Source organism: Nelumbo nucifera, chromosome 1, assembly GCF_055504915.1.
Source record: "Nelumbo nucifera cultivar China Antique chromosome 1, China Antique-T2T, whole genome shotgun sequence".
NCBI lineage: Eukaryota > Viridiplantae > Streptophyta > Magnoliopsida > Proteales > Nelumbonaceae > Nelumbo > Nelumbo nucifera.
The window spans coordinates 70669382-70741470 of NC_142649.1; the positions used below are offsets into that span (position 1 = coordinate 70669382).

General features: G+C 40.2%; 3 protein-coding genes across 4 annotated transcripts in view; all 3 read left to right on the forward strand.

The window, feature by feature from the left end:
- Positions 1–1922: 1922 nt before the first annotated feature.
- LOC104612776 (putative phosphoinositide phosphatase SAC9) lies at positions 1923–31610 on the forward strand. Its single transcript, XM_010280352.3, has 15 exons — positions 1923–2070; positions 3280–3362; positions 3474–3544; positions 12057–12652; positions 13332–13464; positions 14743–15956; positions 17255–17362; positions 17489–17659; positions 20298–20540; positions 26466–26921; positions 27096–27935; positions 28326–28523; positions 29684–30139; positions 30257–30487; positions 31168–31610. Exons 3-15 carry the CDS (start codon positions 3532–3534, stop codon positions 31435–31437), a joined length of 4929 nt encoding a protein of 1642 aa, XP_010278654.1. The 5' UTR covers positions 1923–2070; positions 3280–3362; positions 3474–3531; the 3' UTR covers positions 31438–31610.
- Positions 31611–34892: 3282 nt separating this feature from the next.
- LOC148803406 (uncharacterized) lies at positions 34893–40043 on the forward strand. Of its 2 annotated transcripts, XM_088889146.1 has the most exons (4): positions 34893–35769; positions 38489–38726; positions 38843–39218; positions 39299–40043. In XM_088889146.1, the coding sequence occupies exons 3-4, from the start codon at positions 39213–39215 to the stop codon at positions 39911–39913; spliced, it is 621 nt and encodes a 206-aa protein (XP_088745272.1). In that variant the 5' UTR covers positions 34893–35769; positions 38489–38726; positions 38843–39212; the 3' UTR covers positions 39914–40043. The 2 variants fall into 2 exon arrangements, with proteins under 2 accessions (XP_088745272.1, XP_088745270.1); XM_088889144.1 differs by having other exon boundaries at positions 38489–39218.
- A 30622-nt stretch (positions 40044–70665) lies between these two features.
- LOC104612779 (uncharacterized) overlaps positions 70666–72089 on the forward strand; it is a 9435-nt gene continuing 8011 nt past the window's right edge. The window contains exons 1-4 of the mRNA XM_010280354.2: positions 70666–71337; positions 71738–71783; positions 71871–71949; positions 72068–72089. The exon at positions 72068–72089 is cut by the window's right edge and continues 24 nt beyond it. Of these exons, the coding sequence (XP_010278656.1) occupies positions 70840–71337; positions 71738–71783; positions 71871–71949; positions 72068–72089 (645 nt within the window). The 5' untranslated portion in view covers positions 70666–70839. The remainder of the gene's footprint in view (positions 71338–71737; positions 71784–71870; positions 71950–72067) is intronic.

Consider the following 72089-nt stretch of genomic DNA (forward strand, 5'->3'; position numbering starts at 1 on the left):
CTATAAGGGCATATTGATCTTTGTACTCTTTATTATTTTAGACTGTAAATAATAGTAAAGATGGTGGCCAACATTATTGCTTTTTCTTCTCTTTCAAATCTATTATCTTCCTTTTCTCATTTTCTTCTCTTCTTCTTCTTCTTCAAGAAATATTATTTTCTCTTACATATTTTTTTATTGAAGTACTTTTCTATGGATAGTTTTCGAAACTATAGGTTATAAGTAATTTCATTGAACCACAAGATATACATATAAATATGTAATTAACCCATGTATTTAAGCCCAAAATAAGGGAAGGAAATTTTCAGGAATTCACTAAACAAGAGTTGGATAAATTATAGTCTTACAGACAAGCACCTGCACTTAGGGGTGATGATACATCCCTTTGAATTAGCAAAAACCTTCTTAAATTTTTAGATTTCAGCACTTTGCTACCTACTTTGTTAATGAAATTGATGAAGGTAAAATTTAAATTGTTCTTTCATCATTTGATGAACTAAGAGAAAAAATTATCCAAATAACAAAAAATGGGCATGCTAAAGTACAATATTTCTTTTTGACTTAATTAACATACTTCAAAACCTCAACAAGTTGGACAATTGACTACAATCTGTGTTTATATGTTGCTATATTGTGTTCCATTGTAAGATAGGATATCACAAAGTATAAATTACCCAAGTACCTAATACCCTTTTGTAAGGTGAGTAAGTTACTTGCCTACATGCCAATAACACACTCTCCCTCTTATCTATCTCTTTACTTGGGTAATGTGTATTGCACAAGGGCATTGGAATCTTACTTACCTAGGCAAGTGAAGCATAGGTAAACGTATTTACCTAGGCAAGTGAAAGCGAATGGATAGAGATGGCAACGAGGCAGGTTCAAGGAGGGCTTTATAAATTCTAGACCTTACCTACCTCCTAATCTGTACCTTCCCCTAAACATGTAATAGGTTGGATTTTGAGAACCCAAACTCTCTTCGAATATGAGAACACAAAACCCTCATTCACACTACCCTCCTTTCATTCAAGGGTAGGGTTGGGTTTTGAACCCGCATCTAATTTTCTATGATTTATTGTTATATATAAGTAATAAATAAGTAAAATAACACGAATAAACAACAAAATTTTCAATTATTTGATTAAGACATGTGAAAAAACACATAAATTATCAATTATCATTCACATAAAATTCAAATACTATAAACTTCAACACTTGATACATAAATTCATATGATTTTCTATAATATACGGGTCGGGAAGGATTGGGCTTAACCTAATACTACTGGTACATGTTGTAGAATCTCAAAACCCATCCCACCCCAAAGGTCCCTTTCTTCAATAAAAAAGCCCCATCCAAATGAGTGCCCACCGAATAGGATAGAAATTGCCATTCCTACCAACGGGGCTTTAGAGAAATACCATGTTTTAGCACATCCAATTTCCTCATTTTTTTGATAGCACTTCTTTCGGTTCATCTAGGTTAATGGAAATCTGAAAGTCTGTTACATGATGGCAGTCTTAATATTACTTTAGCAGTGTAGCAGGCTGTGGGATCAGTACTAACGTGCCACAGTGATAAAATACATGGAGCCACACTGAGTTGAATGATTGTAGGCCCTATATATTTTATGATCGATGTGGAGTCTTATAATTGATTCCACAGCCTGCTGAACAGCTATTGAGTTCAGCTAATTCAATCTCTTAATTTACTTTGAATTGTTGCTTTTATCTTTTCTATTCTATTACTTCTTTCTTCCTTCCTTAGACAGCGAACTTGATGCCAATCAGCCAATCACGCTGTTTGTATTGTTCTTGTCTTCTCTTTAATGATACTATTTTAAAAAAGGGGAAAGAAAATAAATAAATACAATACAAAATAAAAAAAACCCATAAATACAGCCCAAAGTTCATCTTTACCGCCACGGCAAAGATCCGAGGAGCTGAGAGCTCCAATCGTCCAGAAACTACTACCGAACAATCATCTATCGGCTTCTTCGTTTTCTCTCCTTTCTGATTACATGATATAATCGTCAGTTAGAATATCCAAAATTTCCATATCGCCAGCCAGGTATGACCTTTGTCAATTTCCATACAATCAGTTCCTTTTTGGTTTGTTCCACACTCGATTTTGATCCTGATTCTGATTGCCGTCGAACAATTAAATCACGCCAGTTCACTGCGTTTTTGTGAAATTAAGTTTTGCACACTTTATTCCGTTCTCTTTCGAACGACAAGTTGTTCAATGGTCATGTCGTCCAGTTTGGTTAACTGGAGTAACTAAACATCCGAAACACCGTATCTGTCCAATAATTCGACAGTTGCTTTGTGAAATTAGAGGCCTTCAGAGATATGTTGTCTTTACTCTTTACAAACTTTGCCGGTGTCCGGTGAGACTTTATGCTCCTATTGTTTGGTGGTTCACCCCCGTAGAATGGAATGGTGAAATACGATTGGTTCAGCTTGCCTCTATATAGTTGATTCGCCTAGGCATTCTTTTTCTCTTATCAGAATTGAGTAATTTTCCTTCTTTCTTTCTTTCCTTTTTTTAACTGAACAAGCCGAGTTTCTCTAGTTTTTTAAGTGGGTGTTGGAGACTTTGTTAGAGCAGTCACTTCTCCAAGGGATCGGACTTCTGCCTACCATTTGGTTTTGAGCCGTTGAGGTGTAGGAAGACAGCGATGTTTTAAGGTTGGATGTGAAGTCCTTTGTTTGGTCCTAGAGATTGAGTCACCTTTCCAGATAGGCTGGATTCTTGACCTTTGAAATTGGATGTCTTCTTAAACTAAATTCTAGATCTGCTATCTTTAGTTGCCAAGGCTTGCTAGAAATGGTATCTTGAGGGGCAGGTTCTTTTCAGGTTCATTATTATGACAGATATATTTTTTTTTGGTATTTTGCACCCACATTTTTCTTCGAGGGTCAAAAGTCTTTGTATCTTCCTTTTGCTCTTTTATTAACATATTTTATTTTCTCTTTGTTACTAATGTCTAATGAAGCATTGGTGATAGATTGAATGGTTTTTAATATTTATTTTTCAATGTTCTGCATACGTCAAAGTTATATTGTTCTTTTTTTCTCCATGATTTTGTGCATCAAATAAAATTTCAACCATTATTTTTGCTTGTCAGCCTTCCTGTTATATCTTGTTGTTTCTCAGACAATGGAAGAATTTTGAAAATGAAAAAAAGAAAAAAGATATGCAACTTGAGGAATCTTCTGAAAGGATTAATGATGATGGTATATATGAGTATGAAGTGAGATTTGATTTGCCTTTCAGGTAGAGAGCTTTGAGGCGTGCATGGTCGCTGCTTCTTGAATCATCTCTTCCAACCCAAGAGAAATTTTGGGTGAACTAGTCAAGTGAGCCTCACTTACACCTTTTATTTGTTTAACCATTTTATATTCTTGAAATTTCCATTATTTATTTAATTTATTTCATCAAATTTTTGGTATTTCTCTGTTCCTTTCTAGTTCGGAATTGCCAACATAAGCCTCCACAAAATTGTAGGAGTGATTGGCTGTGACACATATGGAAGCACAAGGTAATCCTTTCTAATTGCTTTTCATTGTGGAATTAGACTTGATTTTTAAGTGGTATAAAAAACTTGGTTTAGTTTTGACGAGTGGGTGAGTTTCTAAGGTGTGTGAAGAAAACATCCCCCTTCTCTCTCTCACAGATACACACACACAGACAAAACCCAATAACCCTAATGACTCCTTTTTATATGTGTGTTATATAAATTATAGATTATTGTAGGTTTTCAAGACTGCTATTCAGTCTTGACCACTAAGAGATTTCAGGTTCGATGAGAAGAGAAAGTGAAGAAGAAGTAGAAGAAAGAGTGGTGAAAGAGCAATAGAACACAGTTTTTGAGGAGAAGAACAGAATGCCAATATTCTGCCGCCACCACTTTAAGTTAATATATATAGGTTATGCTAGTTACATGAAAGGTATATCTGCCCTTGGTGTTTACATCATAACTGCTAACAAATAACAAACAATATAGAATTGAAACTAGAAATAACAGAATAGCAAAATAACCACAGCTGTGACTAGATACATTCTACCCTACGGACAGAGTGGGATCACAGCTGTGGGGCCCACATCAATGTTCTCTACACTCCCCCTCAAGTTGGGAGTATATGTTCATCATTCCCAACTTGGATAGATCCGCCTCTAGCTTCTTTCTTGATACGTTTTTAGTGAGGATGTTTGTTAGTTGCATACTGGATGTGATGTAAGGGAGGCATAATTCTTGAGATGAGACCCTCTCTCGTACAAAATGGCGGTCAACTTCAATGTGTTTGGTTCTGTCATGCTGTACTGGATTATGTGCTATATTAATGGCGGCTTGATTATCACAATACAGTATCAGGGGCTTCTCATACTCAATACCCAACTCCTCAAGTAGAGATCTTAGCCATAGTATTTCAGCCACTCCATTGGCCATGGACCTGTATTCTGCTTCAGCACTTGACCGGGAGACAACACTTTGTTTCTTACTTCTCCAGGAGACAAGGTTTCCTCCCACAAGGGCACAATATCCTGAGGTAGACCTTCTGTCATCAACACTCCCAGCCCAATCTGCATCAGTATAGACCTCCACCTTCATGTGATTGTTGTTCTTGAAAAGTATACCCCTACCTGGGCATCTCTTCAAGTAGGCTAAGATTCTTTCTGCCGCAAGAAGATGTGTGGTTCTAAGAGAATGCATGTACTAGCTGACAACACTAACATCATAAGTAATATCTGGCCGAGTGAGGCAGAGATATAGGAGCTTTCCTACCAGTTGCTGGAACATAACTTTGTCTTCAAGAAGCTCCCCACTCTCGGCACTAATCCTGTGATTCTGTTCAATTGGTGTTGCAGGCTTGACACCTAACTTTCTAGTTTCTGCCAACAGGTCTAGGACATATTTCCTCTGAGATATAAAGATCCCCTTATTGGATCTAGCAACCTCAATACCCAAAAAATACCGGAGTACACCAAGGTCCTTCACCTCAAATTCTTGGTGAAGAAGCTGTTTAAGAGACTCAATCTCATGGCTATCATTCCCTGTGACCACAATATCATCAACATATACTGCCAATAGTGTCAAAGAGGACTCCACCCTCTTGATGAATAGGGTATGATCTGACTGGGCCTGTACATATCCAAACTTCACAAGTGCTAGTCTGAATTTATCGAACCAAGCCCTAGGTGACTGTTTCAAACCATACAAAACCTTGTTGAGCCGGCCGACCTTCTTACCTATTTCTGCATCATTGAATTCAGGAGGCAAACACATGTAAACTTCTTCCTGTAGATCTCCATTCAGAAAGGCATTTTTCACGTCCATTTGGTATAAAGGCCAAGTGTGACTTGCTGCAAGGGGCAATAGAACTCGAATAGTAGTCATCTTGGCTATCGGTGCAAATGTCTCCAAGTAATCTATGCCATAAGTCTGTGTAAACCCTCTTGCAACTAATTGAGCTTTATACCTCTCAATAGATCCATCTGCATTATGCTTCACCGTAAATACCCATCTGCATCCAACTGGCTTCTTTCCTTTTGGCAAATCAACTACCTCCCAGGTGTTGTTTTTCAATAGGGCATCCATCTCAACTTGCATTGCATTTTTCCATTCAGGGACGGATAGGGCTTCTTGCACTGTTCTTGGAATAGGGACATTGGAAATGGAGTTAAGGTAGGACCTGTAGGTAGGAGATAGGCGATCATAGGATAAAAAATGGGAAATACAGTGGGCTGTGGATGTGGTACAATGTCGTTTCCCTTTACGGACTGCAATTGAAAGGTCAAGATCATCTGTAGGGGAAGTCTTTGTGGGCTCTGGGACTGAAGTATCTGGACCTGGAGCTGCAGATGAGATTGGAGCTGGTCTGGACTGCTGATGATCAAGATCAACCTGCTTGCACCGCCTGTGATAAACCCTCAACTCCTGATCCCTCTGACCACCCTCACCATTGCAGCTCTCATCACCCAATGGAATAGGTAAAGGAACTGCCCCACTCTCACTGCTCTCCCCCTGAAGACAAGAACTCAAACCCCCACTCTCACTACTCTCCCCCTGAGGGGCAACCCGAGGATAATAGGGTGTCCCCTCAAAGAAAGTGACATCCATGGAGACAAACTTCCTCCCGGAGACAGGATCATAACAGCAATAACCCTTTTGAGTTTGTGCATAACCAAGGAAGATGCATTTGGAGGCTTTGGGTTCGAACTTGGAGGGATGGGGTCCGAGAAGCTGAACAAAGCAAGTGCAACCGAATGTCTTAAGGGGAATAGAAAACAAGTCCTCACGTGGGTGTAGAAGCGAAAAAGGAGATCGCATATCAAGGACCCTGGAAGGAACCCGATTAATAAGGTATACCGCCGTGAGGATAGCATCCCCCTAGAAGCGAATAGGGACATTGGAAGTAAACATGAGGCTTCTAGCCACTTCCAAAATGTGCCTATTCTTCCTCTCGGCAACTCCATTCTGCTGAGGTGTATGAGGGCAAGAGCTCTGGTGGATAACCCCATGATGAAGAAGATAAGATGTCAATGATTTAGCAAAGTATTCCTTTGCGTTATCAGATTGGAGAACTTTGATCTCGGCATCAAACTGGGTTAGGACCATTTGGTGAAAATTTTGGGTCAGGGAAGGTACCTCATCTCGTGAACGCATGAGATAAACCCAAGAAAAACGGGTTTGGTCATCAACAAATAACAAAAAGTATCTGTACCCACCCATGGAAGGGATATGATAAGGCCCCCAAACGTTAGTATGCACAATATCAAAAGAATTATCACTCCTTTTATTACTCAATAAATAAGGCTTTCTACAATGCTTAGCAAACTCACAACTTTCATACTGTAGCTGAGACAACTCGATAGACTCAAATAAAGTAGGAAACAGACTCTGTAAAGATCGAAAAGACAAATGACCTAATCGGTTATGCCAAAGCATAACCGGACTCACACACTGAGAAACAAAAGACAACTTCTCTACTGACTCTCCCTGACGGAACCGCTCCCCGAGCAGATAGATCCCATTCGTCTCACAGCCAATCCCAATCATCTTCTGCGTCTCCAAGTCCTGAAAAATACATCGGTCAGGGAAGAAGGTTACTGAGCAGTTCATATGCTTGGTAATACTACTGACTGAAAGAAGGTTAGTATCAAGCTTAGGAACATGCAAAACAGATGATAGGGAGATAGTATCTGAAAGTTTGATGTCACCCTTCCCAGAAATAGGAACCAGGGAGCCATCAACAATAAATACCTTATCCCTACCAGAAGACAAATGGTAAGTAGTAAACAATGAAGGCAAGCTAGTCATGTGATCAGATGCACCTGAGTTTATTACCCAACAAGGTTCAGTAGTACCTGGAGCTGATGCATGATAGGCTGAAGCTCGAGTACCTGAATGGGCGAAGACAGATGTGATAGGGGCTGATGGAGGCTGCGGTGGCTGAGCTGAATTTCCAGCCTCCTTTTCTAGCTGTATTAGGGCAGCCCAAACTGCAGCTAAGGTCTCCAAAGATGTTCCTTTTGTGCCAGATGAGGATGCTGAATCAGTGTTCATGGCTACATGAGCAGTGCCCTTCTTGTTTCTTAACTTCGCAGGAACCAAGTGGGGTGCAGTTTACAACATGTCTCTTTTGTATGTTTGGGTTTCTTACAATGTTCACATACTACTTCCTTCTTGTCTTCCTTCCTCCTGTCCTTCTCTGAATCACCCCCTGATTTGGGTGTAGCCACTACAAAGGCTGATGTGGGTTGCATCATAACCTTCCTTCTGGTCTCTTCACTGTGTACAAATGAGTAAGCCTGAGAGAGAGTCACACTGTCTCTAGTCAAAATCTGCTGCCTCACAATATCATATTTTGAGTTCAGTGCCGCCAGAAACTCAAACACTCTATTTGTCTCGATGTGCTTTCTATGGGTCTGAGCATCTTTGGGACTCTCCCACTCAAGAGTCTCTAAGTGATCAATCTCATGCCACAGGGACTTCAAGGTAGAGAAGTAGACCGACACCGGTTTCTCTCCTTGTTTAAGGGTGTTCACTTCACATTTCAATTCATAAGCTCTGGCAACATTAAGGGGTTGGGAGTATGTTTCTTTCATAACATCCCATATCTCCTTAGCTGTCTTTGCCCACAAATAATTCCGGCTAATATGAGGCTGCATAGAATTACACAGTCATGTCATAACCAAGTAGTTTTCTTGCATTCACTTGGTATATGTCGGGTCTCCTTTGGAAGGTTCTTTCATATCTCCCAGGAGGTACCCTAATTTACCTCTTCCACCAATAGCCATCATGGCTGATTGGGCCCATTCCAAATAGTTTGATCCATCAAACTTTACGATCGTAATCTGACCACCCATCTCAGAAATACCACCATAACTGATGTTCCCAAGACTACCTTCTGCCTGAATTTTAGACTCCATTTCTGTCAAGTCTCAAAACAGCACTTGAATCACCAATCACAATCAAAACAGTATAGGCCTGATCTGTATTCTTAGTGTATGTTCACAAAACCGAAATAATTCTGATCTGAAACCAACTAGCCAACACAGCAGTAGCTGTCCGTAGATCTCTAACCCCCTTAGAACTCTGAGAACAGCTTTTAAAAAAAAACTGATATGCTAGGGAAAGTTAGGGTTTTAATCAGTCCTGAAAGGAAGCAATTCAGTCGCACAGTCCAAACTGTATAGATGAGCTTGCAATAGGGTTAATAAGAAACCCTAGAATCTGATCAGACCTACCAATCAACTTAAGAGTAGCTCTAGGTAGATCATAGGGTTCAGTCAAACACTAGGGCTTGCCGCAGATCACTTTCAAACCCTAGAGTAGAGAGAAACATAGTTCGGTCCAGGGTTTGCTGTAAAACCCTAGTGAATCGAAGAGAGAAAGAGCTAGAATGGTTCGGCCTTCCCCTCCAGATAGGTCCAACCTATCTTCTCTGAAAGAACTTCTCTTAAAAGTAAACAACTTACAAGGAAAAATAGTTCGCTGCCTTCTAGGGTTACCTGAACCCTAATCTTCTCTGATCCTTCCTGACCACCAACACTCTGCAACCCTAGCAAGTTTCCAACAGCTGCTAGCACCTCTGGCGATCTCCAAGAATCAGTCTGCGAACTCCTCCTTTTCAGTTTTCAGTCCTAGGAGATTCTCATGTGGTCGGCTGGTATTAGACTCACATGAAAAACCCTAACTTGGCTCTGATACCATGTAGGTTTTCAAGACTGCTATTCAGTCTTGACCACTAAGAGATTTCAGGTTCGATGAGAAGAGAAAGTGAAGAAGAAGTAGAAGAAAGAGTGGTGAAAGAGCAATAGAACACAGTTTTTGAGGAGAAGAAAAGAATGTCAATATTCTGCCGCCGCCACTTTAAGTTAATATATATAGGTTATGCTGGTTACATGAAAGGACATATCTGCCCTTGGTGTTTACATCATAACTGCTAACAAATAACAAACAATATAGAACTGAAACTAGAAATAACAGAATAGCAAAATAACCACAGCTGTGACTAGATACATTCTACCCTACGGACAGAGTGGGACCACAGCTGTGGTGCCCACATCAATGTTCTCTACAATTATAAATATTAATAGGGGGAATTTGAAAAGGTTGTTCATACAATAAATGCAGCACACATGCTCATTATTTCAGACGGTCCCTAAAGGGACCACCCTCTGCATGGGCCATAGCTCCAAATGTCACTAATTTAGCAACCCAAACTCTTATGGACATATGCCAAGTAAAAAATGGTCTGAAATGTGGCCAATTTTTGGATAGTACCACATCCTATAATCCAGATTACATCATTTGGGGGCCTTTTTTTGACCAAAGAGCTGTCATTATTGATAGTAAGTGCTTTGCACAGATGTTTCAGTTTATAATCAAATTCAAATGAAGGCTTATTATGTGATTAATTGGGAATTAGGACCTTAGTGCACTTGATACCTGTTGGGGGTGGAGTGAATCTCTTGATACCAGTCCATGAATCCACATTTTGGAGGGATAAAATACGAAAGATCTGTAAGTTCATATCATAAGGAGTGAGAACTGTGAAAAGCAAATGTGAACTTTGGGGTTGGAAAAAACAAAGATGTTGCACTAACCTTGCAAATTTATGTTTCCAAAGTTTCAACTATGGTTTCCAAGCCGTGAACCTAATTAGTTTTGGAGCTTACATGGAAAATAATGTAAAATAGGGTAAAAGAAAATAGAATTTAAGGCTCTTCAGTCCCTTGAGGAACAAAGTTTAAGATGACCAAAAATGGGGTCCCACCTTCTCCATTCCTCTCACTCCCATGCATGAAGCAATCTCATAAGTAATGAGTTTAGAGTATTGATAAGTATTGGCTGACACAAATCTCATACAAGGATTAGAGTATCGATATGTATCAGCCGATATGTATCTCATACAAGGTTTAGAGTATCAATACATATTAGACAATAAGATATCTTAACCTATCTTATTATCTCATACAAGGTTATTGATACATATAGGCCGATATGGTCCTATACATAGTGTTTTTTGGGGTTATCTGCACATTGCACTGGTGGAATGGCCCAGTTTTGGTGCCATATCACCCATATCCACAGGTATGACATAGTTTCAGTTTGGTATTGGTCTGTATTGGCCAATACAGATTGAGTATTGGTCTGTACGAATGAAAACCAATACATATTGCCCATTAATGCTCCCTTGAATCCTGCATTAATACTGCTATTAACATTAATGCTCTTAGTTCTTGATTTATAATACCTTAAATCCTTGATCCTATATTAAGTCATTAACTCCTCAAATCCTTCAACTACTTATTTAAATTTTAAATTCAAATTAACTCCCTTCTATTATTAAATTTAAACCAGCATTAAAAATTAAATGTTATAATATTGCCAAGATTTTAACCCAACTTTGCATTGTGCAAAAGGCAAGTATCTTACAATTGTGCACCACATCATCACAACTTGCTAAAACTCAAAGTTACATGGGTTTTAAATTTTATAACATTTAATCAACCTTTATTGATCTTTAAAATTAGTATTTTTTAAATACTAGTTATTATTGATATTAGCATGCATACATGATACACACATACAATGGATATGGCACTGAACAGAACAGAATGGCAAAGGATTCATGTAACTGATCCCATTTAGTTGGAGCAAGTCTTAGATGATATGTATCTTTTAATTCTACCACCATTTTACATCATTTCCGAAGTGCACTTCACACAAACTATTAAAATACGTGTTTCTTATGTCTTCATACCTTATTTGCAGTCATTTGAGCCTTAGGTTTAGTATAATCAATGTATTTTTGGGATTTATGCAAGTTTCCCTAGTGTATCCATGAGTATCTTAATTTTTCCACTATTCATGCATTTACAATGCACACCCTGATATGTTTCTTTACATTACCTGATACTCTTTATGATATCAATTCTTTGAATCTTGATCTCATAGATATTTTAGATATGGTAGTACCTTTGCTTCATTTTTTATTTTTTATTTTCAGTTACTTACATGTGACACAATGTGAAGTTTAAATATAACCATCTAGGTTTAAGGGGACTCCCTTTTGGTGATTGTTGAGATTGAAAAAGACTTGTTGTTTCAGAGATAAATATGTTGGTGCACTGAAATAGTATATTGTGAGATTCTATAGTAGACAAATTATGTACTGATAAAAAAATATAGTAGACAACTTGTGATGTATCAAGTTATGAAATTCCATGACAGATAATCACCTTCTCCTGGGGGGGGTGTCTTTAAAATACACCCTGGTGGCATGGGATAATCTCCTTTTATATTTAAACTACAAGGGGGTGTATCTGTTTTAGTAATTGTTTGCTTTAATAAAATTCTCCATTTTGTTAGGTAAAAAATCCAACTTGAAGTGTATGCTCCATGGTTTGCATATATATGCAAGTGATACTTGACCTTTATTGTTCTGTTATTGTTCTTTCTTCTTTGTTGCATTAATATGGCTGGTTCTTTTACAATATTAAATGCTTGTCCAGTTCATGCATGTTTTTGGTGTTTATTGCAGTTAGTTTGAGGGATACCTCTGTTGTTGTTGCTATACTTGATACTGGTGAAGTATATATAGTTGTCAGCTTGTCCACAAGGAGTGACACCCAGGTGATTTATATTGATCCCACAACTGGATTACTTTGTTACAATGGGAAGATAGGAGTTGATATTTTCAGTTCTGAAGATGAAGCTTTGAACTGCATTACAAATGGATCAAAGTGGCTTTGTAAGAGTAAAATTTATGCTAGAGCAATACTGGGTTATTCGTCCCTAGGGAGCTTTGGGTTACTTTTAGTTGCAACAAAATTGACTGCCAGCATACCAAATTTTCCTGGTGGAGGATGTGTATATACTGTGACTGAGAGCCAATGGATCAAGATTCCACTTCAAAATCCTCAACCCCAGGGTAAAGGGGAACTAAAGAACATCCAAGAATTGGCTGAGCTTGAGATTGATGGGAAGCACTATTTCTGTGAAACAAGGGATATAACTCGACCTTTTCCAAGCCGCATGCCATTGCAGAAGCCAGATGATGAATTTGTTTGGAACGGATGGTTTTCAATGCCTTTCAAAGAAATTGGGCTGGCACAACACTGTGTAGTTCTTTTGCAGGTTCTTCTTCATACTTGGTGCACTGATTTGATGATTAATTTTAAATGTTAAATCCACTTCTTTCTGAATTTATTAAGGCTTCTAACATTAGAAGCCTATTTAGAACATACTTTCGCTCTCACTCTCTAAAGACGCACACAAAAACATACTCTCACCGTCTCATCCTATTTTTAATTCCTTCTTAAGATTTTCCTGTCAATCTCTCCACTGTTATTTTAAAAGTCTATACGGATTTAGTGGGCTGCATGTTCTTTTGTTTTGCAACCTACCCTGGATGCTTTAAGATACTCTTACATTACTAGTAAGGGAGTTGATAGCACTTCTCTTGATTCTTATTAAGACTTAACTGTGTAGGTACTTGTTTTAGTCTCCTTGTTTTTATCCATTGCATTTTGTTTCAGTTTTCTGTGAACCTTTGCAACCAATATTGACATTGATCTAACTGCTGTAATTGATGCATATATCTGGATTGCTCTAAAATACCACCTCTGATTATGTTCAAACCTATGTTACCTGTATATGCCTCGCCATGGCAGGACATGGTATTAGATATAGAGTTCAAATAAAAAATTGAAGTATCCAACATGGTAAGGTGCCCTTGTACAGGTATCCAAGTATCATATCACAGGTTCAATCTAGTTTGCTCACAATGTTAACTTCTATTGACATCTATTTCTAGGGGTTCGCAGAATGTCGAGTATTTGGAAGCTCAGGTCAGCAAGAAGGAATGGTTGCTCTCATAGCTCGCCGCAGCAGACTGCATCCTGGTACTCGATACTTGGCTAGAGGGTTGAATTCATGTTTTGGCACAGGTGAAATTTCATCTTCACCATAAAAAAATCATTTTATCCTTCCAACACAATTAGAGGCTTTCATTTGGTTTTGCTACAGAGGAAGAAGATATAAAACATCATGGAAAGAGGCATCCTGTAACAAATAAGAGAAAAAAATCAAAGCATGTACAGTATAATTGCAAAACACTGAACATAATCCTTTTTTTAATGCCTTATAGCTGCCAAAAGTCTTCTGCCTATCCCAATCCAGGTTCTTCTAGGTAGTAGCTATTTGTCTATATTCACTTCAATACAAACCCTTGCTACACCAAGCCTTGAACAAGGAGGAGTTGAACTGTCAACTTTGAGGACCCCTCCCATTGCTGCTGTAATCAAGGACAAACTTCATTGGAAACAGCAGTGATAGGAAAGGAGTTCATAGGTGTATCTATATAGGTTTGAATGATATCATGTTCCAAAGTGAAATAGAGAACCATTTGTTGAAGATCTAATATACCCACCAAAGTCTCACCATTAGTAATTTTCAAGTCCTGGAGGTAACTTGTTATCAGATCAAGGCAATGCCTTCCATGGTGAACTTCCCAATCAGACAGTTTCCATGGCTGTAAAAGTCAACCCATTTCTTTGCATGCGAAAGGGTTGGTTGGCTCTGTGAGGTGTCTAACTGGTTGACATAAAGAAATCTCCATTTCTGCTGCAGAATAGTTTCTGAAGAATGATGCATGGGATCATGAATCAATATATTGTCTTAGCACCCCTCTCAGAGTATCAATCAGCTTTTAGCTCTGTGCTCTTTCCTGTTGAAGTTCCCACATTTTATGTGATTGGTTGATTCCTAATGGAATATGTTCATTGCCCAAACTCCTCTTTAACGATGTGAGAATCCCTGTTAACCTGCCATTACAACTGGATGCTGCATTGCTTCATTGCTTTTAGGGATTATAATACCTTAGTTTTGCTTTTTTTTTTTTTTCCCCTCTCCAGCGAGGTCTCTGTTAGTGCATCACTTCTGGTGAACACCCTAGATTAATATGCAAGTAAAAATAAAAAAAATGCATTTTATTTTTCAAATTCAGAGTACTTGTCACGTATTCATATTCTCTTTTTTTTTTCATTTCAATTACATTGTTTAGATAATGTAATTTCTATTTTGTACTCGTACATTTCTATACTCTAGATACTTGCATTTTCATTATTAATGCAAATATGTTTATGCTATTTAGCATGCCAACTATAAAAAAGGAGTTATTGGTACGATGTGATTCCTTTGAGCTCATTAAAAATGTGGATTGGCAGGAAATGAAGTAGAGTGTGAGCAAGTTGTGTGGGTTCCTAGGAAGACTGGTCAAAGTATTCCTTTCAATGTGTATATTTGGCGACGAGGCACCATACCAATATGGTGGGGTGCAGAGCTGAAGATCACTGCTGCAGAGGCAGAAATTTATGTTTCAGATAATCCTTATAAGGGAAGTTTGCAATACTACCAGCGATTAAGTAAGAGATATGGTGGTTGTAATTCAGATGCAACTCCTGGAGTTAATCAGAAGAAGAGTTCTTTGGTTCCTATTTTATGTGTCAACTTACTTAGAAATGGTGAAGGGAAGTCTGAATCCATCTTAGTACAGCATTTTGAAGAATCCTTAAATCATGTCAGATCAACTGGGAAACTTCCATATACTCGGATTCATTTAATAAATTATGATTGGCATGCAAGCGTAAAACTGAAAGGTGAACAGCAAACAATTGAAGGGCTCTGGAAACTCCTGAAACAACCTACGATAACTGTAGGCATTTGTGAAGGTGATTACCTGCATTCATGTCAGCAACTCAAAGACTGTCAAGGAGAACTTGTCTACAATGAAGATTTTGAGGGTGTTTTTTGCTTAAGATCACACCAAAATGGGGTGATACGTTTTAACTGTGCAGATTCTTTGGATAGAACAAATGCTGCTAGTTATTTTGGGTCACTTCAAGTTTTTGTAGAGCAATGTAGACGGCTAGGGCTATTACTTGACACTGATGTCATGTTTGGTTTTCCATCGGTATATAATTATGGTGGATATAATGCTCCATTGCCACCGGGCTGGGAAAAACGTTCTGATGCAGTGACAGGAAAAACATATTACATTGATCACAACACTAGGACCACAACCTGGGTGCATCCATGTCCGGATAAACCTTGGAAGAGATTTGACATGACTTTTGAAGAGTTCAAGAGATCAACAATATTATCACCAATTTCTCAGCTTGCTGACCTTTTTCTGCTTGCTGGTGATATTCATGCAACACTATATACTGGTTCTAAAGCTATGCATAGCCAAATTCTCAGTATCTTTACTGATGAACCTGGCAAGTTTAAACAGTTCTCTGCTGCACAGAATATGAAGATCACCCTGCAGAGAAGGTACAATAATGTGCTTGTGGATAGCTCCCGACAGAAGCAATTGGAAATGTTTCTTGGAATGAGACTCTTCAAACATCTCCCTTCGGTTTCACTTCATCCTTTGAGAGTATGCATTTTTTTTTTTCATTGGTATCTAGTGGAAATATGTATTGCAGGTGACTTTTAAGTAGCTTTGCAATATGTGTACGTTTTTTGTTTGATGCCTTTTATTTTATTTTTGATCAATAACAGTGATTTCATTAATTGATTGAGGAATGAAAATACATAGAAAGGGAGCTAAAATATCTTAACTCTCTCCACAACTGCCACTAAACACCCAAAATACAAAAAACAATTACAATTGAGGCCAAAAAACAGAACTCCTATTTACCCCTTGTCTAGCTAAGCCTTCTGCAAAAGAGTTTGCACTTCTCTTTATCCACGTGCATTTCTACTTTCATGTCTTTGGTCAATCATTTGTTTTTCCTCTTCTCATTGCTGTAGCTCCATAATCTTGAGTTGTCTTCTTTTAACCAGTTCACTACAGTCTCAAAGTCTCCTTCTATGATCAGCTTGTTTATGTGCAAATCCTTAGCTCTTTGAATCCCTTCCAAAGCTGCTAGTCTCAGCCTTCAATGAATTTCCTATTCCAATTGGCTCAGAAAACATGGCTTGTTTGATGCCTTTTATTGTGACAAATTGGACTAATCTAAAGTTGAGGTTATGTTTAGACCCGGTCACATTCAGGAGTACTCTTTTCTTTTTATTGGTAATAAAAATATTACATTAATACATGGAAAGGACACATGAAAAGGAAAGAAGTTTTTTTTTTTTTTTTTAATTCCAAATTTACAAAAGGAAAAGGAAAAACATATTGAAGTGAATTCCTAGACTGTAGTGTAAGAACTTGTTTTTCTTTCTCCCAGTATCTGCCTTTTCTTTTTTCAATTAAAAATTCTATTTGAAGCTAGATGTGTGGGTTTCATATTGCTATAAATTATTGTAAATCCCCCTTTTTTGATGAAATATACTTTACCTTTTCTTAGAAGAAAAGAGCACTTGTATGTGGCCTGAAACTCAATTTGCAAGGCATATTAACTTTGTGCTCTAGGTTCTTAAAAATCTCAGCTATTGGCTGTAATAGCTAATAACAGAACTTTCTTATGAAAGTAACTAATGTAATAAATTTTGGTAAATTTGAGGACAAGATTCTGACTTGAATTGTTCCTTTCTAGATTATATGAGTTTTAAAATATTGCCTGTTATGGCTTCATTCATTAATGAAATTTACAGCTTTTGTTATATTATTGGATGAACTTAAGAAATACTTTTATCTCGGCACCTCAGAGTTTTCTTTTAAAGTGCTTTTTCATTTTACAGACTGCAGATTGGTACTAATTAACAACTCAATGCTGATTGGGACAGGTTTTATCCCGATCATCTGCTTGCTTTCTGAAACCAGTGGTGAATATATGCCCAAGTTCCAATGGTGAAGCTGATCTTCTGAGTTTTAAGAGAAAAGACCTAATATGGGTATGCAACTCTGATCTGCATTTGAAAGGGCAAAATAATCCATCAAGTTACAGGAATTAAATTCTGTTATTGTTGTTAACTTATAATTTCTGCTTATTTAAATGTTTCTGTTGTTCATTTTCACAGATTTGTCCCCAGGCTGCAGATGTTGTTGAACTTTTCATTTACCTCAGTGAGCCTTGCCATGTTTGTCAGCTTCTTCTCACAATTTCACATGGTGCAGATGATACAACTTTTCCAGCAACTGTTGATGTCAGAACAGGACGCAACCTAGATGGGCTTAAACTTGTTCTCGAGGTCTGTATTATTACTTCCATATGTCTTGCTTTACTGAACTTTTTAATTGGAATGGATTTTCTTTTTTTTGGACAAGTAATTTAATTAGAAGAGACTTGCACATCTGCATTCTTGAACCTGGAATTTGTTTTATTGTTTGACAAAGAGCTTATCTACTCAATCCAGAGCATGAAGAGAACTAATGCAACATTTCTTTGGGTGTTGACCTACCTTGTTGTCACTAACCTGAATGGACCACCCCACTGCAGTGATATATGATGGGATTTGTCATGTTGGTGCATGATTTATGCAAGCATTGATATCTCCCAAAGTAGATCCCCACCCACCCAAAAAAGTCTATCAATTCAAGTTACACGATTCTATCAAATTGAATGTCCAATCCAACAAAAAGTGCAATTTCTCTGCACAAATCCATGGAATGCCTCAATTGAATCTTGAAGAACTTGGTTTTTGGTGGGAGTTGCCAACTTGGTAAAGGTTCTGGTCCATTATACTAGATGGGCAAATGGAAAAGGTAAAGGTCTTTGATCATAGATAATGTCATCATCTAAGCCTTGTCCCAACTATATGGGGTTGGCTTCTGCATAGATAATGTATTGGCTAAAGGTGAGTGGCTATAAGATTTAATGTTCTTTCACATATGCTTAGTGATGCAGATATTGAAGCAAGGAAAGGATCCATGGAGAAACAAATTATTTTTTTCCATTCTTACACCAATTTCTAGTTGAATATGTCATAAGAATGGAATTATATTTTTTAGAACTTCATTGCTATTGCAAAATTACTATTTGTGGTAGCGTTCAGACTTACTATTAATAGCAATTTTCATAGTTACTTTTTTTAGGCCCCGTTTGGCACGTCTTTTTGCGCGGGCTGTCAGCTTTTTAGAAGCCCGACAGCCCACATTTTGGTCTTTTCCTGTTTGGTTGGGAAAAGATCTAGCCGTCAAAAGCCACAGCCCTGAGAAGACACGGGAAGCCCATTTCAGGCTATTTTCAGGAAGCTCCAAATGGAGCTTTTGCCTTTTTTTCAACTCGTCTTCGCGTGGAAAGACACGCCTTAACCAAACGGTCTTCAAGCTGCTAAGATCTTGATGCAAAAGCTCACATTGTCTTTTGACTATCAGAGCTTCCAGAAGATCTTTCAAAAAAAGACTTGCCAAAAGGCCCCTAGTAAAGTTGCGGTTTACTATTTTTAGTAATTTCTGATGTCTTTAAATTGAGCTAGTTTTAGTAGGATTAGGAAAGTGTTATTAGAGTTGTTTAGGAGTTAGAGTCCTTATTTGTCTTTATACTTGTGGATTGTCTTAGTTTTAAAGAAACTATAAGTTGGCTTGTGTCAGTTTCCTGGTCCAAGTTGGAGTCTGTAAAGGGACATCTGAGTTCTTAAGTTGGGTCTATAAATAGTCATTGTAATTGGAGTGGAAGAAGAATTAGTTTGAAGAGATAAAGTTTGGTTTAGTGAATTCTTGTTGTTGCCAGGATTTTTTTAATTTTTTTTCTCTCACCTATTTCTTCTTATGAGTGATCTTTCTCTTTGTTGTTTATCCTAACAGCAAAAGTTACAGCAAGCTGTCTACTTGTTTCTCTACCCTTATTCTTCATCCTAGATCACCCAAATCTCTTCCTTCACCCCATAAAGCCCATCATCTATTCTTTAAATTAGTAAGAACCCTACCTGATCCTTCATCACTTAGGATGCAAAGATGGTTATTTTAGCAGAAAAAAGCATAAAAATAGGCACTTGTTGTATATAGAAAACTCTCTTTCTAACCTTTTTCTTACTATTTACTTCTATAGTTGTCTTAATGAATCTTCTTAACAGCCTAAACACTTTCTCTTTTGACCCCCAGTCAAGTGATCAATGGACATGGAAATGGAAGGCTGATAGAAAGTTTCCGGTTAAATCTTTTTTTGAGGGTCTGTTAGAAGGGAGTCTGAGTTTCCTTTTAAACAAGTCTCTCATCTCCCTCCAAAATCAACTTCTTAGTCTGGGCTTCAGCATTGGGGAAATGCCTAACAAGAAGTAACCTGGCTAAAAGGGGAATCATTTTAGAGGATCTGAGCTGTGGAATTTGTGGGCTTGCTAAGGAGTCCATTGACCACCTATGCATTCATTGGATGGTTGCTTGGAGGATATGGTCCCATTTCTTACATGCTGTGGGCGTTTGCTGGGTTATGCCGGGCTCAGTAAAGGAACTTTTACATAACTGGTGCCTTCCGGGCTTATCTTAAAAAGGCAAATACATTTGGAGGACTATTCCAGCAGCAGTGATCAGTAGAGCATTTAGAAATGAAAACAAGAGTTCTGATATGTTGATCCATTGTATTGTTGCTAGGATAGCTTCTTGGTTATCATCTATGCCTGAGAACATGTTTCTGATGCTAAACTCAGTTAATTTGTGGGATCTTTGATCGGTATATCTAGTTCAGAGGACTGTTTCTGGTTCCTCTCTGATTTGTATGTTATTTTTCCAGAAATAAAATTACCTTACTTTTTTTTTTGTTTTAGTTGTGCTACCTTTGTCATTGGAATTCTACTTTTTTATATTGGCCCTTGATATACCCAATGAGGCTACAAATTTATCAGTTCTTATGTTTTTATTAATTGTTAATATTTAATTCCTTTCCATATGCAGGGAGCTTCTATACCACAATGTTCAAATGGGACAAACCTTATAATACCTTTAGCAGGTGCAGTTAGTTCAGAGGATATGGCTGTGACTGGAGCAGGTGCACGACTTAATGCTCAAGATTCATCTAGTCTTCTATCATTGTACGATTTTGAGGAACTAGAGGGAGAAATAGACTTCCTTACTCGAATTATTGCTCTTACATTCTATCCTGCTGTTCCTGGCAAAACCCCTATAACTCTTGGTGAGGTACAAACCTTCTTTTTGAAATGCTAATTGTGTTTATTATCTTTTCCAATTGTTAAATATCTCCTGACTTTAACTGTATTAGTTTCTTATGATATGTTCTTCTATTTTCCTTCTCCAAAATAAAGAAAATCTTCTATTTTAGATGAGAAAGCATTTTTAGGTTGATCCCTCTTCTTTGCTTTTGGGTGTGATAGCTTTGTTCTCTTTCTTTCTGTGTGTTTATGTGTGTGCATGCATGAGCGTGTACATGTTTATTTCTGCCTCCCTTCCATCAGTAATTTGTTGTTTATTAGAGGAAAAATAAAAAGCATGGCCTTGTGAGAGTAAAAGGCCATTACCTAATGTTGGTCTACGCTATCTGGGGTTTTGGGATGGTATGAAATGACCACTCTCAGACTTCTCAGACTTGAACCCATCTTTTGAAGCTTGCCAGCCTGAGGTTTTACCATTACACAAAATAAGAATGGAGAAAGAACTTTCAACAATAAGCCTAGAAACACCTAGGTGCAAGGCTAAAGGTCAGAAGTGAAGCCACAATGCGATAGTTATCCTACAATTGTTTGACTCATTCAAATAAAATTCTACAGTCCAGTTCAACTGTTTGACTCATTCAGATAAAAATGTGAAAAAATAAAAAAATTTAAAACATTAAAAATAATGTAGATTCTAGATTATTTTTAAAGCTATTTTACATCATAATAAGTTTAAAACAATAAATATTAGAGGGTATAACACCAGACATGTTTACATCATCCCAGTGAGAGGTGTGAGCTGCAGCCCCTCCTTGAAACTTACAAGTAAACTAGGAAAGAAAAACAAGAATCACAACTGAGCCCAAAATAATTCTTCCCTATTTACCCCTTGCTTAGCTAACACATCTGACAAGGTATTTGCTGATCTCCCCACCCACTGTACAATGACCAACATATTCCTTGTCAACCAACTAAATTTCTTCATTTCATTCTTGTATTGCCACATAGCCTCTTCAGAATTTTTCAACCAACCCACCACCACTTTGGAATCCCCCTCGATTATTAGTTGTTGTACCCCCAGCTGGTTTGCAAATTGGACCCCTTGTATAGCAGCTAAAAGTTCTGCCCTGATGGAATTCCCAATTCCCAAAGGACTTGAGTAGAGCAACAAAATCTCTCCCTTCTCATTTCTCAAAGCACCCCCCATTCCGGATAATCCTGGATTACCCATGCTGCTTCCATCAAAGTTCAACTTAATTGAGCCTTTGGGTGGAGGAGACCAGCTTGTAATTGATTTGGCCTTTAAAGATGAGCACCTTGCTACTGCTAACCAATTTCTCCAAATGTCATTAAAGGAGAATTGACGAAAGATTTCGAAGGTCTTCAGCCAATGTATTGCCCTGTTTAACACACAGTCTTTCAAATCTTGGCTGTTCCTTTCCTTATCTTGAAAAATTCTGAGATTCCTTTCTTCCCAAAGAGTCCAAGTCAAGGCAGCACGAGCACATCTCCACATAATTCTCCCTATTTTTGTAGGCCAATAAAAGGTAGAATGGTTGAAGAGCATGTGAACTTCTGCTGGTAGACTCCAACTACCCCCAAACAACGAAAGTAGCTAAGCCCAAAGGTCTGCAGAAAAGGGACAAGATACTAATAGATGGTAACAATCCTCACCGTGAGCTCTACAGAGGATACACCAATTAGGAGAAATACAGAGAAAATGTCTTCTCTTTTGTAGGTTGTCTAAATTGTTTAATTTCCCATGGAAAACTTCCCAACAAAAAGCCATAATTTTTGGGGGGACTGGCCTACACCAAATTTCTTTCGACGGAAAGGGTTGGTGAGTAGAAAGTTGAGAGATGGACTTGAAAAAAGAAGCACAAGTGAAGGTTCCATTGGGTCTAGGAGTCCAAACCCTCTTATCTGGCTTGGAGGGATCCAAACAAACCTGATTAAGACACCCAAGCAAAAAAGAAAGAGACTCAATTTCAGCATCCCTAAGTCCTCTACGAAAACCAAAATCCCAAGTAGGATCTAAGGGTGTTCCCAAGGGTGAAACAAATTTTGAGACCACCTCTTTTTTGTACAAAGAAATAGAAAAAAGCGAGGGGAAAAAATCCTTTAACGGTGAGTCTCTTACCCAAATATCCTCCCAAAAAAGGATAGAGTTGCCAGAACAAACTTCATACCTGATAAAATTGAGGAATTGAAGGGTGTTGTGAATAGCCTTCCAAGGTGCTGCTAGGTTAGTTTGCCTCGATACACCAGCATCCCATCCATTCTCTGACCTCCCATGAATGCTTCCCATCACCTCATGCCACAATCTCTCTCTTTCCAAAGGCCATCTCCACAACTATTTCCCTAACAGAGCTTGATTCTTTCTAATTACCCTCCCAATTCCCAAACCCCCCTCTTCTTTACTTCTGCACACAATTTCCCAATTAACCAAATGATCCTTTTTCTCTTGTCCCGGCTCCCATAAGAAGTCTCTCATCAACTTCTCCAGCTTCCTAGCTTCCCTAACTGGTATCCTAAAGACAGACAAATAATAGGTAGGTAAGTTAGCCAAGGTAGCTCTTATTAGGGTAATTCTTCCTCCTACCAAGATCAAGTAAACATTGCTTGACCAAGATCAAGTAAACATTTCTAAGAACTGTGCAATCAAAAAACCTTTTTGGCTTCTGGTTCCTGGTTCTGTCTGTATGATCAGATGGTCCAGTTCAGGTTTGACAATATACCTCTAGATCCATGGTTGTTATTTTGTTTGCTGTGGAAAGGGGTTGAGGGTATGAGATGGAAGAAGCGATGTATCTTATTATCACCCTTTGATACATGAAGGTTTGAAGAGTTATGTTAGAGTTTTGATGAACTTTGCACATTGACATCCACCAGAGTTGGGTGGTAAGGCACATATTGGCTTTTCTGATGTCCATGGCTGATGGTGAATGGGGTCGAGTAGTGCTCAATGAAAAGAGGACTAACAATGCATTCTTTCTCAGACGTCAGCTTTGGAGTTAAACTTCCCTAAGACATGTAAAAAATGTTCAACCTCCCTAAGAAGTAAGAACCAATCTAGAGACACAAGAACAAGAACTGGAAAATCTATATAACCTCATTAAACTGTTAGGGAAACATCCAAGGACCTCTCAGGAGGCAGTCATAATCTGATTGTGGTATAGAACCCTGAGATCATACCCCTAAGGTAAACAAGAATGGCCATAGCCTATGCTCTTTTAGAATCTTCCTTGCTTATGAGACTGCAACACGACCAATTATGTTTCCTTCCCTATCTGAAACAAAATACTGTATTCCTGAGAGCCCTTAATTCCTCCTGTGCTGAAGCCAAGAGGTTATCATGAACAAGAGGTCTTCATGGATGAATGGAAGAGGGAAGTTGTTATTGACAGTTCTGTTTCTCTTGTAGGTTATTCCCCCAATGTCCCACTCATTGTGGTATCCAGTGAAGAAGTAACTTCATAACATCATGAAGAGGATCACACACTGCCTCGAGCACACCTAAACAGCAGTTCCAAAAAAGAAGAGATAGATTGTTGATCAACTTCTCATTACCTAAAACTCATCTGCTAGAAGATTAAAAACTAACACTCAAGTAACACAACATAGAAGTAAGCAAGACAATTAAAACCAAATAGAATTACTATAACCAAAATTAATAATTTTTACCACAGACCTATTATCTATATTTCTACCATAAACCTCTTGCATCATATCCAAAACCACATGATGTTCTACTCAAGGCATATATATGTCCCAGAGGATGTTTCCCTGTAACAAAGGGAATATATAAAGAAGATTATAATAGCAAACTATGAAATTGAGCCTTCATAGAGGAACACAACTTAGAAGTAACCAAGACAATTTAAAACCCAAGTAGAATTACTATGACCAAAATTAATAATTTTTACCACAGACCTATGATCTATATTTCTATCAAAAACCTCTTGCACCATATCCAAACCACATGATTTTCTATTCAAAGCATATATATATGTCCCAGAGAATGTTTCCCTTTAACAAAGGGAATATGCAAAGAAGCTTGTAATAGTGAACTATAAAATTGAGCCTTCATAGATTGAAACCGTAGTTTTGTTTTTTGCATTGTCAAGACATTGAGTACAAAGATTCGAGGATATACCTACTGCAGGTTTTGGCCCTGGGTAGAATGGAATAGCTACATGGGATTTATGTAGTGGGTCCATGAGGTTCGGCTTTGAAAGTTGAACAAGATCTGGATGATGATGGATGTGACAAATATATGAATGGGATATTGCATGCCAAAGGGAACCCCTACATTCTGAAGTATTTTTGTTAACCTTATTATAATTTTTATTTGGCTGAAATAAACTTTTTTCTGTATAATCAACTTGTTCTGCTCCAAGTTCTTTCTTATCTTTTTCAGATCCCTCAACTCTGTTTATTCATGGCAAAAGTGTACTTCAATGTTCTGTTATTATTGATAAAGATGTATTTTCTGTTACTATTTATTGTTAGTATTGGATTGAATTTGACCCAGATTTTACAGAGTTTCTTCTCAATGTAAATCCTGCTACCATTCTGTTCAGTGTCATTTCCATTGTTAAATAATGAGTGCTTGAGTCATTTCTTACTACTTGAACTCACTTCCTTTTTAGTCTGCCCCTAGCCCTTCTAGCCTCTTCAACTTGCAACAAATCACTTCTTCTTACAGGTACTGTAGATGGTCATTTTTGCATGTGACCGAACTATCTACAGGTACTGTAGATGGTCTTTTAAATTGCTGACTGCATGTTATTGGGATAATTATGCTTTTACTGGTGATGATAATATTGGCCTTTGAATTGTCTTTTCACATAGTAACATTCTTTCTTCATTTAAATTTGTCCTCAATTTTTATTTAGTTTTTGTTTTCTTCTAAGGATGTTATTTATTTATTTATTTTTTGCTTTTGAGTAGAGATTAGGACTGTTAAGAATGAAAGAATAGCCATGGCTCATAAAATGTTCTGATGTAATATGCTATGGTTTGTAAGATAATGCAACCATACATTATGTCTAGAGAGGATAGTGATTTAAGTTTTCATCTCAGTCCTTCTACAACAACCTTGTGTCTAGGACAGTGATTTCCTTTGGGCTTTGATCTGGAATTCCCATGCTCCCCTCGAAAATTGCCTTCCTGGTTTGGTCTTGGTAAATGCCTAACATCAGATCATCTGCTCAGAAGGGGGATGCATCTTCCTAGTATCTTGTGCCCTTTTTGTAATGAGGTCCCTGAATCCTCCAGTCACCTTTTTATCCACTGTAATTTTTCTCATCAGCTGTGGGAAATGGCTTGGTCTTGCTTTGATGTTCGTTCCTGCCTGCCTGAATCAGTCCTTCAGCTTCTACAAAGGTAGACTATCAAGGGTTTTCATGCTAGGGGCAAGCTGCTTTGGAGGATTTTCCAAGTGCCATCTTGTGGGCTATTTGGAAGGAAAGAAACTGCCAAATTTTTTACAACTGTTTTGATTTAGCTTCAGTTAGTAACACAATTATTGGCTTTTGTGTTCTTGGTTAAGTGTACAAAGGGCTTTCAATGGTGTCCATCTTTTATCTTTTTTGCAAGCTGGACCTTTTTTTCATTGACTTCTCAGTTTTTTTTATTTTTTATTTTTTTTTTGTATATTCCCAATGTACAAGCTTTCATTGTACATGAGCTGATGTATTTGGTTTTTACTTCTAATACAATTCAATACTTCTTCTTCTTCTTCAAAAAAAAAAACTCGTCAGGAATTGTTGTTTTAAGTCCATGAAAGGGTTGACTTTTACTCTTTATACATTTCTTTATTTTTTTGCTCAACTGCTACTGTTGATTTGCAATTGACTTGATAAAATCTCTCCTGGTATTCTCTAATGTTATTTTTCTTCCTCTAGTTGTAATTGTTTTATGATAATTTATTTAGTTAATCTTGTTACAGATAGAGGTACTTGGAGTTTCTCTTCCTTGGAAGGGTATACTTTCAACGGAAGGGCATGGTGAAAAATTCTGCAAGCTCCTTGACAAGTTTCAGGAGACCAATAACAAATCCCAGGAGACCAATCCTTTTCTTTGTGGTTCTGATACCAACCCATTTGTTGGTGCATCATTAGCCAATGGAAATGTTCCATCAACACAACCAAATGCCACCTCTGGCATCTGGGTGGACCTCTTGACTGGTGATGCCATGCTTCCCGATTCCATTGCTCAACCACAGACAAAAAATGTTAGTTCTGTGGGGGGTGAGTTGCTTGATTTCTTAGATGATGCTGTTACTAAATACCATGGTCCAGAAGCAGATTCTAAATTCTCTTCACCAAAAGATGAAGGAGGTCCAGATGACAGTGCCACCCAACATTACATAAATTGCTTGAAAGCCCTGACTGGTCTGAATATGGTATTGTAGCTATCATTGTTTCTTCAGATTCATTTTTTAATAACTCGAGCAGTTAGTAGTTTATTTGAGTGAAGTTTTATTTTCCACATTTTCATGTATAAACTTTCACTTCAAACATAAAATATGATGCAATTTCAGCTAACTATTACTACCTTCTTAAATTATGCTCTTCAGGAAAGGAAGCTAGACTTCATGGAAGCCATGCAACTTGAAATTGAACGCTTGCGTTCAAATATTTCTGCTGCTGACAGGGATAGAGTTTTATTATCAGTTGGCATTGATCCTGCTACCATAAATCCAAATGGATTACTTGATGATTCTTACATGTCCCGATTATGCAGAGTTGCAAACAACCTTGCACTGCTGGGGCAGGCTGCACTAGAGGACAAAGTTACTGCTGCAATTGGTCTTGAGACTCTTGATGATAATCCTATAGATTTCTGGAATATTACTAGAATTGGAGAAACTTGTTCTGGTGCAATTTGTGAGGTTCGCGCTGTAACCCATCCTGCTGCATATGCGCCTTCTATGGTTTCCCATGGAGGAGTATTGCCATCCACTTTGTTATGTTCTCAATGTGAAAGAAAGGTGTGTAAAGTGTGCTGTGCTGGAAGAGGAGCTCTCCTGCTTTCAAGCTACAACTCAAGGGAAGTATCAGGCTTTAATGGCTTGTCAAATAGGAGTGGGTCTAGCCATGGTAGCCAAACAGATGGTGTCTCCACAAACCGTTCTACCATACTGGATGGAGTTATCTGTAAATCATGCTGCAGTGACATTGTGCTTGATGCATTGATCTTGGATTATGTCAGGGTCTTGGTTAGCTCATGGAGAAGTGCTCGTGCAGATAGTGCAGCATATAAAGCTATGAATGAGGTGATGGGGCTTACCTCAATGGATCATCTTATTGAAAGAAACAGAATGTCTGATGGTCAACAAGCTGTTGATATCATAAAGAAACTACTTAACGGAGAGGAATCACTTGCTGAATTTCCATCTGCCAGCCTTTTGCATTCGGTAAAGTCCGGATGATGCCTTTACTTTTCACTATTTATTTTTGATTATAAGCCTGAACTGTTTCATTTTCACTGCATAATCAGAAACATATGTTCATAACATAGATTTTTTTTGTTATTATCCATGGCTTTTTGGCTACTAAGCTTACTTACTATTGCCATATAGATATTTTATTAACCAAGAGAATTAACATGAACTATTCGGTGAAATCTATAGCATATTTAGGGTTGAAGACTTGGATCAAGGCTAAGGATCAAGAAGCCAATATTCAACTAAAATAATCAGTACTTGTCATATAGTGATGAACATCAGAAGTTGGTTGTAATGCACAGTTTTTGTGGTTTTTACTGTATTTGTATTGATATCTTACTAGATTGCATGTTATCATAGATTGAAACGGCAGTAGGCTCAGTGCCATCCTTGTCATTGCTAGCTCCACTTGATTCTGGACCACAGCATGCATATTGGAGAGCTCCTGCCAATACTTCGTCTGTTGAATTTGCCATTGTTCTTGGCAGTCTTTCTGATGTCTCTGGGGTGATCTTACTTGTTAGTCAATGTGGCTATTCAACAACAGACTCGCCTACTGTGAGTACTGAACTACATTTCCACTTTGCGCCATCATTTGTTTGATCAAAATGAATATTGGGAATGCTTTTTTTTCATGTTGACATTGTAATTTCTGTTCCTTTTATGTGTTATGATATGTATCTATTTATGAAATATGCAAAATATGAAAGTCACTTCATCCCAGCTATTGATATCTTGCATCAACTAGCAGAACATTCTCCAGGCAATCTGGTTTCCCCCTATTTTTAACATTTTATTATCAAGGTTGTGTTGGATAATAGCTGAAATGGGTGCTGAAAGTGGAATTAGAAAAGATTCCATATTAAATGCCCATGGATTTAAGCTGTTTGTTTGTGCTTTCAGTATCTAATTTAGCAGTTATCAAACACGATCTAAGCTTCCCTGTTGAAAGTATTCATCTTAATTCTCATTTAAGTTTCTATTAAAAGCTGTTTCTAAGATCTCTTGAGTGATGTAAGTACTTTAAGGTTTAAATAAAGTCTCTTCCTAAATAGCCTCTTCCTGTGCAGATAATGTATATCTATATGCATGCATGATAGGTTGGAACCCTTTTAAATAGTTACGCTATTTTTTCCAAGACTGGGGGCTATAACCATTAGTTTTATTTTAATTGATACTCTTTTGTGCAGAAGCAGGTATTTGTCCCTGTTTTATATTATTGCTTTTTTCTTTTTCTACCAGCATTGTCAGACTTGGACCAGACTGGACGTTTGGACTGGGAACTAGCCAGCCAAAATGGTTATGGACTGCTGATTCTTAGAATGTTGACTTGGTCAAATCTACCTAAAATATGTGTATTAATACCTGTCTAAACCTATAAAATTTATTGTTTTGAGTTTATTTTGATACCAAATAGCTTTAAAGGATAATCTGGAACTATTTGCTATTTTTTCTTGTTCTTTTTCTTGTATTTTTTATTTGAGCAAGTCAAATGTCTGAACTATATGGTTGGACCATTTGACCCATAACTGAGTGACCAAAATGGTTTTGTGTCTTCTCTGAGTCTGAGAACATTGGTTCTACGCTTAGTTGTACCTTAACCTTCCCCCCCCCCCCCCCCCTCAAATGTAACAATTTATTTTTTCCTCCTTATTCTGCACTGTGTTTTCTACTACCTATATGCCTGTCTTTGATATGCCTTCCATCATTGTTTACAGGTACAAATATGGGCCAGCAATAAGATAAATAAGGAAGAAAGGTCATGCGTAGGAAAATGGGACATCCAATCCCTGATCTCATCTTCCTCTGAAATTTATGGGCCAGAAAGATCAGGTAGAGATGGTAATATTCCAAGGCATGTGAAATTCACCTTCAAGAATTCAATAAGATGCCGTATCATTTGGATATCTCTATGTCTTAGGCGGCCTGGTTCAAGTTCTGTTAATTTAGAAAAAGGGTTTGATCTTCTTTCTCTAGATGAAAACCCTTTTGCATTTAGCCATCGTGCCTCTTTTGGAGGTAGTACAGTTGAAAGCAATCCATGTCTTCATGCCAAAAGGCTTTTAGTAGTTGGAAGTCCTGTAAGGAAAGATCTGGGGCTTGCATCACAAGGGTTTGACAAGATAAATTTGAAATCCTGGTTGGAGAGAGCTCCACAATTGAGTCGATTTAAGGTATGATATTTCTAACTCAGTAATCTTATACATCCAGTTTTCTTTTCCAGTTATTTTCTGCTGAGTAGCATCTTAGTTCATCACTTGTGTTTTTTTCTTTTTGTCTTGTCTTTCAAGGTTCCAATTGAGGCTGAAAGATTGTTTGGCAATGATTTAGTCTTGGACCAGTATTTATCACCTGCATCACCTCCACTGGCTGGATTTCGTCTTGATGCTTTCAATGTGATAAAGCCTCGTATTACCCATTCACCTTCTTTGGATGTGAGTGCCTGGGATACCTCCTTAACCTGTTTAGAAGACAGGTGTATCTCTCCAGCAGTCTTGTTTATTCAAGTATCTGCTCTCCAGGTAGTTAATGAATCTGCTTTATCTATGCTACTATTGCATTATCAGAATTGGCATAACTATTGTAACTAGCATTTATGAGAACTAAAGGCAACATCATGTAGGAAGACTTGGAAGCTGACTAGACCTGTTAAAAGAACTTAAAGACAAGACTCGTATGACATAATACAAGTTTCACATTAATTATGATGGCCAAACCACTTACAGAAACTAACTTCTACCAAATTAATTCTAAGAATAATTAAAAAGTTAAGTCCAAAAATAGTGATTCCCGTCACCAACATATATCTGCATATTTTGGGTGTTCTGTAAAATCATGTCATAATGCAATGCAGCTCATCGGATTGGTAATTTAAGGTTCAGTTTTTGATGGTACAAAGCATTCATGAAAATTTGTACTTGTATGGCTGTAAAAAGCAACAATTGTTAGGTTATCTTCATTTTTGCTGCTTGTTTAGTGGCCGGATGCCCAGATATGGCTTAAAAAGAATGAGCTATTTCATGCCCTACATCAGAAACTGTCTAGACACATCCTTGAATCTCGTGCATGAACTGCAATTTAATTGCTTCAATCTAGAACATGTCTTATTTATAACACATCACTAGTCCAGTGTCATTGGCTTAATTGGTATCAATGAAGAAAAGAAATAATAAGGTTGAAGCTATGACCAATAATTTTGCAGGAACCTAACAATTTAGTTACTGTTGGAGAATACCGGTTGCCAGAAGCTCGAGCTGGGACAGCTATGTATTTCGATTTCCCAAGACAGATACAGGCGCGTAGAATCACCTTCAAACTTCTTGGAGATGTTTCTGCTTTTGTAGATGATTTAGCAGAGCAAGATGACTCGGATTTCCGAGGTCTACCATTAGCAACAGGATTGTCTTTGTCAAATAGGATCAAGTTATATTCTTACGATCTTGGGAAGTTTGCCAGCCTTTCTGCTGTTTGAATATCATTTTTCATTGTATGTTGTAACTTGTGACATATGAAGAGGATTCTGGGCATGGAGATGGCTGGTCGTTTTATGATTAAATTTTATTGTAAGATGAGCTTTGTGACAATTTTTATGTATATTTATTGTTGTTGTTTACGGGAAAGATTGAATATTGATTCCTCTTGCTAGCGGACTGACCTTGTCAGGTGGTTTGTTTTCTCTCTGTTTTTATTAGAAAAAAGTATCTATACGCAACCGTCGATGTTTTCTGTTTTTTACTTTTTTTTTTCTCTACAACACAACCGCCAAAGTTACACTCCATATCTCCCCACCCACAAACTCTTCCCATATCTACACCCACAAGACCCTGATCCGAACCCGCAAAGTTAAATCGGATGATCAGGAACTAGTGGATTTTGTCACCAGTTAAATATATTCGATCAAAATAGCGAATTCGACAATGATACGATAAAGGCATGTACCTAGAAAAAAGCTGATAGCAATCAACCTGTATCTTAGAAGTGGCGATCAATGAAGTGGCATTCATCAAATTGACGGTGGGTTTTGATTGGTGAAAGCTTTTCGGTATCATACAATTAAGCGTCACAGAATTTATTTTTTTATAGGGAAATCGAAGTGGGTCTGCATTTGCCAGCAACAGTTATTTATTCATTTATTTACTTATTTACCAGCCAAAGATTTTATCAATCGAATCACCATCAGTCGATAATTTACTAATAACAAATAATATATTTGTATTTAACATTTTTGTATTTACACCCTTCCTAGAACTTATGACTCAGTTTGGGAGGAGTATAAATATAAATATGCAGAGTGCAAAATTATATTTTGTATTAATTTATATGCATTTGTACTGTAAATATTTATATTTGTACCTTTTCCAAACTGACCCTATATTCATATAAGTAAGATAGTCTATTACACACATTGTAGCGAGCAGCCGATCCGGGCTCATGTTGTAGGACGAAGGTTTATGCCCCCTATCCTCAACACTACATGTTTTTTTTTTTTTGTTAAAGACAATGTGCGGATGCACAATCTCGGCCAGTAAATATTATCAAGCCCAGGGTATATAGGCTGGAATGCTGGATCAGGCCTGGTAGCCCTAAAAGCCATCGTTTCTCTGTAAGGTTAAAAACTTACCTCTGGCCCAGCCTGGCCCATGATCATCCTTAATGTGGATAGTTTGTGAATGGGTTGATCTTCAAATCACACCGGACGACGCAATTTATCCATTTGTCACCTCAATGTTTGGGCACCTTATGGTTTGATTCATAACTGATTGGCTCGACCCAAAACTAGAGAGTAGAGACCCTCCTTGAGTTTTGAGTTTTGAGTGTTGATCAGCTGACCACAAAACACTGGCCACAAGACAGTACAGCTGCACATCGGGAGCATCTATATACAAGATATTTTCCTGATGTGCACGTTTGGGGTCTGGTGGTCAGCAGATCCGGACTCCATCCCTCTACCAAAACCCGGTGTTCAGCACTGAGAGATTTGGTGTGAGCATTGAGTTTGTGTTTAATATTATTGTCATTTCTATTTGCAATGTTTTACTTTGGTTAATACAAATTTTATAAAAATATATAGTTTTTTCTACCACAAATGAGTTATTAATACAATATTAGGTATCACTGTTGATTCTTCATGAAATGTGGTAAATGCCAATACTTATTCCAATATCCATATTTTTTTTAATGAAAGTGGTTATCTAATGTGGTGTGTCAAAACAATTTTTCAAAAATTTGTATTAACTAACATAAAAAGTTGCAAGTAGAAGTGACAATAGTACCAAACACAACCTAGTGATTAAAGGGACTGTTTGGCATCATATTATTGCATTTAAACAAGGTAAATTAGCGACATCTCATCTGAATTCTAACTTAACTAACTAAAAATCGTGTTTATTCTCTGCCCCCTTTATCCAAAAAATGCCAATGCAACGGCATTAAACATCTAGTTGGCACATCCTGGCAAAACTGCTGCAGAACCAGGGAGACGAATTACTTACTGATTATGCTCAAGGGCAGTGGCAGAAAAACACTAGGATGCCAAACACCATCTTAATCTTAGTGTGGTTTAGTTTTCACAAGAGCATTGCTAACATCACGGGCTTTCTTCTCACAGACCTAATAAACAGGGGCTTTGTGCAAATAGAAGGGGTGGAGGGTTCAGACAAACTCTGTAATCTGTATCGAGTCTTTTATTTTATCCAATTATGCTTGATTACTCAAAAGACAATCGGCCGCTCGTCTCTCTGTATTGAGCTTAGATGATGGCTTTCTAATCAGCTGGCAGCTTAGCAAGCTTTCATAATTTACGCGTGGCAACATGTTTTGGGATTTAACCAAACCTAACTTGAAAAGAGCACTTCCTTGATGGTATATCACAACCACCCAAATGGAATCATGTTGGATTGGCCCCACTTTGCTGATTCACCTTAATTTGTGGTGGTTGTACATGTTTCGTACGACACTGATTTCAGTATGAGAACCAGTTTTGTTTTGTTTTTGATAACCAGTGGAAAAAGCATGATTAGCCTAAACTACTGAGTACTGATCATGATTTTGGTCAATAACGTTGGATAGGGCTGCAAATGGATCGGATCTTACATTCATCTAAGATTCATAATATGTCTATATGTTGAACACTGAGTTCTCATCTTGGAATAGTTTTATTTAACTGGGGCTTGAGATTTAGGCACTTTTGTTTTTATCTAATGGCTAATTGTAATGTATAAATTCTTATTTTATATTTAGAGCTCGTTGGGTTGACCGAATTGCTTCGGAAAATTTATTTGAAATAGCTTTACTGGAAAGCCGATTTTATTGATCAATATAAGCCTATTTTCATATTACAGATTTTTATCGAACATGACTTCATGACCTTTCAGTTTCTCAGTTCATGTAACGCCATAAGCGGCTATTGAAAGCCCTCCCAAATAGACGGGCACTTAGTTTTCTAAGAGCTTGTTTGGTATTGATGCTGTTGCTCCAGAAAACGGTGATACATTAACACCATATTAGAAAAAAATGGTGCTCTAGAAAATGTTAATATGTTTGAAATCGTTTTTTTCATAAAAAACGTGTTTCAGGAAACACCAATATGTTTAGAACTATTTTTTTATAAAAAACGGTGTTTCAAGTCATGCCTTGAAAATTGAAAAGGCGTGGTTTGGAGCAATGTTGAATTTGACATTTTCTCAAATTGAAGCTCATTGCTATCAATGAGGACATGATGTGGTATTGACGTAGACTTTCTATAATGGGTACTAGTGCTAAAAATAGATATGAAGCACCGGTACCAAACAGAAAGTGATGTTGTTGCTCTAGAAAATGTCATACTTCAGCAACGTTTCCAAACAAAAAAAATGATACAATTTTCTGAGAAAACGGTTCTTCTAACCCACACATCAGCAGCACAATTTTCTAGAATGGTAAGATAAAAAGGGAGAAATAATAACTTGGAAGTTGCACCTACTCACCTAACACTAGAATTATTCTTCCTCTTCTCTTCTGCATTTAGCTTTTAGATTTCTTCCATACCAAACCAAATCATAGAGCAAGTTAAAGGGGTTCATTTAGATCCTACCCATCTTTTTCTCCTTCAAATAGCTTCCCTGATTGTCTACGGATTATTCAATGAGTGGCTTTCATTTAGCTTGGGATAGTGGTTGACGACCTTTGAAACCCTACAGAGCTCTTCATCAAACAGTATCCTAGCCTCCAACAAAGATCCCACCCTTATCCCCCCGTCTCACCCAGGCTGCAAAGACGTCGAATCCAAAGATAACTAGAGGAACCACTTCGAGTTTCTAAGCTGAATTCCATATGAGAAGCAAGGGAACTTAGAACTATTTGATTATGAATCAACATATAACCATTACTGCTCTCTTCTATGTCCCTCTCCTTCTCGCAAGCAATCGTCTCTCTGCTTCTCTTTGTTCTTCTCCTTTTTAGGCAGCAAAAGGTCAGTAGCAGTGCCAGTAAGAGGAATATGAGGCAGATTTCCGTGCTGAGTAACTGTACTGTACTGTAAAGGCAACCTTTGAACGACGGCAATGGTTCATTACAAGTAGGAAATTAAAGGCAAATTCTCTCTTTCTGAGGATCGGGTTCTTCTGCAAAATTGCACAAGAAGTACCGTGGCCGTTCAGGAGCTGTGGTTCGATTGAGAGAGAGTATGTCAATCAGAAAAGCTGAGGTATTGACGTGCCTCAATTTGAAGACATGGTTAGACGACCCATAGCCATGTTTTCGGATTGAGCCGCGTCAATATCTCCTCTCTCTCTCGTTTACCGGCCACATTCAGATACAATCCAAGGTGCGATTAATAAATAAATCCTATGTCTTCCTTCTTTTCAATTCTGCTGCTTTTCTTTTTCTCCTTGAGCATCACTTACTCTCTTATTTAGTGTTCTAGACTTGGATATATATTAAGCTTAACTTTGTGGTAATTGTAAACATTGTTCATAGATTCATTCATATATACACTAAAAAGAAATTCTAGGTTGCCGACTTGCCATTTTTTTTCCTTTTAATTCCTTTTTAAACTGGTTATACGAGGCATCTTCACTTTTTAGGGTTGTATAGTTTATTTTTGTTATTCCAAGCTACCCAATTAGCAATTAAAATTTACTAAAACGAAATAGTTAAAACTGAAAATTTAATCATCATGGCCCACATACATAAAAGGGAGCAGGTAGCTAAGTCTGTGCGGCGTCAGGCTGACCCATAAAATTCATTAAAAAAATTCCTTCCACTAATCTAAGAAGGGATCCGGTGTTTACCAGTAGTATAAGCCACGCACCCATTATAAAAGTCGATACATCAGGCGGTTAGAGATTGATCATCCCATTGATGACTCAATGAGATCGATCATCCTTGATTAAAAGGGACATTGGGAGTATTCATCGGATGGTGGGTGTGATGCCACTACAATTAATTCTTAATTTGCACCATGGACCATGGCTCTGTTCGATCGCTTTTTGCTAACTTTTTTATTCACTGCATTTATCTGGATAATGCGTGAATATATTTTAGATAAATAAGTCAATGATCATTTTAATCATAAATATATGGGGTATTTTAATATTAAACTTTTGTTTAGGTGAAAAAATTATTTATTCCATCTCTTCACTAACCCAAAAAAATAAAATTTTACTGTTCCTTTGAATATATATATCACTTACTTGGATAAGTGATATTTAGAAAAATAAATTTTTCCTTATCCTCATATAAATCTAAAAACATATAAATTTTTTCGGTTAACATCCCCTCTCAAAATCTAAAAAATTAATGCCTCCTGATGATGTGTGATCAGGAAGCTTCTAGCTGGAAGATGACCTAGACATTAGTCGTGTAGCGAGTTGGACCAAGTTGCAAGATAGAGGATTAGAGCACCCGGGGTGGCTAACTCGTCGAGGTCGCTCCGATGCTTAAGTCAGTACTGTGTTGTGATTGCGAGCTAGAATTTGAGTGCTAGAGAGCTTGGATGCAAGTAATCGCGCGTACTTGGACCATGGAGGGATTGATGCCTTTATATAGCTGAGTTATTGCGGGTTTCCCGGAACAGTTCTGAGATCTGCGGTCTGAATGGACGAGATCCGTTTTGGCTTTAGTTGGGGAGTAACGTATCAATCAATGGACCTTATTGTTGTCGCCCGATCTGGATGGGGAGAAGATAAGTCTTGCCATTATGCGGTGTGATCCCATAATATTCGGAGTCTGCTGGGAAGCGACTGGGATTCATTACGTGTCACTTCGGTTCTCGGGCCCCTAACTCGATTAGGTGACGAGGTGGCATTATGCCGAGGTGACTTTATGCCAAGGTGGCCGATCATTCGAACCCCGCATACCGTTGACTAGGCTCCCCTTTCTAAGTTGTCATCCTACAGGCAGATCGTGTCCACATGACTTTTATTTACTAGGTCGTGCCAAATTACCCCTCATCATTTGCCCCCCACTCCTCGTGGCAGGGGTCCTGACCCGGCGTAGGGAGTTCACAATGAGCTTAGGTGGATTTGGCACGAAATCTAGGTAATGTGGAGGGGGAATCGTTGGTCGGACCTGTTCGACCGTTCGGCTCAACCAGGAAGCGACCCAAATCGCATACCTGGTACGCGCAGACATCAAAACATGCGCTAAATCGATTTCAACCTTAGGAAGTGTGCAATCAGTTTTCCTAGGAGCCATCGGATCGTATTGATCTTGACCGCTGATTCTCGGATATACTGGTTATAAATAGAGGTCAAAGGGCCCATTTTCTTTGCCACAAGTCCGCAAGTCCACAATTTTGGAGGTCGCGCTCAAGTATTCCCGTTCGGTATCAGCCTTTTCTGGGTTCGAGGTCGTCTCTCTTTCTTCGGTCTTCATTTTGGTGAGTTCACCTTCTTTTGCTTTTTTTTTGATTCCGTTGTCCTTTCCTTTAATATGTCTAGCCTTAGCTTAGATAGTCTTCTAGACGGGAGTGGTGAGTCCGTTGGGACCGAGGTGGGTACCTCGGCTCAGACTGTGGAGCCTCATCCTGCCGAAGTGGTAACTTCAGGATAGGATGTGAACCTCGGTCTGCCCGAGGTGGACTCACCTTGGCGGGAGCGAGAAGCTTCTAGCAAATCAGCTTCCACCTCACACCGAGGTCGACTGCCAGACAACTTCGGCCCATCAATAATGACGGCAGACTGGCTCCTAGCCTTAGTAGCTCGGTACAAACTCCCTAGCGGCTTTGTGTATAGCATCCCCTTAGGCAACTTCCCTTGGGATCATGATCATAACGAGATCGTGGTCTTCGAGGAGCAGCTCGTAGCTGGTCTACGTCTTCCACTTCACCCTCTTATAATTGAGATCGTTAAATACTTTAACATCACCATAGACCAGTTACACCCAAACTCTATCCGTAATATCGTAGGGACCACTTCTCTTTTCCATGATTACAACCATCCCCTTGACCTCGACGTCTTCTCTTCGATCATTTCCATTAAGAAAAACTCATCTTGCGTTCTGCCCGAGCATAGGCGAACTTACTACTTGTCTCCTCATCCCAGGTACAAACTGTTGCACGAGCTCACTAACAAGGTCCCAACCTGGAAGAGGTGTTACTTCGTGGTCCGCAACACCGATGGGTGGCCCATCCCGACTCACTAGAGGGCAGCCATCCAAGACCCCATGTTGTACTGGACTTGAAGACAAGGGAGGAGGTCCGATCTTGGGTGGAGCTCGGCCTGAAGTTTGAAAACTTCGTGACCGAGGAGAAGCTCGTGCAAGCTGGCCTAAGCCCTCCTGGTAGGTCGCTACTTGCTGTACTTTTTTTCATTCATTTTACTTCGGTATTGTATTTGACTTAGCTCGTTTCATGTCACAATTTCCATGGACGACATCCCTGCCGATGAGCTCTTCAGGAGCATGAAAAAGGGAAAGAAGAAGAAGAAGAGAGCCTCCAAAAAGGATCGCGTCGAGACGGGAGCCACCACAACTAAGGTTGCTATTTCTGAGACTGAACACCCGCTTGTCGCCGAGCAGCCTCTCGTAATCGATCTGGTTGAGGAGGACCCAGGCAAGGCCACCCCACCCCGCATACCTGAGGAGACTACGTCTTCAGAGCCCGTTCCAGCGACTGCCACTTCTTCGGGCAGTAATGCTCCAGTCCGGAGCATTTTGACTCCGAAGTTTGGCCTTCTCAAGAGCAAGGATGCAGTGTTCACTGTGGAGGTCGCTCGTTGGACAGACTTGCCAGTTGCTCAACTCGGGGCCTGAGCAGCCACACATTATATGGTGGTATGTTCTTGAACTTATCTTTCAAGTTGTCTTATACTTAGATTTTTTGTATGTTGATACTTATTTTCTTCCCTTGGCAGGTGACCTCCTCTATCCACACCTTGGCCTACCAGTCCGATGTCAACCTAAAGTGGGCTCTTGAAGCCGAGGAGTCTTCCCAAAATGCCCACACTGAACTTAACTTAGCTCATTACAAAATCAACCAACTGAAGAACGACATGCGAGAGAAGGAGCTGCTAACTCTGTTGATGACAGAGAAGAAGGAGCTCGGAGAGCGTGAAGCAGCATTGAAGAGGGAGGTCGAGAACCTCGAGGCCCACGTGAAGGAACGGACTGAACTCCTGCTTCAGGCGATGGAGGAGGCCAAGGTTAAGGCAGTTGAGGAGTACAAGTCTTCGGTGGAGCTTCAGGAAAGGTTGGTCGAAGCTGGGACAGCGGGCTGCCGCAAGGGGTTCAAGCTCAGTAGGTGGTTGACCCGGCGTGAATTTTCCCACCTCGACCTCAGTGCCATCACCACGTTGAAGATCACCAAGGAGATGGCCGTTGAAGCTACCAAGGATCCGGATTCTAAAGCGGAGAGCGATGACGACCTGCTTGATAATGAGGTAGAGGAGACTGGTTCCGCTGTGGACCATATGGAGGCAGATCCTCCTACTGAAGTCTCCATTAAGGATGAAGAGCCTCGAACAGATTGACGCCTCTTTTCTTGGACCCCCCTTTTTGTAATGCTCAATGTTCCGAGCCTCCGAGCTAGGTTAATTGTAATCTTTCTCTCTTTTTTTTTTGTACTCGAAGTTCTTTATCAATGAAATACAAGTGTTTTGCAATCTTTGTGTGCAAATTTTCCTAAGTGTAGATTCCTCCCGATCTAGTGAGCTAAACCAAATATTTTTTCTAAGTGTAGATTACTCCTGAGTTGGCGAGCTAGACCAAATAGGATTGAAATTTTTTCTAATTCTAGATTACTCCCGAGTTGGCAAGCTCGACATTGGTAGGAATAATCTACTCATTATTGTATGCTAGGGTGAACAGACACTGTAGGGTACATACCCGACCAGTCTTTGTCTGGGTCACTTTGCTTTGCCCATGCCAAAGCGACTGGGTTTTAAGCTGCCTATGCCGAAGAGGCACTAGGACTTTTATCGTGCCGGGGTCTATTATCAGCTTGGCACCATAGCCCTTAGGCTTCTGGGAGTGGCTTATAGTCCTCTCTCCAGCTCGTCATCTATTTGACCAGTTTGGTGATCTCATGAGTACCCTATACCTAGAGTTGTGGGCTCATACATAGTACCTTCTTAAGTTGTCAATTCCATGCTCGAGGTACCAACTTCCCTTCCAAAGTCTCGAGCTCATACGTGCCTTCCCCGTACACCCGTCTTATACGGTATGGACCTTCCCAGTTCGGTCTAAGGTTACCCACGCTAGGCTCAAGTACCATAACTTTCCATAGAACTAGATCGCTAACACGAAACTACCGCTTCTTGACCCGAGCATTATAGTACTGAGCCACTTTCTACTGGTATGCCACAGTCGGGATGTAGGCCAGGTCTCGTACCTTCTCTACGAGGTCCAGGTTGGTATGGAGCTTGTCATTATTTGCTTCCTCATCATAAGCCTTAAGTCATAATGTGGGCACTTCGAATTCTGCCGAGATCCCCGCCTCTGTACCATATGTGAGGTTGAAGGGGATCTCACCTGTCACTGTCTTGAAGGTAGTCCGGTAGGCCCAAAGAACCCTGGGTAGCTCATCCACCAACAACCCTTTAGCTTGTGCAAGACGAGCTTTTAACCCGCGGAGGATAGCTCTGTTCGTTACTTCGGCCTGTTCGTTTGCTTGTGAATATGCTACCGAAGTGAAGTTCTACTGAATCCCCATCTTAGCACACCAGTTTTGGAATTTAATATCTTCAAATTGCTTCCCATTATCCAAAATCAAGACTTTGGGGAGTCTGAAATGGCACACGATGTTTTTCCAAAAGAAATTTTGCACGTTCCGGGCTGTAATGCTTACTAGCGGTTCAGGTTCTACCCACTTCATGAAGTAGTCTACCGCCACGACTAAGAACTTCCTCTGTCTGGTTGCCAGCAGAAATGGATCGAGGATGTCGATTCCCCACTGCGCGAAGGGCCATGGGCTAGTAAGATACTTCAAATCGACAGCAGGTTGATGGAAGATGTTGGCATGCCTTTGACATCTATCGCATTTCGCTTTCATTGTGGGCCAGTAGTAGCCTTGCCTTAATGCTTTTTGGGCAAGGTCCCTACCCCCCAGGTTTCCTCCGCATAAACCTTCATGGATATCGCGAAGTACAAGGTCAACTTCTGTGGGTTGCAGGCAACATAGGTAGGGAAGCGTGAATGATCTCCTGTACAGTCGTCCATCTATGAGGACGTACTTAGCTGATTGACGCTCTACCCTCTGAGCTGCATTGCATTCTGCAAGTAGGGTCCCGTGGAGCAGATAATTAACAAGCGGGTCAATCCAGTTCGGTTCCGCTTGCAACACGGGAGAGGCCTCGCCTGCCCCCCTGAGAATGCTAAGCCAAGGTAAGTCCTCTATGTACACAATCCACATAGTGTTGTCGGTCGTGCTTGCTAGTCGTGATAGAGTGTTGGCTTTGGCATTCTCGAACCCTGGGATTTTTCTAATGAAGCAGGAGCTGAAGCTCAGTAGGATCTCTCTGACTCTGTTTAAGTAGGCTGCCATAGTCAGGTGACGAGCTTCGTAGCCACCTTTGACTTGGTTAACTACCAGTTGAGAGTCACTACAAACGATGAGGTGCTTCGTTCTCATTTCCTTTGCAAAGTTGAGTCCGACAATTAGCACCTCATATTCTGCCTCGTTATTAGATGCCTCGAATCCGAACCGGAGAGCATACTCCAGCTTCACCCCGTTCAGGCTGTACAGTATCAGTTCCGCTCCACTTCCTCGCTGGTTGGATGAGTCATCGACATGGAGGATCCAGGGCTCCTCGTCCCAGGTCGGTACTACTATGATTGGGACCGGTGCCGTACTGGTTGATGCCTCTGACGTGCGAGTGAGCTCAGTCAGTTCAGGGGCCGGTGCGCTGAACGTGCATTCTGCTACAAAGTCTGCCAAGACTTGGGCTTTAATCGTTGGTCATGGCTCGAACCGAAGGTCGTATTCGCTAAGCTCGATGGACCACTTCATTAACCTCCCGGACACCTCGGGCTTAAGTAGGATGTGCCTCAGAGATCTATCCGTAAGGACAACAATGGTATGGGCTTGGAAGTAGGGGCGTAATTTTCGAGCTGCTACCACTAGCACATACGCCAGCTTCTCGATGTCGGGTATCTGGTCTTTGCATCTTGCAGTACCTTACTTACATAGTAGACGGGCCGTTGAACCCGGTCTACCTCCTTAATTAGTATCGAGCTGACTACCTCGTCACTTGCGGAGAGGTACAACTTCAAAACATCACCTTCCTCAGGTTTGGTTAAAACTGGGGCGATACTTAGATACCTCAGGTCGGCTTAGGGCTGCTACCCGGCCAGTCAGCCTCTGGACTTTTATTTTCCGAGGTGGTCTCATATCTATAGTTGCCTTTACCTTTTCTAGGTTGGCTTCAATACCACATCGGTTGACTATGTAGCCTAAAATTTTTCCCGAAGTGATTCTGAAGACACATTTATTCGGATTTAATTTCATATTATATTTTCTCAAATTTTGAAAAACAACGTCTAAATCGTTAATTAAAGATTCAGAGAACTGTGTCTTTACAACCATGTCGTCAACATAACACTCCACTTTATTGTCAATCAAAGGCTAAAAAATTTTATTTACAAGTTGTTGGAAGGTTGCTCTAGTGTTTTTCAAACCAAAGGGCATAACTTTATAGTAGTATAGCCCTAGTTCAGTTACAAAGGAAGTTTTGTCTTGGTCAGCTGTGTCCATCCTAATATGATTATAGCGGGAGTAGGCGTCCATGAAACTCAGCAACTCGTGCCCTGAGGTCGCATCTACCAGGCAGTCAATTCTGGGTAGGGGAAGCAATCCTTTGGGTAGGCTCTGTTCAGGTCGGTGTAATCGCACATGCGCCACTTGCCATTGGCTTTCTTCACGAGCACTAGGTTTGCGACGCAGCTCGGGTAATGGACCTCCCTGATGAAGTGTGTAGAGAGGAGCTTCTTGACCTCCTCATCGACTACCCTCCACCGTTCCGAGGTGAGGTTGTGTTTTCTTTGTTGGACGGGCCTAACTAAAGGGTCCACATTCAGTTTGTGAGTTATGACACAAGGGTCAATTCAGGGCATTTCTGCCACGGACCAGGCAAAAACATCTAAATTGTTGAGTAGAAAACTTACTAGTTTATTTTGAATCGGTTTGCTTACGAGTGCACTGATCTGGAGAGTCTTGGTCGGTTCGGTATCGGACACTGGTATGTGGACTGATGTAACCGGTTCTGGTCACGTATCAATTTTTTGTGGTGTATCAATTTTTTTTGGCTAAGTACCTCGTCATTTGACCTGCTCCCAGGAGAGGATGGTGGAGCTCCCTGGTGGCGAACTGCCTAGTGATGAGCTACTTGGTGGCGAACTCCCTGGTGGTGAGCTACTTGGTGACGAGCTCCCTGGTGGAGAGCTACCTGGTGACGAGCTCCCTGGTGGTGAGCTACCTGGTGATGAGCTCCCTTGTGGTGAGCTACTTGGTGATGAGCTACTTGGTGGCGAACTCCCTGGTGGAGAGGTACTTGGTGATGAGCTCCCTGGTGGTGAGCTACCTGGTGACGAGCTCCCTAGTGGTGAGCTACGTGGTGACGAGCTCCCTGGTGGTGGCGAGCTGCCCCTAAGTGGCGAGCTGCCTGTAAGTGCCGAGTTGCCCCTAAGTGGTGAACTCTTCATAAGACGCCAGGCTGCCTGTAAGTGCCGAGCTACCCCTAAGTGGCGAGCTACCTAGTTGTCAAGAGGCTGCACTTAGTTGGCATGAGGTGCTAGGTGTCATAATTTCACTAGAGGGCCAAATCCGCCCTCATCATTTGCCCCCCACTCCCGAGATGAGAGTAACTCGGCGCAGGGAGTAGATTTCTCCTTTTGGCCCGTAAGTCGACGAGCTAGTAAGCGCTGATCCAATTTCTTAGGCTCTGGGAGCTGCCTGTAAGTGGCAAGCTGCGTGTAAGTGGCGAGCTGCCTGTAAGGTGAGGAGGTCTCTGCTAGTTCAGTACTGTAGCCCTTAGGCTTTGGGGGCAACTTATAGTCCACTTTTGCTGATTTTGCCCATGCTGAAGAAGCGACTAGGTCTTAAGCAGTAATGTGGCCTGTAGGCTTTGGGAGCAACTCGTAGTCCACTCTTCTTGACTTTGCCCATGCCAAAGAGGCGACTGGGTCTTAAGTAGTTGTGTTGCCCATGCCATAGAGGCGACTGGGTTTTTCAGCAGTAATGTTGCCCGTAGGCTTTGGGAGCGACTTGTAGTCCACTCTTCTTGACTTTGCCCATGCCAAAGTGGCGATTGGGACTTATGTGGTGTCGAGCTGCCTATGAGGTGCCGAGCTGACCAGGTGCCGAGCTACCTGTGAGGTGTCGGGCTGATCGGGTGCCGAGCTGCATGTGAGGTGCCGAGCTACCTGTGAGGTGTCGAGCTACTTGTGAGGTGTCGGGCTGACCGGGTGCCGAGCTGCCTGTGAGGTGTCGAACTGACCAGGTGCTGACCTACCTGTAAGGCGCCAAACTGGCCAGGTGCCGAGCTACCTGTGAGGTACCGAGCTGACCAGGTGGGTGCCTTTGAGCTATGATTGCACTGCGTCAACCTCATAATAACGATCACCTACTCCTACAAGAAGTTACTAGGAGCTCAACCTTTGGGGGCAACACTACTAACTTTAGATCGCCAACTCACACGGGAGCCTTGGAAGGCTCGACCAACAAGGGCGCCTATGCAGTCTGTTGGCCGCCAACTCCGCGGAAGCCACGAAGAGCTCATCTTTGTAGGGGGGACCTCACGAAGAGGACTGACAAGGTTTTATCTGAATTGAAAGTAAAGTTGGTAGAGCTACTTAGCCTGTTAGCTCCCTGCATAGTCTTTGAGTTCATACAAAATGGAAACTATAAAGCGAGAGCTTTAGTTTCTAAAAAGTGAGGACTTAGCTTTTTGGGAGGAGAGGACTTAGATTTTTGTAGGATGAGAACTTAGCCTTTGTAGGATGAGAACTTAGCTTTTTGTAGCATGTTCCCACTGATGGCGCCAATTGATGTAACCGTTTCTGGTCATGTACCAATTTTTTGTGGTGTATCAATTTTTTTTTTTGGCTAAGTACCTCATCATTTGACCTGCTCCCAGGAGAGGATGGTGGAGCTCCCTGGTGACGAACTGCATGGTGATGAGCTACTTGGTGGCGAACTCCCTGGTGGTGAGCTAGTTGGTGATGAGCTCCCTGGTGGAGAGCTACCTGGTGACGAGCTCTCCCTGGTGGTGAGCTACCTGGTGACGAGCTCCCTGGTGGTGAGCTACCTGGTGACGAGCTCCCTAGTGGTGAGCTACCTGGTGATGAGGTACTTGGTGGCGAACTCCCTAGTGGAGAGCTACTTGGTGACGAGCTCCCTGGTGGTGATGAGCTCCCTGGTGGTGAGCTACCTAGTGACGAGCTCCCTGGTGGTGAGCTACGTGGTGACGAGCTGCCCCTAAGTGATGAGCTGCCTGTAAGTGTCGAGCTGCCCCTGTAAGTGTCGAGCTGCCCCTAAGTGTTGAGCTACGTGGTGCCTGGTGTCATAATTTCACTAGAGGGCTAAATCCGCCCTCATCATGGACCATCTCTTCCATTGGGGCAGCTTGCTCATTGCTGTAGTCTGTCGGTCGCTCCAATTCGACGTCCTCTGCTAACTTTGCTTTTCCTTTGAGAGCAGCCACATAACTCCCACTCCGTAATCCGTTGGGAACTTCATCACGAGATAGTAAGTTGACACTACTGTGCGTAAAACATGTGTAATAGGCCAACCTATGATTGCGTTGTATGGGGATGGGGTAGTGACCACCAAGAATGTGTGCTCGAACCAGACAATATTTGGCCATGTTCCCGCTTCCATTGGTATTGTGACACGACCTATAGTCCTAACTTCCTCTTCGCTATTGTGCACCCCGCTACAATAGATCCCCCGGTGATCATATTAATCACCCCGCGGATCGGTCTCTCTTCTGGTTGTGGGCAAGGTGGTTGCTTGTTCTATCTGCTACTCTCTAGGGCATCTTTTTTTCCAATCTCCCTATCGGTTCCCCTATTCCTTTGTTCATGTAGAATGTACTTTTTCAAGTACCCACGACGGATCAACTCTTCAATTTCATCATGGAGGTTTCTACAGTTTTTTGTGTTGTGACCATGGTCCCAATGAAACTGACAATAGACGTTCGGGTTCTTGGTCATTGGGTCTCCACGGAGTCTAGGTGGCCATCTGACGATAGAGGAATCCTTTATTGCCATTAAGATCTCTCCTCTCTTCGCGTTCAAGGGAGTATAGTTTGTCCTCTCCACTGGAGGGGTCCTGGAACACTGACCCGACCTGTAACTTCACGAGGGGGATTTTCTCCTCGAGCTCGGGGACTTGCTTCTTTGCTTGGGGGACTTACTTTTCTTTCTTTTCTTGTTGTTCGTCCCCTCTTCCTCCCTCTTCCTTTTTCCTCCTTGCTGGTTGTCTGTTTTCTGGTTTATCTCCTCTTTAATGCTAATAAACTGATCTGCCAACTGGAGGAACTCGGTGATGTTCTTTGGTTGGTTGGTTACGACGTGCCACTTGAACTCTTTATGGGTGATGCCTTTGCGCGCTACGGTGAGACGTACTGTTGTGTCAAGGTCCGGTATCTGCAGGCATGTGTCGTTGAAGCATTTAATATAGCTGTGGATTGACTCTCCCTCCCTCTGCACCACGTTCAGAAGGCTCTCCTGTGACTTTGGGCACTTCTTACTAGTGATGAAGTGGGTCGTAAACATATCTGCAAACTGCGTCCAACTCCTAATGGAACCCAGCGTTAGGTTTCTGTACCAGGTCCGAGCTACTCATTTGAACATGGTGGAGAAAGCCATGCACATACAAGCCTCATTGGCCCTGGCGAGGTGCATCTGGGACTGGAATGTGTCCACATGATCATTAGGATCAAAGGACCCATTGTACTTGTCTAGCGGTGAGACCTTGAAATCTTTCGGCATTAGGGCTGCTAGGAGCTCGGGTGTCAGGGGAGAAGGCCGGCTCAAAAGAGAAGGCGTTGTTCCTTTGGCCACCGAGATCACCTCCTCTCTTTCTCGACCTTGATCAGCTGGGTGGCTGGGCTTTGCTGCTGGATCATTTCTTGCCGATGAACGGCGAGTCTTGTGACATCGCCACTGCTACTTTTTCGGTGGAGCGGCATTTGTACTGTCGGCCTCCGTGTTGTTAGGTACTTCTATCTTACTTCGAATAGTAGGGCGAGCTGGTTCAGAGGTTCTTCTCGCTGCTTCCTTTTCATTGTGTGTTCGATGCTGGCTGCTTTGAGGAACCTAGGGGTCTCTCTTAGAGTCCGCAGCTCGGACCTTGGGTCGGTGCTCCACATGGGAAATCTGTTGGCTGTGCCTCTCAGGTTGGATGGGTTCGGGCCTATTCCTCGAGCTTTCTCTTTGAGAAGCATGGGGAGTACGTCAGTCACCTACAACACCCTGGGGCGAGGTTCGTCCCGAATGGGGGACCAGTACTAGTGAAGTTCTCTCCCTGTGGGGAGGGGACTAGCGCTGGTTGTTCGTTGACTGGATTGGTTGCAGTGGTGGGAACTGCTGCTGATACTGTTGATAAAAATAATATTGCTGGAACTGATGAATTTGCTACATCTGAATCTGCATTGTTCGAACGCTTTGGACGAGGTCACTGAATTGGGAGTGCTTGATCCTAGGGGGAATCACTGAAGGCTCTGAGAATGTGGCGCTCACCTAGGGGAGCGGGACACTCACCTGTTGGGCAGTGTGGGGTGTGGACAGTTATGGGACCCCGGATACGGTCTGAGGATGGTGAACTGGCCGATTGTCATCGAGGGTCCTTGGGGAGCGACTATCTACTGCTCTTCCCTCTAGTGATGTTCATGTTACCCTTACCGTTGTGGCTGGAAGATGCCATTGTGGTTGAGACTGAGTTTAAGACTGTAAAAAAAATTGGGATGACCTTATGATCGTTTCCCACAGACGACGTCAATTGATGATGTGCGACCTGGAAGCTCCTAACTGGAAGATGACCTAGACCTTAGTCGTGTAGCGAGCTGAACCAAGCTGCAAGATAGAGGATTAGAGAACCTAGGATGTTTAACTCGACGAGGTCGCTCCGATGCTTAAGTTAGTACTGTGTTGTGATTGCGAGCTAGAATTTGAGTGCTAGAGAGCTTGGATGCAAGTAATCGCGCATACTGGACCATGGAGGGATTGATGCCTTTATATAGCTGAGTTATTGCAGGTTTCCCGGAACAGTTCCAAGATCTGCGGCCTAAATGGATGCGATCTGTTTCCGCTTTAGTTGGAGAGTAATGTATCAGTCAATGAACCTTATTTTCGTTGCCCAATCTGGACGGGGACAAGATAAGTCTTGCCATTATGTAGTGTGATCCTGTAATTTTCGAAGTCTACTGAAAAGCTACTGGAATTGATTACTCTTCACTTCGGCTCTCGAGCCCCAAACTTGATTAGACACTGAGGTGGCGTTATGTCGAGATGACTTTATGCTAAGGTGGTCAATCATCTAAACTCCATATACCACTGATTAAACTCCCCTTACTGAATTATCATATCCTATAGGAGATCACATCCCCGTGACTCTTACTTACTAGGTCGTGTTAAATTATCCCTCATCACCTCCCATGTGAAATGAGACTATGTCTATAAAGACTATACTAATATTGTTGTTTAACGGTCACGGCATTTTTTTCTTATTTTGGTGGAAGATGAGGGCATGAACTAATACTCACTGATCGTATTCTTGAATTCAGAGTCAAGTAGTACAGACGCTTTATGAATCAGACTTTGTTCTTTAACAGAGACCTTAAAGTTTGCATGATAAATTTACACTTTGGAACTCAGCTGCCTCTGTGCTGTTTGAGCAGTATTTTTACAAGCAATTAATATTGGTACTACGGCTGCTAGTATTAATCATTATTTTTTGTTTCTTTCCTTTTCCTGTTTAATAATATTACAGAGAGAAGGAGAGAGTTGATGCAGGGATCATCATATCCATGACCAGTTAAATAAGATTAAAAGGTGGCATGGGTAATGCAGATGGAGCCGTGAAGACGACACCTGCAGGGTCCAGGGTCCAGCAACCCTTTCACATCACATGAGATACTTTGTGGGTTTCAGATTTGGTCCACTCAAAATATTTTCTTTCCACGTTGCTGATTGCTGATGTGGTTGGAATTGGAAACATGGTTTCCTTTCCATCTGTTTCAACAGCATTTAATGCAATTACGTAAGGTCTTATCTATTTGTGGCAGACCTGCCATGCAGTTTACATCATCATCTCTTATTGGGTCCCTTTGCATTTAAATGTCTATCTGTTCATCAGTATCCCATTAATCATTTATGAGTTATGGACCGCTTCTGCTTAGTTTATCTCATTACTGTCCTCGTTTTGATTGATTTTTACTCAGAAAATTCGGCCATTTTTTTAATTAATTTTCTTTTCTTTTATCTTTCAGAGTTTAAACAAATTAGTATGTATTCAGTAGAGCTTTCCTTTATTAATTAAATTTTTGTATTCGAAGAAAAAAATAATGTTAATTATTTATGATAAATAAACACCACAACAATAAAATAGTAAAATACACATAAATCAAGGTCAATTTTTGTAAGTGTGCGATCATTTGATGCATGGATTTCTAATTAAAAAACGAGTAAGGGTGTGTTTGTGTGTGCTACGAAAAAGCTAAGCAAGTTAGCGATGTAATCCCAATTCCCAAACCACACCACACTGTGAGAAGTAAAAGCGAAGCAGGAGCCATCAGTCATCAGTCATCACCCGTCACACCACCTACAACACAGTTGGTTTGGTTCGCATACTCATCAAGGATGATGACCTTAAGTAAACGTTTGTTAATCAAGGATGATGACCTTAATTACCGTCTTATGGTGAATTATTGAAACAGCAAACTCAACTCTCACATAATTCACCCATTGGTTTTTCCCCATCGCCTCACCCTTTAAGCTGTGGAACTTGGACAGCCAGAGTTTTTTCCCATTTTGGACAGCCAGAGTTTCAACTTGAGCAAAATAATAAAAAACCATATTAAGTTACCCTAGCTAAAGAAAATGCTAAATTAGTGAACTAAGAAAAGCTAAATACCAATTAAACTAGCAGCTAGCACCGCAAAGCGATGTAGAAATAATTAACGACACTTGCTTAATCTTATTAGGATGTCGGGACGTAAGGTAGAAGACTTTAATTTTTATTTCAGTAGCTAGACAGCCTTCTAAGCAGGTTAGTGTGAGAAGTTACACGGAGTTTGTCTGTGTATTGGAGAGATGGGCTCGTATTTCTTGATTTAATTTGCATAATGGAACGTATTATATATTAGTCAGTCATACATCCAAAATACTAATTTATTTTTATAAGTTGCTTATCATCATAGGAATTGATTAGGGCCTTGTGAGGGTTGAAGCTTTGGTTAAGTTGTTTGGATATATAGAGTCTAGGACCTTACAAAGCCAAAAGCTACCACGGGAAAACCCTCGCAAACAGATATTTATTTATTCGCAGATGTAGAAGGGGGTTTTTGGAGTGTCTATTGTAAAAACAAGTGAAATACGTGTGACTCTTTTGGAACCCCAACAATGATGTCATCTTCAAGTCTGGGAGATTCATAGCTTTCGCATTTGATAACTGCTGAAATGGTGTAGCTAAATCTTCAAAAAAAAAACAAAATTCAATTCAAATTTTAAGTGCTGAGCGGTGAATATATACCGGCCAGGATGATTATTTTACCCTTAAGAATATCACCATGTATGACTTATAGCACTTGATGTAACTGTTTTTGGTCAAGTACCATTTTTTGGGATGTATAAATTTTTTTGGTTAAGTACCTCGCGTTTGACCTGGTGGTGACGTGCCTTGGTGATGAGCTACTTGGTGGCGAACTTCTTGGGGGAGAACTGCCTGGTGTCGAATTGCCTGATGATGCTCCCTGGTGGCGAACTGCCTAGGGGCGAACTGCCTGGTGGCGAACTGTCTGGCAGTGCTCCTTGGTGGCGAACTGCCTGACGGCGAACTGCCTGGTGGTGCTGCCTGATGGCGAACTGCCTGGTGACGAACTGCCTGATGGCGAACTGCCTGGTGGCGAACTGCCCGGCAGTGCTCCCTGGTGGCAAACTGCCTGGTGGCGAACTGCCTGGTAGTGCTCCCTGATGGCGAACTGCCAGGTGGCGAGCTACCTGGGGGCGAACTGCCCGGGGGGCGAACTTCCTGGTGGCGAACTGCCCGGTAGTGCTCCCTGGTGGCGAACTGCCTGGTGGCGAACTGCCTGATGGCGAACTGCCTGGTGGTGCTGCCTGATGGCGAACTGCCTGGTGACGAACTGCCTGATGGCGAACTGCCCGGCAGTGCTCCCTGGTGGCGAACTGCCTGGTGGCGAACTGCCTGGTAGTGCTCCCTGATGGCGAACTGCCAGGTGGCGAGCTACCTGGTGGCGAACTGCCAGGTGGCGAGCTACCTGGTGGCGAACTGCCCGGGGGGCGAACTTCCTGGTGGCGAACTGCCAGGTGGCGAGCTACCTGGTGGCGAACTGCCAGGTGGCGAGCTACCTGGTGGCGAACTGCCCGGGGGGCGAACTTCCTGGTGGCGAACAGCCCGGTAGTGCTCCCTGGTGGCGAACTGCCTGATGGCAAACTACCTGGTGGCGAACTGCCTGGTAGTGCTCCCTGGTGGCGAACTCGTCACTTGACTTGCTCCTAGGCGGTCTGCAACTCAGAGGATGGTGGAGCTCCCTGGTGTAGCGCTACCCGACTACCCCTCGCGTGAGGTGATTTTCTCTCCTTTGTAGACGGCGGGAGCTGAGGGACCTGCGGGAACTGAATCAGAGGACCCGGGGGTAATTTCCCGGCGAGGACTCTCCGATGCCTAAGTTTGCATTTTGATTACAGAGAGCTTGGAGAGAAATGAGAGAGCTAGAGAGCGGGGGTTACCATACCCTTTTCTCCCCTCTGGCTTTGGGGGTCGGAGTCCTTATATAGTGGTGCCCTCGCGGGTTAGGTGGGTGAAAAGCCTTCAAATGGTAAGACGTCATATCCCGTCAAAACCGGGGTACGGTGATGAACTCCTCGAGGTTGTTAGGCTGGCGCTTGTGCCAGGCGGCCAGGTCGGCGCCTGGGCCAGGTTGTCAGGTCGGTGCCTGTCAGTCGACGGGTCGGTGTCTGGGCCAGGTTGCCAGGCCGACGCCTGTGTCTGTTGGCGGGTCGGTGTCCGGGCCAGGTTGCCAGGTCGGCGCCTTTGTCAGTCGGCGGGTCGGTGTCCGGCCAGGTTGCCAGATCGGCACCTGTGTCCGGGTCAGGTCATCAGGTCGGCGCCTGTGTCTGGGCCAGATTGCCAGGTCGGCGCCTGTGTCCGGGCCAGATTGCCAGGTCGGCGCCTGTGTCCGGGCCAGATTGCTAGGTCGGCGCATGTGGCAGGCTGATCCGGCCAGGTCGCACGCAGGCCGCGCCAGGTCGCGCCAGGCCAGCCAGACCGGTGCCCGGGGGGGTGGACCAACTTGGTAAGTTGTTGCCTGGGGGCTTGCCTAGTTGTCACGAGGTGCCACGTGTCGCAATTTCACTGGAGGGCCAAATCTGCCCTCATCAATTGCCCCCCACTCCCGAGCTGAGAGTAACTCAGCGAAGGGAGTAGATTTCTTTTGGCCCATAAGTCGACGAGCTAGTAAGTTTTGATCCAATTCCTTAGGCTTTGGGAGCTGCCTATTTGTGGCGAGCTGCCAGTAAGACGAGGGGGTCTCCGCCGGTTTCAGTAGTGTAGCCCTTAGGCTCTAGGGCAACTTATAATTCACTTTTGCTGATTTTGTTCCTGCTGAGAAAGCGATTGGGTATTTAGCAATAGTGTGGCCCGCAGGCTTTGGGAGTGACTCATAGTCTACTCTTTTTGATTTTTGCCCGTGCCGGGGAGGCGACCGGGTCTTAACCAGTAATGTGGCCCGTAGGCTTTTGGGAGTGACTCGTGGTCTACTCTTTTTTGACTTTGCCCGTGCCGGAGGGGTGACCGGGTCTTAAGCAGTAATGTGGCCCGTAGGCTTTTGGGAGTGACTCGTAGTCTACTCTTTTTTGACTTTTGCCTGTGCCGGAGGGGCGACCGGGTCTTAAACAGTAATGTGGCCCGTAGGCTTTTGGGAGTGACTCGTAGTCTACTCTTTTTTGACTTTTACCCGTGCCGGAGGGGCGACCGAGTCTTAAGCAGTAATGTGGCCCGTAGGCTTTTGGGAGTGACCCGTGGTCTACTCTTTTTTGACTTTGCCCGTGCCGGAGAGGTGACCGGGTCTTAAGCAGTAATGTGGCTCGTAGGCTTTTGGGAGTGACTCGTGGTCTACTCTTTTTTGACTTTGCCAGTGCCAGAGAGGCGACCGGGTCTTAAGCAGTAATGTGGCCCGTAGGCTTTGCCTGTGAGGTGTCGAGCTATGATTGTGCTGCATCAGCTTCGTAATGCCGGTCACCCACTCCTACAAGAAGCTACTAGGGGCTCGACCTTCGGGGGCAGCACTACTAACTTTAGGTTGCCATCTCACACGGGAGCCCTGGAAGGCTCGACCGGTAAGGGCGCCTATGTAGTTTGTTGGCCGTCAACTCCCGCGGAAGCCACGAAGAGCTCATCTTTGTAGGGGGACCTTGCGGAGAGGACTGATGAGGCATCATCTGAATCGAAAGTAAGGTTGGTAGAGCTACTTAGTCTGTTAGCCCCCTGCATAGTTTTTGAGTTCATAAAAAATGTAAACTATAAAGTGATATCTTCAAAAAAGTGAGGACTTATCTTTGGTAGGATGAGAACTTAGCTTTTGTAGGATGAGAATTTAGCTTTTCGTAGCGTATTCCCACAGACGGCGCCAATTGATGTAACCGTTTTTGGTCACGTACCATTTTTTGGGATGTATAAATTTTTTTGGCTAAGTACCTCGCGTTTGACCTAGTGGTGACGTGCCTTGGTGATGAGCTACTTGGTGGCGAACTTCCTGGGGGAGAACTGCCTGGTGATGCTCCCTGGTGGCGAACTGCCTAGGGGTGAACTGCCTGGTGGCGAACTGCCCGGTGGCGAACTGTCTGGCAGTGCTCCCTGGTGGCGAACTGCCTGATGGCGAACTGCCTGGTGGCGAACTGCCTGACGGCGAACTGCCTGGTGGTGCTGCCTGATGGCGAACTGCCTGGTGACGAACTGCCTGATGGCAAACTGCCTGGTGGCGAACTGCCCAGCAGTGCTCCCTGGTGGCAAACTGCCTGATGGCGAACTGCCTGGTGGCGAACTGCCTGGTAGTGCTCCCTGATGGCGAACTGCCAGGTGGCGAACTGCCAGGTGGCGAGCTACCTGGTGGCGAACTGCCTGGGGGCGAACTGCCCGAGTGGTGAACTTCCTGGTGGCGAACTGCCCGGTAGTGCTCCCTGGTGGCGAACTGCCTGATGGCGAACTGCCTGGTGGCGAACTGCCTGGTGGCGCTGCCTGATGGCGAACTGCCTGGTGACGAACTGCCTGATGGCGAACTGCCTGGTGGCGAACTGCCCGGTAGTGCTCCCTGGTGGCAAACTGCCTGATGGCGAACTGCCTGGTGGCGAACTGCCTGGTAGTTCTCCCTGATGGCGATCTGCCAGGTGGCGAGCTACCTGGTGGCGAACTGCCTGGGGGCGAACTGCCAGGTAGTGCTCCCTGGTGGCGAACTGCCCGGTAGTGCTCCCTGGTGGCGAACTGCCTGATGGCGAACTGCCTGGTGGCGAACTGCCTGACGGCGAGCTGCCTGGTAGTGCTCCCTGGTGGCGAACTCGTCACTTGACTTGCTCCTAGGCGGTCTGCAACTCAGAGGATGGTGGAGCTCCCTGGTGCAGCGCTACCCGACTACCCCCCGCGTGAGGTGATTTTCTCTCCTTTGTAGACGGCAGGAGCTGAGGGACCTGCGGGAACTGAATCAGAGGACCCGGGGGTATTTTCTCGGCGGGGACTCTCCGATGCCTAAGTTAGCATTCTGATTACAGAGAGCTTGGAGAGAAATGAGAGAGCTAGAGAGCGGGGGTTACCATACCCTTTTCTCCCCTCTGGCTTTGGGGGTCGGAGTCCTTATATAGTGGTGCCCTCGCGGGTTAGGTGGGTGAAAAGCCTTCAAATGGTAAGACGTCATATCCCGTCAAAACCGGGGTACGGTGATGAACTCCTCGAGGTTGTTAGGCTGGCGCTTGTGCCAGGTTGTCAGGTCGGCGCCTGTCAGTCGACGGGTCGGTGCTCGGGCCAGGTTGCCAGGCCGGCGCCTGTGTCTGTCGGCGGGTCGGTGTCCGGGCCAGGTTGCCAGGCCGGCGCCTGTGTCTGTCGGCGGGTCGGTGTCCGGGCCAGGTTGCCAGGCCGGCGCCTGTGTCTGTCGGCGGGTCGGTGTCCGGGCCAGGTTGCCAGGTCGGCGCCTGTGTCAGTCGGCGGGTTGGTGTCCGGGCCAGGTTGCTAGGTCGGCGCCTGTGTCAGTCGACGGGTCGGTGTCCGGCCAGGTTGCCAGGTCGGCGCCTGTGTCAGTCGACGGGTCGGTGTCCAGCCAGGTTGCTAGGTCGGCGCCTGTGTCCGGGTCAGGTCATCAGGTCGGAGCCTGTGTCCGGGTCATGTTGTCAGGTCGGCGCCTGTGTCCGGGCCAGATTGCCAGGTCGACGCCTGTGTCCAGGCCAGATTGCCAGGTCGGCGCCTGTGTCCGGACCAGATTGCCAGGTTGGCGCATGTGGCAGGCTGATCCGGCCAGGTCGCGCAGGTCGTGCGTAGGCCGCGCCAGGTCGCGCGCAGGCCGCGCCAGGCCAGCCAGACCGGTGCCCGGGGGGGGACCAACTTGGTAAGTTGTTGCCTGGGGGCTTGCCTAGTTGTCACGAGGTGCCACGTGTCGCAATTTCACTGGAGGGCCAAATCTGCCCTCATCAGCACTTATTTCACAAGTTTCCAAATTTAGGGTGATGTTTGACATAGATGTTGTTTTTTGACAAAGCAGTGTTATATATACGTTACCTTTTGTTTGGTACCTTTTTTTCTAGAAAAAACATTGTTCTAGACCACGTCATGGAAATCAGGAAAGTGTAGTCTGAAGCAATGTCAAATTCAATATTTTCTAAGAAAATGGTGCGTTGCTTCCGGTGGTGTAATGATGTGGCATTAATGTGGTATATTATCTTGGACATTGAAAAATATAGATCAATGTTGAAAACGTTATTGCTGGCACTGGTACCAAACAAAACCAATGTCGTTTTGTAGCAGCACTGGTTCCAAACAAAAAATAATACAACTCTACATGTTCAATACCATTTGTATGAGAAAAGAGTGTAATATTCCCAGCACCAATGCCAAACACCTACTTAATTCATATATACCAAATTTAGACTTTTACGGCTGAGGTGCTCGTGAACGAAGTGAAGGGTGTGGTTGTCTATGCCTTGGTGGTTTTATTTATAGAAAGTGAGTTACTCACACGTATAACTTTATATAGTTGGGATAGGGCATATATATATATATATATGTCCTCTCTAGCAAAATGTAATCTAATTTTTGAATGATTAATAAAATTTTAAGGTACCTGCCCCTCTAGTTGGACTAAAGTTTGGGTCGGTTTATTGGGGATTTTCCAACCGACCCGACCTGGTCGGGTTACCTGAGGTGGAAACTGAAACCGACCCACTGATAGGCCAAACCGACTTAGTCGGTTTGAGTCAGGTTGGGTCGGTTTCGGTTTTGCTCCTGTACAAAAGGACACCTAATTGAATTCTGATTGTAATTGCCTAATGGGTTGCCTATTTGGTGTAAAAGATTATAGAAAGTTAGAAACTAGGAAATATTGCCTATTCTAATTGTAATTGCCTAATGAGCCTTCTAGTTCTAGTAGAAGACTAGTTATAGTTAAGTAGGAAATTACTCAAACTAGGAACTACCGAACTAGTAGAAGACTAGTTCGGTTCGGGTCGGGTTGGTTTCGGTTTTCACACAAGAAAACCGAAACCGACCCGATATATCGGTTTATATATTTGCCCAACCCGAAACCGACCGGTACTGATAAAATCTAGATTTTACATTTTTACTATAGATTTGCTTTATTAATGAGAAATATACTTGAAACTTTATCTAATATAGCTATTGAAAAATAAATTTTCATTTGCTATTATTTGTTATTAGAGGGTCAATGGTATCGCCATCATCGTCTATTCTTCTTCTTCTTCTTCTTCTTCTTCTTTTGTAACAATTATTACAACTATGTTTAAAGTGAGAGCACATTGACAATAACTCTATGAAAGTGGAAAAGGAATAGTCCATTTGGAAAACAATTGATCTTTCCTCGGAATTTTAATTATAGTGGAGCTTAATTGTGTACTCCTCATGGTAAATTTTGTTTAATGAGATATAAAGGTCAAGGAAATTTGGATAACAGGTTGTATTTGGTTTGAAGTAAAAGGTAGGGAAGGGAAGGAAAAGGTAGAGAAACCTTTACAAACCTTGTATAGGTTTTCCTGTCTTCCCCTTCCTTTTCCTACCTTTTCATTCAAACCAAACATTGCCTAAGTTTTAGATTTTCTTAAATTTTTAGTTATAGGTTGCCTTTGGTTGCAGTAGAAATTTCATTTACATTAGTGTATATGCATGGGAGTGCAAAAAGGGTAAGTAAATTCTGGTCACTTTTGCTTTAGATTTGACTTTGTCTAAGAAGTAAAATAAAATGACCTCCACTTTAAATGAAAGAAAATGGAAGGAGGAGGGTTATCTTTTTAGGAGTAAGGTAGGATGCATGATAATGTGGTACCCACTTTATATGAGAAAGAATTGAGATAGGATGGTGGTACAAATTTTGTATAAGTTGCTGGGATGTGAAATTTGCACTGCCAATGAGTTCAAAAGAAATAAAAAGTACAAATTTTGTATTAGGTACAAATGCTAATCATAATTACAAACAAACGAAAGCAAAACTGAACTTCTTTTGAAAGAGAAAGCAAAACTGTACCGAGTACAAATTTTGCACTGGGTCAAGATTTACACAGCAACCAAACATCTGTTTTTTTATTTTTCCTTTTTTTTGTCCCTTTTCCACGTTCAATATTATAGTTTGTTTGGTGATTGGGTTAGTTCACCTGAATAATGGCTAGAATATCTACAATATTATTCAGCCATCTATCTAGATTTTGTTTATTCAAAACTACTGGTCGATGATGCTCCAAGTCTCTGGCTAAGGTTCAATTTGGAAAGAGTATAAATGCAAATATGTACAATGTAAATACATATAAAGTAATACAAAAGTATTTTTGTGAAAGCATTTTTACAAAAGCACTTTTACGAAAGTACTTTTATGAAAATATTTTAAAAAAACCACTTTTACAAAAATACTTTTATGGAAGTACTTTTATAATAGCACTTTTATAGAAGTACTTTTATCAAAGTACTTTTGTGAAAGTATTTTTATAAAAGCACTTTTGCGAAAGCATTTTTATAAAAGCACTTTTATAAAAGTACTTTTACAAAAGCACTTTTACGAAAGTACTTTTATCAAAGTATTTTTATGAAAACACTTTTATAAAAGTATTTTTACAAAAACATTTTTATAAAAGCACTTTTACAAAAGAACTTTTACATAGGACACTTGCCAAACTAAAAAGAATTCATTTTTAGGAAAAAAGTGTTTGGTTCATAGTAATATTTTCTCATTCTCCCTATTTTTACTCATTCTTGTCCATTTTAGAATTTCATCTTAGGTAAAAATGAGAACAAATGAGAATTGAACCAAACATGGCCTAACTTTCCCACATATGAAGAAAGTTGCTAACACTTGAATGGGACACAAATTCTCCATTTAATAATGAAATCCCAGGAAAAACTTACCCAGGTAATTGCATATACCCGAGTAAGTAACTTACCGAAAAGTGAACGAGGCCTTATAGGTATAATGATCAGATTTAGTTTGAGCTGATATGTCAAACTTGGATTTTTTGTATGTGTATTATTTAATTATATTTTTTCAGATAATATATCTTTTCCATATCATAGTCAAACCCTTTTTCTTTTACTTTTTTTTTTTAAATTGGGCCATAAAACCCAAATGAAATGAAGAAATGCAAATACAATCAAGAAAAGTTCAAAACTAGACCAACCTATCCCACCCATCAAGGTTTGAGGCTTTGAGCTTAGTGTGAGTTATGCGGAGATTAGGCTAACAAGTTGGGCCGGCTCTAGGCTTGAGTTCCAAGTATTAGTGTTGGGTCTCGAATGACCTTAAAGCCAACCTAATCTACCCAAGTGGTACCCTAAAGTTGTATTTGGTTTGAAGGAAAAAGTAGGGAAAGGAAGGGAAAGGTAAGGAAACTTATACAAGGTTTGTGAAGGTTTCCCTACCTTTCCCTTCCTTTCCGTACCTTTTCCTTCAAACCAAATATAGCCTAAAGTCAAATTGATGCTATTGGCTTGGGCGAGGGATACTTGGATAGGGGAGAGAGAGAGAGAGGCATGATGACAAAAGTAATCCCAAAGAATAATTCTAAATAATGCTTCCACATAATTACCCGTTAAACCAATAAGGAAATAACATAGCCTTAACTATTTCTAACAACCATAAAGAAATAGTGATTTGCTTTTCTAATGTTTAGCCAAGCGGCACCACTTTCCGCCACTTTCTCCAAAATTCTCTCTAATTCCTATTTATCTTCTAAATTGTCTCTAACTCCTATTTATCTCTTAAATTATCTCTAATTTAGTAGAGAAATTCTCTCCTAGACTATCTCTAAATCCTATTTATCCTTTCCCCCATTTTTTATCTACATCTATCTAAAGAATTTTTCAATTAAAAAAACTTCAAAACTATTTAAATATTATAATGAAATTATATACTAACTTTTAAATATTTATTCAAAACAAAATAATAGATTTAATAATATTCTTATTATTAATAATTTTATATTTTTACAAAATTCATCATGAAATTATGTAGTAACAATATAAATTATAACTTTACAAATTATTCAATTTAAATGTTACTCAAATAATAAAAAACTAATATTAAAAAATAAACATAAAACATTATTTAAATATTTCAATAACTAAATATCTTAAATAACAAAAAATTAAAAATAGCTAAATAATTATATAAAAAAATATTTAATATAACACAATAACATTAAAGTAAATAAAATTCAAATCAGGAAAATTTTTAAATATTATACATATTATTTAAATATTTAAATAATGAAATATTTAACATGACTAAATTTTAAATAGTTAAAATAACAAAAGAATGTAATAAATTTAAAAAAAATTCTTAAAAGTAGAAAAGATAATTGTAATAGATTTCATAATATTCATATTAATAACAATTTAATATTTTACAGAATTCATAACGAATTATGTAATAATAGTACTAATTATAATTTTATGGATTATTAAATTCAATAAATAATCAATATTTGAAAATTTAAATAACAATTTTATTTAAATAACTACATAATATTGTAAATAACTAATTTCACTTATATCAATTAATAATTATAGAAAATAACTTTTAAAAATTTAATATTTATTAGTAATAATTTTACAATAATAGTGTGTATTCATTATATATTTATATATTCTAAAATTAATATTTATTTTATTTTTAGTAATTATTTATTTTATTTTTTGATAAATATATTTCCAATAATTATATATAAATCTATTTTTGTTTTGTTATTTAGTATAAAATTGTCAATAATTATTGGAGATTAAACAACTATTATTTAACTTTTGAAATTTAATTAATCATATTTATTGTTTTTTGTTATAAATTTATTTTTAATAATTATGTATTTTTTATAGTTTATTGATTAATATTTATTAGAGATTTAACTATTATTTGAGATTGCACTATTTATTGACAAATTTAATATGTTTTCAGTATTTATTGTATTTTTGTAATTATTATTTTTTATTAGATATCTATTATATTTTCATTATAAATTTATTTTCTATAATTGTGTATTTTTTCTATAAAATTCTAGTAGTTATTGAATATTAAAGTATTGTTGTTTATTAGAGATTATACTATTAATTTAGTTGAATTTAGGAGTGTTCAAGGATTGGTTCAATTTGGTTGTAGGCTGTTTCGCCAACCAAATTGACTTGGTCAGGTTGGGAGTTTGTCACCCGAAACCGACTGACCATTAGTGAAAACCCATTAATTCAGGTTGTATTGGTTTAGATCTATTTTCGGTTTGATTTGTTTGTTCAAAAGATTTAAACTTAAAAATTAAATTTAAATTTAATAAATTACAATGGTATTATTAAAAAATAAATTCATGATATAAAATATTTTAGACTAAGAAATATGGGAATTTTCCCACTTTCCTATATTAAAAAAGTTATATTTATAATATAAAATATTAATATATATATCTATGGTAGGGTCGGTTCAGTTTTGGTCCGTTTGCAAATGGCCATACCGAAACTAACCTAACTTGGTCGGGTTGGAAAATTGCTAAACCAAAGCCGATAAAAAATACTAGAAAATCAACCAACTCAGGCCGAGTTCAATCAAATTGGTTATTAAAAAGTTAAGATATAAAACAATTGTATACTCTTATGTATTTCTAACTTTCGCTTAACAAAGCTCGTGCATCGCACGGGTCCCCGCTATATATGTAGCAACCCTACATTCTCCTTGACACTCTCTCCTCTTCCCCTTCCCACCACTCCCCAATTTGCCATCTCAGCACTCTCTCTCTTCATTCCTCTCCGTTTCCATTGGGTTCTCCCCTCCCCGCACCCACAACTCACTTCTCTCAGTTTCTATAACAACCTAACTTCTCTCCTTAATTAGCTCAATATATGTTTTATCCTCTCCTTCACTTCTATCTCTAGTTCCCCTCTATTCTCTCAACTTTCCTATAAAAATAAGGCCATAATTTATAAATATTTGATTTTCCAAACCAAACAATATTTGTTTGATTTGGTATAAATAAACAATGTTTATATCTATAGATGTGATTTCAAGAAAAGAGAGGGGAATAAGAGCAATTTGATGTTTCCTATATATTGATGACATCTTCAATTGTTGTTATATAATCTTTTATTAAATAATCCATTGGTTATGAAAATTATTAAAAATTCTTGGAAAATATTATACCAAAAATTATGAAATAATTATTTAACAAATATTAAATAACTTAATAATCTACCAAAAAATAATAAACAATCCATTATTTAATAATTTATGGTTATTAATAAATGTTCAAAATTTCAATGCTTATTGTAATTTACATTAATCATTGTAATTTAATAAATTTTTATTAAATTTTATAATAATAATTTATTGATAAAAGATATTACTAATTAGCATAATTTACTAATTTCTATAAAATCAATAATTATAGTTAACAGTTATCAAATAATTTAGGGAAACTATTTAACTAATAATCTAATTATTTTTTAAATAAGTAATTAAAAAATTAGGAAATTAATTTATGAAAAAATATTCTCCAAAACTATTTAAATAACAATCCACTATTATTATTCGACTAAATAATTATTAAAAATTTAGGAAAGTTAAATTAGCAAATTAATCTATCAAAAATTGTTTCATAATTATTTAAATAAGAATCCATTATTATTGTTTCAATAAATAATTACTAAATAATTTAGGAAAATTATTGTCTATCCACACTGATCTAGACCACTTCGTTGACTTCGATCATACTTGGTTTTACATTAATTAACAAAAAATGGTTTACTTTTAATTAAAAATAATATATTTTACCATAATTACATTAATTTGCTATAATTACATTTACTTTGACTAATAGTAAATAATTTAGGCTTAAAATTAAATAATTTACATTAATTTATTGTTATTGTAATTAATTAATTTACTATACATTATAGGAATTTCGATAATTTTTTGGAAATTATCATAAAATATTATTTAATTTATTGTTAGTTAATTAGTTATAAAAAGTATTAGAATTGTAGGGCCGGAAATTTTCCCTATAAAACTGGGGCCCTACCTTCCCCCGCTCCAAATGGGGCAAGTTTTCTCAAATCTTAAACGAGATAGGGCAGAGACTAGGTGGGGACAGGGAAAATATTTTTGCCTCAAATTAGGGATGGCGTTTGCATATAATTCCCTGAACCCGATGGTAAATTAGTAAAATATCCATAGATTTAATATTGATTTTTAAAATATCTCTAAGTTTTCCTCATATTCTTATAATCCTAAGATCCAATAATTTCATTTATAAAATACCCCCAAATTCCCATAATCCTATTTGTAAAATGTCGATAAATTAGATTTTTTTTAGGTGGTTGCCTCGTGGTAGGGAAAATTTGGGGATTCCCCATCCTTGATTGGGTGCCTTGCCCCAGGGTTGGCGAGGGCACGGGCCCCCACTAGTATATATATATATATATATATATATTGCTTTTATGCAAGGTTTTAAACCAACCTAGAATCAAAATCTTTTTTTGCCATTGGTTTCTGGGTCTACAGTTTGATTGTCAGGTTGAATGGATGGCCCACTCCAATTTAAAAATAAAAAAATAAAAAATGGATCGACAGTTTGACCACCCGGATCAGTAGGTCACTAACCAAATCAACGTTTTTTGGCCAAAGGTCGGGTTAAAGGTGAAATGGAACTGGTTGCCTGGATTGTCCCCGGGATGAACAATCCAACTGTCCAGGTCAGCAGTGGTTCGAAAACACTGCTTTTATTTATACATTTTGAAAAATTCTTAGAATTTCTTATTTGTTGAAATATTCATCATTGTGGAATGGTTATTAATTGAGAGGGATTCTGTTCAACACTTTAACTCCGCCAATATTGGGTAGCCCGATAATTTGAATGCCCATTGCTTGAGTTGTTAGGGCCAGACTAACTGAACTAGTCTCATGTGTTTATTTGCAATTGATAATATGGGTATTGATAAAATACAAAAAACTGAATTTAACCGAGAAAAGTGAACTAAAAAATGTGGGTAATTGAACTGCTCAGTTTAATTTCAATTCGGTAATTTTGAAAAAATAAAAGATCAGTTCGGTTTTCAGTTAATTTAAAATTTGTAAGAAGAAAAAAAACTAATAGTTAATCAAAACAACTGGTATATATTTATATATATTATATATTTTTAGTATATGTCAAATATTATAAATACATTATATTTTAAGGTATTTATAATATATTATACATATTTATAATATGTTATATATCATTTATTATTTATAGTATAGTATACTATGCATATATATATATATATATTTATAATATATGTTATAAATATAAAAAACTGAAACCTAAGGTTGTGCTTGGCACCATTGCAATTTATTAAAAAAGTTTTGGGGTTGATGAATAAAAATTGATGAAAAAGATGAATTGCCATATTAATAAGAGAGTCACTTCAACCCAAAGCGTTTCTGATTGTTTGACAATTCATATTTAAACTCTTATTTTTATTGATCAACCCCAAACATTTAAATAGCAATATACCAAACACAATCTAAAAGTACCGAAACCAGTGAACTGCTTCACAGATGGTATCAATTTGATTTTGATTCAGGGAAATGCAAAAATCGATAATATAAAATAGATTTTAAAAAATAACTCATGATTCAATTAACCTAACCGTGAATAAGCCTAACTTTTTTTTTTTTTTTGAAAAATGAATATGCCTAATTGATGCTTGATAGCATGCAGCATCCTCTCAGGTGCGGAGACTGTAGCCCCCGTAAACCGACACAAATAGCGTATGACCGTGGAACCCAATGGATTCTTCCAATTTCTTACCTCAAAATTACAAAACTGCTACAGAATCAAAGGACAATTTCAGCTTCAGCTGTCCTGCCAAGGACTAGGGGTAAGCCATCAATCACTACGTACCTTCCTTCTTCAGTCTTCAGAGGGTCGTCGTGCAAGCGAGAAGATGTAATTCACATAATTGTTGTGTAGTTATACGTAGGGAGATCGGCTTCAGTCAGTGCAGGCCCGCAGGAAATCTGAGCTGTCCATTAACACCTATGTTCTTATCTTTTATCAGATATTATTGGCTGATTCCAATATAAATTTATTATGGACAGACCAAATCCATTCCAATTAATGGTCCATCCCGTCCGTCCAAATTCAGAATGTTGTATTGGCCCGTCCAAATTAATTTTGATTTGAATGAGTCCAACCCAAAACCGATCTATTGAGTGACACCCCTAGTTGATAGTTATATGGGGTTGAGTGAGTGGGCTGAGGAATTGTTAATTTGTTTGGGTCCTTTGTGAGAGTGCATTCTCTAACATACAACTAAACCACTTGTCCGTTGGCTTGGGCTTATACATGTTTGCCACCATTTGTCAACCCAAATTAAAAGCCGAGGGAAAGACAGGTTGAAGGGTTCAAGTTCAACCGGGCGGGCAGTTCACTGACCTAATCAAAACAATTGGATATCCCACACTCCACAGGACTGGGTTAACTGGTTCAAGCATCCTGGTCAAGGATGGCTTGTCCAAACCCATGTACGTAGCGACAAGCGACCCCAATTATAGCAATGACTATCACGGAGTCCTCATTCCTCAATTCACAAAGAATCAAATCATATCTAGTTTTTAGGAAAAAATCCCGATCAGTACTTTGTAATTTGGTTTGAGTGACAATTTAGTCCCTGAATTTTAAAATGCAACAATCTAGTATTCAAATTTTTAAAATGTGATAATCTAGTATCTGCCGTTAATTAGTCATTAAGTGATATTTGAAAAGTCAAAAATGCCCTTTGAATGATATCTAATTTTCTTTATCAACCATCTAAATATTGATAAAAAACTGAACAGTCCCAAATCCTAACATTTTCTATTCAAAAAAGTTGGTGACTGTTTAAAATAATCTAGAATTTGGGACTGTTCATTTTATTGTCAATGTTTGGATGGTTGGTAAAGAGAATTAGATGGCATTCAAAGGGTATTTTTGACTTTTCAAATGTCATTTAACGGGTACTAGGTTGTCACATTTTAAAAATTCGGGTACTAGGTTGTCACATTTTAAAATTTTAAGTATTGAATTGTCGCATTTTAAAGCTTAGAGACCAAATTATCACTCGAACCAAAGTACAAGGTACTGATCAAGAATTTTCCCTAGCTTTTATTTGGGTATATGAAATTATACATTGTTTTTTGGTCAATGTCTTAGCGATCAATGGACAATATCATGATTAATTGTTTTGTTTCGAAAAACAAAATCACATATCAACGAACACGGAACATCCTCCTTAGTTATTTAAGCCCAAACAAACACCCACTAAATTAACTTACCATCCATCTTCCATATACAAATTAACATAAGCCACAACCACAAGAGGTTTATCCCATTGGGTCATCTAGGGAAGATGACCTTTATTTCAGCGCGTGGAACCACGGATATGTGCATTGTGGAACTCTTCTTCGGTGGCAGAATCCTACAACAATCCCTCCTTGGTGACTGCACAGGAAAAAAGAAATCTGGTTAATAACCAAAATGCAGAAAAATACACCTCTCATCTCCTATAGACTACACAGTCTATAGATGTGGCTGCAGGTGGTTAATAGAATAATAAGTACTTAAAAGAACTTAATTAATTAATTATTACCTTTCGCCAACGAAGGTTGTCTGGTCTCTTGAAGACGACAATGGACTCGATTGCAGTTGGGGAAGCCATTTTCCATCGGCAATAAAGGTTGTCTCTCTCTGTAGCGGGATACGATTGCTTCTTGATAATAAGGTTGGCATAACGCAGGGCACGGGGTTGGAATTTGGAGATAAAGAGAAAAGGGGGAGGGTGACATTTTTTTTGAAATGTGATTTAAATAGTTGTTTTTAAAACTAATTACCTGGGATAACCTGTATTCACCCAAACAAAAAGTTGAATGTCCGATATGCTTTTTTTCCATATCATAGATTTTCCCCTCAATAAAATGCCACCGTACCGGTATTTTGCATTTATAATATAAATTCAAGGGGTTCGCGTCCGCTCCCCACTGGTTTGTCCCCCAAAAAACATCCCACGGACTCACAGCGCACCGCGTGTCCTCCCACACGCGAATTAGATTCTCTCGTGCGGTGCTAACCCACTTCGCCCAAAAGGTCATCCCCTCTCAGACTCTCACTCCTCTCTCTCTCGAATTTCATCCTCACCTGAACCTTCGACCTTCTGTTTTCAGAACTGAAACCCGCCGGAGCTTGCTCCCTTCGAGTTCCGTCGGTCCACGCCAACGATCGTTCCGGCATATTTATTTAGTGGAAGTAAGTTCCGTTCTCATATCTGTTTATTCTCAGTTCTCATATTTGTGTTTTTATATGCAGTCATATTTGACACTTATTCATTGACTTGCAGGCTCATTTGATCTGATTAACCTCATCTTTGACACTTTGCCTATAAGCCCGTGGGATGTTTTTGGGGGGCAAACTTGTGGGGGGCGGATGCGAATCTAATTTAAAGGAAAATTACCATTTGGCCTAGGGTTAAAATTGATAAACGCAAAGTACAATTCATTGCATAGAATGTGAGTTTTTAATCTTTTCAATATTTATAAATTTGTAAGGAAATTCAGAAATCTACATTAAACATGTCCTACATTTCCGTAAATCCAATGCATCACTTGGACTGATTTTGTGTATTCGCATGTCCTTTGGGGTCGCAGGAAACTCAAGCTATACAAAAAAAAAAAAAAAAAACAAACTTCCAATCAAATCAGGTGCCCGTAGGCCCCGTACGTATAGAGATTTACATCTCTATCACATATTAAACAAAGGTAGTTCATGACTGATTCTGGTACTAGAGCACTCTAGGGTCATTATCTATCGCAATTAATAAGGTACTGTAACACATATGAAAATAATACGTTACCAGCAAATAAAAATTTCTGAAGAAAATAAATCATAAAATTCTTTAAAGTGACAATTCATTTTGATTTTTGACTTAACTTGGTGAAAAGTGCGATAGAATGGCCAGTAAACCTTCCAATAAAATATATAAAGAAATCAAGGGGCCCACTGGCACTGGCAGTCGTCGTAATTCATAACATAAAAAAGGTTTAATTCAGTGCAAAAAAGTCCAAAGAATTAGATACGTGTCTTGTCATCAGAAGTCATTACAAGGGAAAAGAAAAGATATTTTTGTGCGTTCTAGAAGACTGCGTTTGGCATTTCTTATTGTTTCTTCAAAATTTGTTGACTTGTTTTATTATTCACTGATCCAGCAGATTGAATCATTGATTTATTCCATTTGGACAATGATTTTGACTTTATTATTTTTGACTTTTTATATTGCAATGATCCATTTATTCAGATCGGACAGTCAAGAAGTGGTGGCCAAAAGTGATTTCAGTTCCTGATGGGTTTCTAAAACTTAGGCTTAAAGCTGGTAAGTGAGTATCTGAATAGGTTTTATTGTCTAACACAACACAGCTAGTAGCAACAAAGTGTTCATTAAAGCCTTGTATTCGTCATTTCTTCTTAAAACTCTATCTACTATTTCATTCATTTTCTTTTTCCCAACTATTGTCTAACCATGGGAGCTCTATACAATTAGATTAAAGCAGGAAAAGATAAATACTTGCTTTAAGATAATATAAGCTTTAAAACTTCAGGCTGTCCGTCTAATATGCATCCTGCTTTGATCCCCTGTAATGTGTAACAACATATATAATAAGGGGAAGGGGAGACTTGTAGATATAATAAATGACAGGTACGACACTGTTTGGTATAAAAAAAGTTTGAGGAATACTAAAACTAGCAAAGGATTTAGCTTCTCTGGAAAAGAGTATTGCATAACAACAGAAGCAATGCGGATATAGAAATTAGAAGAAACTAACACAAGACAAGATTTTGTAAAGCATCATCCCGTTCTAACTGGCCTGATGATTTACTTGTTTTTGAGTATATATGAACAAAACCATTTCATACTGGAGCCTGGAGGGGTGCCCTAATTGGACAACAATGTATAGTGGCTCCCCCATGCAAGTAAGTAGTACCCACTCACCTAGTGGCTAGTGATGGGGCCATCAGAATTTATATCTCACCTCTGTATGATCGATCCACTACATGGCTTCAGGAGACTTTTGACGACAGTACAACTCTCAAGTCTCAAACTCCGAGCTTATCCTTAATTAATAAGTTGGTGGCACTGGAGGAGCTACTTGTGTTGTAGCAGTGAATACTATTGCATTGTATTTACATGGGAAGCTTATATTGTATTATTATACATAGGATCCTGACTGTAGAGACTGAATATAAAAAGATTAAAGAATTTAAAGGCCCCCCCATCCAACAGTTGTTATTAGTTTTTGAAGCAGTGTCACACACCAGACCAGACACTGGGCACTGGACTCGTTTTCCCAACGCCATCCCACCCATAAAGTCGGCTTTGAAGGACACGACAGAAGCTGACTACGACTTTTTCTACTTGCATTTAATGGCCTTCATTCAGATTGAATTGAACATTGAAGGAGAAGGACCACGACACGTATCCCTAGAAAGTAGAAAAGTAGAAAGTAGATAGTGGAATCATCATATTCATGGTTATTTTATTATTATTCGTTCAAATATTCGAGATCGGCTTCCATCAGGGCAAACTTGTGCCCACACCGATCTAACACTTTTATTGGAAATATTTCTCCATAAAATAAAATACAGATATTTTCAACACAAGACAATAAAAATGGTTAGAATGAACTTTGCCCTAATTGAAGCCGAACTCTTTCAGATACACATACATATGTCAGGCGCGTGCGCGCACATGCTATACTTGGTGTCGGAGCGAGTTGGCAATTAATCTGCTTCCTTCCTTCACTCTTCGCCTCTAACTTCTCCATCACAATTCACAACACAACTCACTCTGCTCATAACGCTTCGAATTGAATTCGAAATCGGCAAGTCCCTTACGCTTACGAGAGTTCGGATCTGCTAGTGCTTACTACAAAACGCTGATCGCAATGTATGGCCGCATATCAGGAATATCACTCCATCAATGATAAATTCGAGATGTTCCCGTTCCCGTTCCCGATATGCAGTTGTGAGATCCGGACTCCGTTTACGAGCATTTTACTACCAGCGTTGAGTCTTCTTTACATTCTTAAAAGCAAGTAGCTTTTTAATTGCAAAATTTCCCCGTTCCGTTCCGTTCCGTGAGAATTTAGAAAAAAGTATGGGTGAAAACACAAAAACGTGGAAAATGACGTAAGCACAGGTAGCAGCCTAGTGGACAGTCACGCAAGCACTCCTGGGCAACGGGCAGCTTCAAACGCCGTCATTCCCGACTAATTTACGCCGTCGCCGGTTCTCACGGAGAAACAATCATTCGCTTCTTTCGAACGGTCCGAACCTAAGCCTCGGTACTGGAATCATAGGCTCGGGCACGGGCTTGGGAGCAAAAGTGACTCGAAAAAAGCCAAGCGAAAGAAGAGAAAAAAAAATGGCGTAAAGAGGAGAGAGAGAGAGAGGGAATCGGAGGCTCGGGTGGGAAAAGATGGGTAAGATCGCCAGGAAGAAGAAAGGCCGACCGTCAAAGGCGGATCTCGCCCGATGCGACGGTCTTCGCCGGAATCCGCTGTCTGAACAGCCTTCGGAAACTGACCTACGCCGCAGCCTACGCCGCCGGAATCTGACGTACCATGGCGACTTCGACGACGAGGATGAGGAAGATGACGACGAGGACGAGAGGAGAGAGAAGAAACTGAAGTTGGTATTGAAGCTCCCTCATAAAGCTGGTTTTGGTGGTGTTGACTCGTCTGAGAGTCTAAGTCGAGCAGATGCGAAAAACGTGGCCCACGCGTCTGCTCCGGAATCTCGTGCGGAGGCTGCTGCAGCTGCTCTGTCTGCTTCCTCCTCGGAATACGGAGACGGTAATAAGCCCTTTAAGAAGAGGAGAATCGACGGCGATAATGGCCCTTACGACGGCGGTGACGGCGATGACGACGAGGATGACGACGATGCTCGGTCTATTGGATCTAGTGACCAAAAGAAGGTATTTATCATTCTGCTATCTGCTCCAGTTCATTACTGCTACGACTAACAGCAGTAGTGGAAGGAAGTGGGTTCTGTGTGGTCTCTTCTTCGCAGAGTCCAGCTCAGCTCATCTCCTAATCACTGATATTTTTCTAATTGGTCCAGGCTTCTATTTTACTCCTCTGTCGGGTTTTCTTCTCTCGATTTTAACTGTCGGGGTCAACTGTCAAAACGCTCCCCACAGAATCTGCTCTACCTTTCTCTCTCTCTCTCTCTCTCTCTCTCTCTCTCTCCTGTCTCCCCTTTCTCTGTCACACATTACACACGCATTTTCTTACTTAAGATATATTTGTTATTATATCTGGTTTATGTTTGCTTCCAGTTAGTTATTTGGAATTAATTTTCCCCTTTTTTTCCAGGGAAGAGGGAGAAATGCGGTTTCGAAAGGGACCGGCTCTGTTCCAGGTCCTTCTAATTAATGGGTTTTACTTGATTTTTCTTTTACTATTAAGTTTGATTGATTTTTGAGTTTCTTTTATTTCATCCGATCAGGCACACCGTCTACTTCCCCGTTGGACACTCCATTGCCGGATAAGAAATTGTTGGAGTTGATTCTCGATAAACTTCAGAAGTAAGGGAAAATATACATATACCAAATACTCTTTTTCTCTTCGCCATGTGTTTTTTTTTTTTTTTTTTAAATTTTTTTAACTCTAAGCTTAGAGCTTCTCTCGTGTTGGATGTGGCAGGAAAGACACCTATGGTGTTTAT

Bases quoted from the DNA above. Each gene is read 5' to 3' on its own strand.
- LOC104612776 (XM_010280352.3), top strand. The intron at 17,363-17,488 runs GTATGCAACTCT...TCATTTTCACAG, and splicing joins AGAGAAAAGACCTAATATGG to ATTTGTCCCCAGGCTGCAGA. The intron at 28,524-29,683 runs GTGAGTACTGAA...CATTGTTTACAG, and splicing joins CAACAACAGACTCGCCTACT to GTACAAATATGGGCCAGCAA.